The sequence below is a fragment of the Gossypium hirsutum genome, chromosome A11, assembly GCF_007990345.1.
Source record: "Gossypium hirsutum isolate 1008001.06 chromosome A11, Gossypium_hirsutum_v2.1, whole genome shotgun sequence".
In the NCBI taxonomy this organism is placed as follows: Eukaryota; Viridiplantae; Streptophyta; class Magnoliopsida; order Malvales; family Malvaceae; genus Gossypium; species Gossypium hirsutum.
In genome coordinates this window covers 102,020,455-102,089,907 of record NC_053434.1, presented here as the reverse complement: position 1 = coordinate 102,089,907, position 69,453 = coordinate 102,020,455, and the positions used below count along the sequence as shown (strand labels likewise).

The 69,453-nt window shown below is 35.7% G+C and overlaps 1 long non-coding RNA gene and 1 pseudogene across 1 annotated transcript; both read left to right on the top strand.

The window, feature by feature from the left end:
* The first annotated feature begins 21,683 nt into the window (after nt 1-21,683).
* LOC107957648 (protein argonaute 4-like) lies at nt 21,684-28,910 on the top strand (annotated as a pseudogene).
* A 19,220-nt stretch (nt 28,911-48,130) lies between these two features.
* Nucleotides 48,131-49,382, top strand: LOC107892224 (uncharacterized). Its single transcript, XR_001682529.2, has 2 exons — nt 48,131-48,692; nt 49,002-49,382. It is a non-coding gene; the product is annotated as an uncharacterized lncRNA (long non-coding RNA).
* The last annotated feature ends 20,071 nt before the right edge of the window (nt 49,383-69,453 follow it).

The following is a 69,453-nucleotide window of genomic DNA, read 5'->3' as shown; positions in this document are numbered from 1 at the left end:
ATTAATATGTCATCCTAAAACGTCATTTAAAATAATATTCCAAGGTTTTTTTTAAAAAAAAATAAAAGGCAATGCTTGATGTTTGGAAACTTCGAGAAAGGTAGTGCCCTAACTTACTGGGTTGCGACTTTTCTCGTTGAATTCGAATAGTCAAGCACCCTTCTAAGTGATTTTGAGTTTTCAAAACTTAAACAATTATTTCGAGATTTCAAAACATAGTGTCCTAACTTACTGGATATGGCGTTTTGTTTGTTTCAAGATAGAAATTTTTGAAAGATGAGCTTAGTTTCGAAGGTTTTAAAATGTTGCGTCCTAACTTACTGGATGTGATGTTTTGACTCATTTGAAATAAGTGAGCCTTAATTTTCAAAATTGAGACATTCTAATTAAAAGAGGTTTGCATCTTAAAACTTTCAAATTTCCGACATTAAAGACACTTGATAATCAATTAGGTACCAATTTTTGGGCGTTACGAGGGTGCTAACCCTTCCTCGTACGTAACCGACTCCCGAATCTATTTTCTTGACTTTCGTAGACCAAAATTAATGTTTTAAAACAAAACATTTTATAAGGTGATCCAATCACACCTAAAAAGATTGGTGGCGACTTCCGTTTTCATTTTTCTTAAAGTCGATTCTCATTTTCCAAAACTCGATTTAAAAATGGTCTCGACATATGGGAATAAAATTTCTTCAACCATAAGAAGTTGTGATTGTTTTGTTCTAAATAATGTGTGTTTTTATTAAGAATGTGCCTGATTTGATGGTTACAACATGGTTTCTAGCTTGTGTTGTGTTTTTTCCTTGTCATCCTAAGATTTGCTTTCAAATGTTGCTATTTCTAGAATGTTTGCTTCGATAGTGGTTATTTCTACAATGTTTGAATCGGTAGTGATTATTTAATTAAAAGATTTCCTAAAATATACTCAAAGTGTACTAAGGCCTTAATATATAGAGATGGAGAGGCAGCATAAAACTATCTCTTATCAATGTGGGATTTTAAGGAGCCAAAAATTAACAAATCTCCACTTTTGGCCCCTTTATCAATCCCACTGAATTTCCCCAATCTTCGACTCCTCAATTTTGTTGAAGTTATCTTCAATTGTGCCTCCAAATGCATTCTTAAACACCATACACTTCAAGGTGTTCAAACTTGCAAGGAAATAATCAAGTTCAAAACTATGATTGAACTCACTTATTTTTATCACCTTGGTTATCATATCTATAACATTTTCAGCTTATGTAATCTTTTGAAGTAAAATATTTAATTCTTCAAGGATTTCCTGTACAAAGTGATACTTCACGTCTATTTACTTAGTTCTTGAATGATAAACTTGTTTTTTGGCTAAATGAATAGCACTTTAATTGTCAGAGTAAAGGCTAATGTAATTTTGGACAAGTCTCAAATCTTCCAACAACCCATTAAGCCAAATAGTCTCTTTAAAAACTTTGGAAATTACCATACACTGTAACACCCCGAACCCGAAACCGACACCGGAGTCGAACACGAGGTGTTAACTGACTTTAACCCCTTATAAAATTTATTTTCCAGACACTGCCCAATCTGTGTACTAGTCGTTTTAAAAATCATATCTTGAGTTTCGTAACTCGAAAATCAGTTTCGTAATTTTTCCCAGAAACTAGACTCATGTGCCCATCTATGTATTTTTTTTCTAGAATTTTTGGTCGGGCCAATTAGTACAGTTTATTAGTCAAAGTCTCCCATGTTGCAGGGGTCGACTACACTGACCTTTGCCCATTACGACTTGGATATCTCCCTGCACGGGGCTTCAATACTGATGCCGTTTGTTTCTATGAAAACTAGACTCAGAGAGAAATCTGTACACATATGGTACGACCCCTAATTATCTCTGGTTAATTTATAATGAATTTCCAAAGTCGGAGCAGGGAATCCAGAAACCGTTCTGGCCCTGTCCCACAAAAATCTGATTATCTCATAATATACTGCCCATATGATCTTTTCGTTACTTCCTCATGAAAACAGACTCATCGAGCTTCGATTACATAATTTATTCATCAATTAATTCCACTCCTACTATTTTTAGTGATTTTTCAATCTCATGACACTGCTGCTGCCAGCATCTGTTACGAAAGTAACTAGGTCCATTTCATGCCTACCCTTGATCCAACTCAATCGAACATTCGTGCCATTTTCGCATGGCTTAAAGTTTACATGCCAAAGTTCAAACACAACATAATAGCTTATACATGCCAAAATGTTCTTCTAAGCTAACTAAGAAGAAAGTACCAAAACTTGCTATCCGGTGTGATGACTTCGATGACGGCCTGACCCCGCAAAAATAGATGAGTCCAAGCAACCTATAATGGGTGACAAGGAAACACCGAGTGAGTTTATAACTTAGTAAGTCATAAGCAATGCACTACCATCCATCAATAACATTATCACAAGAGGAAACAAAATGGAACGAGACAATTTACTCCATCCATACCGAACCATACCATAGTTCCTCCAACCTATCAATTCAGTTTCATATCAATTCATGCATTCACATTCCATATACTCATCAATAGGACATTGAAGCATTTTCATAAATCAATTTATTTTCGTTACAATCAAACGACTAAACGGCCTTTCACCCATCCTACGATAAATTTTATGTACGTGACTTCAAGTATATTTGTCACATAGGTTCAAACTTACCGAGCTCAACACCAAGTATAAGCATAGCACCTATTAGCCATGTACTCAAGACACTTACCCGATCCGCTGTCCGCGATCGACTCAATAGTGTCGCACACATAGTGTCCATAATGATTCACGAATGTATATTGAGTCCGCACACTCAGTGCTATATAATCAACTCACACACTTAGTGCTACGTAATCAAATCGCACACTTAGTGCTACATAGTCAAACTCGCACACTTAGTGCCGCATGGTCAATTCGCACACTTAGTGCATCATATTCATTTCGCACACTTAGTGCAACATAGTCAAATCGCACACTTAGTGATGTACAATTAATCCCGCGCACTTAGCGCCAATCTCATGGTCATAAATGGTTATACCCGCACGTTTAGTGCCGAGATCAACAACTCAGTACATCTTACCTCTTTTCTTTTCATTCAACAATTTCATCATCACATACGTACATGCATATATATATATGTACATTTATTCATTCCATTCAGCATCAATACATAAACATTATGACCAATTGAAATAATACCAACTACATGCTTAATGACTTACCTTGTGTTGGGTAAGACGGTTCCAACTCGGCTACTCAGTGATCTTTTCTTTGCCTTTGCTTGATTCTCCTCCTTTAGCTCCTTGAGCTTAATCAATAATTCACTAGTTTAACCATCTTGTTAAACATTCATAATTCAATTACACATGCTTATGTATGTTTGTATATTCGGCAACCATCCTCACTAATTACCCATTTAGTCGATTATACACATAATTAAAGGTAACATCCCGAATGGGCATACTTGTGTATATATACATATATATGTATATATATATATACTTCGGAATGGGCATCACAATTAGATTTAACACCACCTTCATACTCAATTAGATGGCCGAATGTATGTATACATGTACAATGTCAACTATAACATCATTTAAACACCTAATTTCATCTCATGAACACTTAATCGAATTTTCCTAATCTAGCATATTTTCACATCTATTTGTAACATCATGTAAATCCACATATAATTACATTTCTTAAGTTCCACATCTTAATGCCCATTATAGCCACTCCCATATTCTAAATCTAGCAATCGGCAACACCCACCTTTCCACTATGTTAGCCGAATACTCATTCTCTTCCTAGTCCTAAATTCGGCACCTCCAACAAAATAGCTTAACAATTTCAACTTTCATGCTAACATAACAAGCAACTTAACACATCCATATAACTAGCATGCTAATAGCATCAAGGTATCAACTAAAATTTTTTTAAGCTCCTTAGCCGAATCCTAACTCTCCAACAACCCCAAATCCAACCATGGGATAGATAGAATTTAGACTCATCCCCCAAAGGTTGTGTAAACTTCCAAAAATATCATTGAACATACCTTGATCTAAAGGACCACCTTGGCCGAATCTTGCTTCCTCTTCTTCCTCTAGTTACGACAATTGCAAAAGAAAGAAAACATGAACACTCCTTCTTCCCTCCTCATTAAGCATTCAAACTCCCTCATTTTCATGCCACAACATCAAACACTCCTCAGATACAAGCAATGGCCGAACTCTTTCCAAGTTTTTCTCCCCTTCTTTTTCTTGGTTTTTCGGCTAGGAGATGGCAAGTATGACTCTTTTTTTTTTGTTCACTTTCCTATTATTATCCCCATCATTTGTTAACCAAAAGAAAACATATTAAATTAGAATGAGTGGGGCATCATCACTCCTTGGCCGGCCACCATGTATTTTATGGGCAATTTGACATGCAAAGCCATGCTTCCTCACCCTATTATTAATTACTCCTTATAATTCATCTATCATCTTTTCTAACCTCGTCAACTAGGTCCTTTTTGAATTAATTCACAATCCTAAAGCTAATATTAAGCATTTAATTTCTCATATATTCACTGTCACACAAAAATTTATGCAATTAAAACAAAAAAAATAAATTTTTGGCTCGGTAATGTGGTCTCGAAACCACATTCCGACCAGGGTCTAATTTGGGTTGTCACAACTCTCCCCCACATAAGAAATTTTCGTCCCCGAAAATCTTACCGGTAAATAATTTTGGATATCGATCCTTCATAGAGTCCTCAAGTTCCCAAGTGGCTTCTTCAATTCCGTGTTTATGCCACAGTACTTTCACTAATGAGATTTTCCTGTTTCGTAGTTCTTTTACTTCATGTGCTAAAATACGAACTGGTTCTTCTTCGTAACTTAAATTAGATTGAATCTCGATCTCCGATGAAGGAATTACGTGCGATGGATCGGACCTATATCGTCGAAGCATCGAGACATGAAAAACGTTGTGAATCTTTTCGAGCTCAGGGGGCAAAATTAATCGGTATGCAACGGGTCCAACTCGTTCGGATACTTCGTACGGACCGATGAACCTCGGACTCAATTTGCCCTTACGACCAAATCTAAGCACCTTCTTCCAGGGTGAAACTTTGAGAAACACTTTGTCTCCAACCTGATATTCAATGTCTTTTCTTTTCAAATCCGCATACGACTTTTGACGATCCGAAGCGGTTTTCAAACTTTCGCGAATTACTCGAACTTTCTGTTCGGCATCCTTAATCAAATCAACCCCAAGGATCTTACTTTCACTAAGTTCAGTCCAAAATATTGGGGTACGGCATTTACGACCGTACAAAGCCTCGTAAGGTGCCATCTTAATACTTGATTGAAAACTATTGTTGTAAGCGAATTCAATCAAAGGTAAATACCGTTCCCATGAACCATTAAACTCGAGGATGCAACATCTCAACATATCCTCAAGTATCTGAATTATCCGCTCGGATTGACCATCGGTTTGTGGATGAAAAGTGGTGCTAAAATGCAGCTTGGTACCCAAAGCTTCTTGCAATTTCTTCCAAAATCGCGAGGTGAATCTCGGATCTCTATCCGACACGATAGAAATAGGTACTCCATGTAATCTCACAATCTGAGAAACATACAATTCGGCTAGTTTATCCAATGAAAAATCCGTACGCACGGGGATAAAGTGAGCTGACTTAGTCAGTCTATCAATAACAACCCAAATCGCATCCTTCTTACTTGCTGACAATGGCAGTCCGGACACAAAGTCCATTGTGACTCGATCCCATTTCCACTCGGGTATCATGATCGGCTGAAGTAATCCTGAAGGCACTTGATGTTCTGCTTTCACTTGTTGACATATTAAACATCTCGAAACAAAGTCGGAGATGTCTCGTTTCATACCATGCCACCAAAACCGACGTTTCAAGTCGTTGTACATTTTCGTGCTCCCCGGGTGAATTGACATTCGGCTACAATGGGCTTCGTTCAGAATCATCGGAATGAGTTCCGAATTCCTTGGAACACACAAATGACTTCTAAACCTCAAACAACCATCATCATCAATCTGAAACTCCGATTCCTTGTTCGGAACACACTCAGCTCGTTTTGCAACCAATTCATCATCGACTTTCTGAGCTTCACGAATTTAATGAGTCAATAATGGTTTGGCTTTTAATTCAGCTACTAACACATTGTCAGGTAGAACAGACAAGTGTACATTCATCGCTCGCAAAACAAACAGTGATTTCCGGCTTAAGGTGTCCGCAACCACATTAGCCTTTCCTGGGTGGTAATCAATGACAAGCTCATAATCTTTCAACAACTCAAGCCAACGTCTTTGTCGCAGATTCAAGTCTCGTTGAGTCATCAAATATTTGAGACTTTTGTGATCCGAAAACACATGGCACTTCTCGCCAAACAAATAATGTCGCCATATTTTCAATGCAAACACAATGGCGGCTAGTTCGAGATCATGGGTCGGATAATTTCTCTCGTTTGGCTTCAATTGTCTCGACGCATAGGCCACAACTCGACCTTCTTGCATCAATACGCAACCCAACCCAAGTAGGGATGCGTCACTATAAATGACAAACTCTTTACCCGATTCGGGTTGCACCAAAATTGGAGCTTCAGTCAAATGAGTTTTCAGTTGATCGAAGCTTTTCTGACATTTCTCCGTCCATTCGAACTTAACATCCTTTTGAAGTAGCTTCTTCATTGGTGTGGCTATCATCGAGAAACCTTTGACAAATCGTCGGTAATAACCGGCGAGCCCTAGAAAGCTCCGGACTTCGGTAACATTTCTCGGAGGCTTCCAGTTAAGTATGGCTGAAATTTTGCTCGGGTCAACTCGAATACCCGATGTGGATACCACATGACCCAAGAAGCTAACCTCTCTTAACCAGAACTCACACTTACTGAACTTAGCATATAACTGCTTATCCCGCAAAATTTGCAACACTAGCCTCAGATGCTCAGCATGTTCGGTCTCATCTCTTGAATAGACCAAGATGTCATCAATAAACACAACTACGAACCCATCCAAATACGGCCTGAAGATCCGATTCATCAAATCCATAAACACCGCAGGGGCATTAGTGAGCCCAAACGGCATCACTAAGAACTCGTAGTGACCGTACCTCGTTCTGAAAGCAGTTTTGGGTACGTCCGAATCTCGAATCCGCAACTAATAATAACCCGATCTCAAATCTATCTTTGAAAACACCGATGCTCCCTTTAATTGATCGAACAGATCATCAATACGCGGTAACGAATACTTATTCTTTATCGTCACTTTATTCAGTTGACGATAGTCAATGCACAACCTCATGGTTCCGTCCTTCTTTTTCACGAACAATACTGGTGCACCCCAAGGTGAGAAACTCGGTCGAGCGAAACCTCTATCCGTCAATTCTTGCAACTGAGCTTTCAACTCTTTTAACTCGGTTAGTGCCATACGATACGGAGCGATCGAAATTGGCGTAGTTCCAGGTACAAGCTCAATACCAAACTCTACCTCCCGAACAGGTGGCAAACCCGGTAACTCTTCAGGAAAAACATCCGGGTATTCACAAACCACCGGCACCGATTCGGGTTTCTTTTCTAACTCCTTGTCATCAAGTACATACGCGAGGTATGCTTCGCACCCTTTCCTTACATATTTCTGGGCCAACATTGCTGATATTACAGCAGGCAACCCCCTTAAGTCCGCAGACTCAACTCGGATTATTTCGTTATTTGCGCACCTCAAATCGATAGTCTTGCTTTTGCAATTCACAACCGCATCATGCGCGGTTAACCAATCCAAACCAAGAAGAACATCAAACTCGTCGAACGGCAAAAGCATCAAATCGGCCGGAAAACAGGATTCTCGGATTATTAGAGGGCATCTCTTACACACTTTATCAACAAGTACGCATTGACCCAAAGGGTTTGATACTCGAATTACGAGCTCAGTAGACTCAACAGGTAGAGTCTTACTGGTTGCTAAGGTTTTGCATACATATGAATGAGTAGAACCAGGGTCAATCAATGCAATCACATTAGTATCAAAGAGAGTGAAGGTACCAGTGATGACGTCGGGGGAGGATGCCTCCTCTCGTGCGCGAATGGCATATGCTCTAGCAGGAGTACGGTTCTCGGCTCGATCAGCCGTATCAGAGGCCCCCCTCTGACTACCACCCCTGCCTCCTAAAATTCTCGGTGGTCTACCTCTAGATGTCACTCCACTAGGTCTTGCACCTTGAATCTTATTCTTCTCATCCAGCTCCGTGCAATCTCTAATGAAGTGGTCCTTCGAACCGCATCCGTAACAGGCCCTGCTAGTAGACTTGCCCCAACATTCACCTAGGTGTCGTCTTCCACATTGGGGACATTCAGGTTTCTCGTGACGATTATTGCCCACACTAGCTACCGAAGTAGCTCGGGAGCCCATCGATGGTCTTGCCCTGATGGAAATTCCCGCAGTCGCCCTCGACTTATTAATGTCCTCCCTGAACTTCTTTACAGCTGAGAACGGAGCTTTACCCGTCGATCTTTTACGATAATCTCTAGCTTCAAACTCAGCCTTCCTCTTCTCCTTTCCAAGTTCTTCCGCCTTGCAGGCCCGTTCGACTAGTGTTACGAATTCTTTTATTTCCAAAATACCCATTAGTAGCTTTAAATCTTCATTCAATCCTTCCTCGAATCTTTTGCACATAGCAACCTCATCAGCTACACACTCCCGGGCATACCTACTGAGTCTTACGAATTCATGTTCGTATTCAGATACAGTCATACGGCCTTGCTTGAGTTCCAAGAACTCCTTACGCTTCTGATCAATGAACCGTTGGCTAATAAATTTCTTTCGGAATTCCGTTTGAAAGAAGTCCCAAGTTACTCGCTCGTTCGGGACTATGGAAATCAAGGTCCTCCACCAATAGTAGGCTGAGTCTCGCAACAAAGATATAGCACATTTTAGACATTCGTCGGGTGTGCATGACAATTCATCGAACACCCGAATGGTGTTATCAAGCCAGAACTCGGCCCTTTCGGCATCATCAGTTACTATGGCCTTGAACTCCTCGGCCCCACGCTTCCTAATCAAGTCTACAGGTGGCTTACTCAGCCTCACAGGATCAGCGACTGATGGCATTACAGGCTCTTGGGGTGGATTATTCAAATTTGGGAATTGTTGGACAGCCGGGTTGGTTCGGGCATATTGCGCGACCCACTCATTCATCATGGTAAAGAAGGCTTGTTTAGCCCCCTCACCTTGATTATTCACAGATGACTGAGGTTCAACAGGCGGCGTCCCTTGTGCAGGAGCAGCCGCTACACTCTCAACGTCATCCGCTAGGGTTCTTTCTTCACCGGGGTCCATTTACTAATCAAAACAAAAACATTTCAACCGTCAGAAGTCATCACACATTTAAACATTAACATTCGGCATGTATAGCTAGACTCATACGCGCTATGGTAGTCCTAGAACCGACTAAACCATAGCTCTGATACCAATCAAATGTAACACCCCGAACCCGAAACCGACACCGGAGTCGAACACGAGGTGTTAACTGACTTTAACCCCTTATAAAATTTATTTTCCAGACACTGCCCAATCTGTGTACTAGTCGTTTTAAAAATCATATCTTGAGTTTCGTAACTCGAAAATAAGTTTCGTAATTTTTCCCAGAAACTAGACTCATGTGCCCATCTATGTATTTTTTTCTAGAATTTTTGGTCGGGCCAATTAGTACAGTTTATTAGTCAAAGTCTCCCATGTTGCAGGGGTCGACTACACTGACCTTTGCCCATTACGACTTGGATATCTCCCTGCACGGGGCTTCAATACTGATGCCGTTTATTTCTATGAAAACTAGACTCAGAGAGAAATCTGTACACATATGGTACGACCCCTAATTATTTCTGGTTAATTTATAATGAATTTCCAAAGTCGGAGAAGGGAATCCAGAAACCGTTCTGGCCCTGTCCCACAAAAATCTTATTATCTCATAATATACTGCCCATATGATCTTTTCGTTACTTCCTCATGAAAACAGACTCATCGAGCTTCGATTACATAATTTATTCATCAATTAATTCCACTCCTACTATTTTTAGTGATTTTTCAATCTCATGACACTGCTGCTGCCAGCATCTGTTACGAAAGTAACTAGGTCCATTTCATGCCTACCCTTGATCCAACTCAATCGAACATTCGTGCCATTTTCGCATGGCTTAAAGTTTACATGCCAAAGTTCAAACACAACGTAATAGCTTATACATGCCAAAATGTTCTTCTAAGATAACTAAGAAGAAAGTACCAAAACTTGCTATCCGGTGTGATGACTTCGATGACGGCCTGACCCCGCAAAAATAGATGAGTCCAAGCAACCTATAATGGGTGACAAGGAAACACCGAGTGAGTTTATAACTCAGTAAGTCATAAGCAATGCACTACCATCCATCAATAATATTATCACAAGAGGAAACAAAATGGAACGAGACAATTTACTCCATCCATACCGAACCATACCATAGTTCCTCCAACCTATCGATTCAGTTTCATATTAATTCATGCATTCACATTCCATATACTCATCAATAGGACATTGAAGCATTTTCATAAATCAATTTATTTTCGTTACAATCAAACGACTAAACGGCCTTTCACCCATCCTACGATAAATTTTATGTACGTGACTTCAAGTATATTTGTCACATAGGTTCAAACTTACCGAGCTCAACACCAAGTATAAGCATAGCACCTATTAGCCATGTACTCAAGACACTTACCCGATCCGCTGTCCGCGATCGACTCAATAGTGTCGCACACATAGTGTCCATAATGATTCACGAATGTATATTGAGTCCGCACACTCAGTGCTATATAATCAACTCGCACACTTAGTGCTACGTAATCAAATCGCACACTTAGTGCTACATAGTCAAACTCGCACACTTAGTGCCGCATGGTCAATTCGCACACTTAGTGCATCATATTCATTTCGCACACTTAGTGCAACATAGTCAAATCGCACACTTAGTGCTCTACAATTTAATCCCGCGCACTTAGCGCCAATCTCATGGTCATAAATGGTTATACCCGCACGTTTAGTGCCGAGATCAACAACTCAGTACATCTTACCTCTTTTCTTTTCATTCAACAATTTCATCATCACATACGTACATGCATATATATATGTACATTTATTCATTCCATTCAGCATCAATACATAAACATTATGACCAATTGAAATAATACCAACTACATGCTTAATGACTTACCTTGTGTTGGGTAAGACGGTTCCAACTCGGCTACTCAGTGATCTTTTCTTTGCCTTTGCTTGATTCTCCTCCTTTAGCTCCTTGAGCTTAATCAATAATTCACTAGTTTAACCATCTTGTTAAACATTCATAATTCAATTACACATGCTTATGTATGTTTGTATATTCGGCAACCATCCTCACTAATTACCCATTTAGTCGATTATACACATAATTAAAGGTAACATCCCGAATGGGCATACTTGTGTATATATACATATATATGTATATATATACTTCGGAATGGGCATCACAATTAGATTTAACACCACCTTCATACTCGATTAGATGGCCGAATGTATGTATACATGTACAATGTCAACTATAACATCATTTAAACACCTAATTTCATCTCATGAACACTTAATCGAATTTTCCTAATCTAGCATATTTTCACATCTATTTGTAACATCATGTAAATCCACATATAATTACATTTCTTAAGTTCCACATCTTAATGCCCATTATAGCCACTCCCATATTCTAAATCTAGCAATCGGCAACACCCACCTTTCCACTATGTTAGCCGAATACTCATTCTCTTCCTAGTCCTAAATTCGGCACCTCCAACAAAATAGCTTAACAATTTCAACTTTCATGCTAACATAACAAGCAACTTAACACATCCATATAACTAGCATGCTAATAGCATCAAGGTATCAACTAAAATTTTTTTAAGCTCCTTAGCCGAATCCTAACTCTCCAACAACCCCAAATCCAACCATGGGATAGATGTTTAGACTCATCCCCCAAAGGTTGTGTAAACTTCCAAAAATATCATTGAACATACCTTGATCTAAAGGACCACCTTGGCCGAATCTTGCTTCCTCTTCTTCCTCTAGTTACGACAATTGCAAAAGAAAGAAAACATGAACACTCCTTCTTCCCTCCTCATTAAGCATTCAAACTCCCTCATTTTCATGCCACAACATCAAACACTCCTCAGATACAAGCAATGGCCGAACTCTTTCCAAGTTTTTCTCCCCTTCTTTTTCTTGGTTTTTCGGCTAAGAGATGGCAAGTATGACACTCTTTTTTTTTTGTTCACTTTCCTATTATTATCCCCATCATTTGTTAACCAAAAGAAAACATATTAAATTAGAATGAGTGGAGCATCATCACTCCTTGGCCGGCCACCATGTATTTTATGGGCAATTTGACATGCAAAGCCATGCTTCCTCACCCTATTATTAATTACTCCTTATAATTCATCTATCATCTTTTCTAACCTCGTCAACTAGGTCCTTTTTGAATTAATTCACAATCCTAAAGCTAATATTAAGCATTTAATTTCTCATATATTCACTGTCACACAAAAATTTATGCAATTAAAACACAAAAAATAAATTTTTGGCTCGGTAATGTGGTCTCGAAACCACATTCCGACCAGGGTCTAATTTGGGTTGTCACATATACTCTGGCTCTAACTGAAGCAAATAAATACCCAGTAGTAAATCAATGTTTATCCAAATCACCAGTATGATCGAAATCAACATATACCAATGATCAAGTGTTTTATCCCGCTCAAAGTTAAATGAACATCTATAGTTTTCATAAGATACCATAGAATCTATTTCAAAGCTTGTCAATGTCCTTTACCAAGATTGCTCCTATACCTGCTCACAATTCAAACTGTTTGTGAAATGTTTGGCCAAATACACACCATCACATACATCAAGCTCCCAACTGTATTAGCTTATGGAACCTTTGTGATATATTCTCATTCCTCATCACTCTTAGGAGATAATTGAAAACTAAGTTTCAGATGAGAAGCAAGTGGGATATTTACATGTTTTGTATTATTATTCAAGCGAAATTATTGTAAGACCTTTTCCCAGATATTACTTCTGAGCCAAACAAAGCTTACCTCTTTTTCTGTCTCTATGTATCTTTATACCGAGAATGTTCATAGCTTCACCTAAGTATTTCATCTCTAACTCTTAATTTGAATGAGTCTTAAATTCATCTGTTTCTCTTTGAATTTTTGAAGCGATCAACATATCATCAACAATAAAAGGAGATAAATGCAAGACTCATCTAGTAGCTTTCGTAAATATACACAATGGTCATATTTTCTTTTGGTGGATTTCTTCCTTCCCATAAAACCATCAAATCACTTATACCATTGCCATGGGGATTGCTTCAAACCATACAATTATCTTACAAACCCAATTTTTTCCACCAACAACCTTATATCCTTTTGGCTGAGTTATATAGAACTCCTCTTCTAAAAAAAAGTCATCTTCACATCTAGTTAAGCTAGCTCCAAATTCAACTATACTATGAAAGCCAACGTAATTCTAATAGAAGAATGCTTCACAACAGGAGAAATTACTTCATCATTATTGTTAATTCCTTCCTACTGAGTGTAGCTTTTAGCTACCAACCTTGCTTTGTAGAAAAAATATTTCTTGCTAGGAAATTCCTCTTTGTTTTGTATACACCCACTTGTATCAAATTGCCTTCTTACCCTTCAATAATTGTGCCAACTCCCAAGTATTGCTCTGCCAAAGATATTACATCTCACTTTTTAAGTAGTACGGTGCTTCTTGATAAGTGACAAGAACATCATCATCTATAACTAGGAATGTCCCGGTCACCATATCAGAAAAACGAATAAGTTTATGAATTTCTCTTCTTCACCTTGTAATTAGAAGTGGTTCTTATGTATTTAATGATTTTTATTTGGAACCAATTAATTTTCTAATTCCTCCACTATGGTTGGAAAATCAACCTCATTAACTAGGCTAATCACCATTTTCTAATCCATCCATTATGGTTGGAGAATCAACCTTTTCATTTTTAAACTCCTCTACTATGGTTATAAAGTGTTGATTCCAAGCTCTGAAAAATAGCTATGAAAACTAAGATGGATTGATGACAACTCAATGTGGGAGCTTGTAGACTTACTAGAAGGGATAAAACCCATAGGGTGTAAATAGATCTACAAGAGGAAAAGAAATATGGATGGAAAAGTGGAAACTTATAAGGCTAGACTTGTAGCAAAATTTTATACTTAGAAAGAAGGTATCAATTACGAATAAACCTTCTCTCCAATCATGCTCAAGTCAATCCTCATATTGCTATCCATTACGGTTGTTCTCAATTACTAGATTTGGAAAATGGATGTCAAGACAACATTTTTAAATGGCTATATTGAAGAGAGCCTTTATATGATGCAACCCACCGGACATATAGCTAAAGGAAACATGCATAAAATTTTCAAACTGCTTAGATCCATAAATGGACTTAAGTAAGCATCTTGCTCATTAGATCAAAGATTTGATCAAGTGATCAAGATTTTTGGATTTGAGCAAAACATAGATAAACCTTGTGTTTATAAACATTTAAGGGATGGAAAGGTGGTTTTTCTTAGTCAATGACATTCTACTAATTGGGAATGATGTAGTGACATTATCATTGGTTAAATTATGGTTAACCCAACAATTTAGCATGAAGAACTTGTGAGAAGCTAATTTTATTCTAGGCATTCGAATCCTAAGGGATCGAAAGAAAAAACTGAAAACATTATCACAAGCTTCATACATAGACAAGATATTGGAGTGTTATGTAATGGTCGATTTAAATAAGGGAAATCAACCTTTTGTATTGGGATTTTATCTCTTTTTGGAGGACTATCCTAGGACAAAGGATGAAAAAAAGAACATGAGAAAGGTTCCTTATGCTTTGGAAATAGGAAGTCTCATGTATGCTATGTTATGTACATGCCTAGATATATGTTTTGCAGTGGGGTTGGTGAGTTGATATCAGGCAAATCTAGGACCAAGAAACTAGCAAGTAGTTAAGCATATACTTAAGTATTTACAGAGAACAAAAGATTATATGCTTGTGTATTCCAAATGAGATCTTACTCTTATCAGATCTACTGATTCTGACTTCCAAACATGTCAAGATTCGAGGAAATCGACATCAAATTATGTTTTTATCCTAGGCGAAAAGTCCATTGTGTGGAAAAGTGTAAAGAAGAGCTGTATTACTGACTCCACTATGGAGGCCGAATATATGTCTACTTCTAAGGCTACCAAAGAAGAAATATGGTTTCAAAAGTTCCATATATATCTTGAAGTCGTTCCTGGCATGAGAAAAACTACTACACTATATTGTGACAACAGTGCAGCAATAGCTAATACCAAGGAGCCGAGAAACCACAAGAGGACAAACCATATTGATCGAAAGTATCATATCATGAGGAAGGAAGTTGCAGACAAAATCATGAATGTAGTCAAGGTCACACCCGAGGACAACTTTGCGGACCCATTTACCAAAACTCTACTAGCTTGGAATTTTGAGAAACACGTAGAGATCATTGGAATGCAAAATATAACTTATCTACTTCACTAGGGAAAGTGAGAGACTATTGTATTTGGTGCCCTAAGTGTAATATATTCATTTGTAGACTTGTAATTTTTTTCGAACAAATTGGTTAATAAAATAAATTCATTGATTACATTAATATATTTTGTACAATTGTCCTCACATGGTTTTTGCATGCAAAGCAAAATAGAAGCAGATGTTGCTCAATGGTTCTTTAATGTTTAAACTAATACGAAACGATATCACGTGGTTTGATCATAATACAAAAAGACAACTTATATTAGTAGATGAACCTAAAAATTTCTTTTTTCTAATCGAAAATGAGCAAACTAATTGAAAAACTAATATGATGTCTATCAGGTCCAATTGGGGAGATGCTTTATCTTAGGCATTGGAGCGAATGAATCCCAGGAGATAGAAACATAGATGTGACATATTGGACTAATAATACAATGGACATGAGCTAAGAAGAATAAATATTGAATTCATTTATAGATTTATTCACTTGTGACGTTCATAGTGTGACATTTTTCAATCCTAACTGGGTGACAGACTATGTATGCGTGATTTGTATACTTTGACGTAAGTAAAAGCCTGAGTTCAAATAGATAAGGAACCAAAAGCTGGTACATTGGCTATACGACTTCTGTAGTATGCAGAGTCATTCACAACAGTGGATTTCATAGCCTGACACATGGGTAAATGATATTCTCTCATTGGCATTACATGGTTGATGAAAAATAAACGTGGTCACGTGTTGTACGTCTTTGTGATGAATGACTTGATTATGATTTGATAGTAATTGACTTTTTATGATGAAAGATGTAATTGTTACCATGAGATAAAATAGGATAATATTAGGAGAATGAACATTATCCTAAGGAGATCAAAGATATCCTATGAGGGTAACACACTTATAACAAGGTTATTGGACAAGTACTGATCGAGTTGGTTTCGTAATGGTATGCCGTTAGGGAGAGCTCAGTCATGATATTATACTGAAATGACTACTTGACTAAATGAGTTTATAATTAATAGGTGAAAAACTAGAACTTAAATATAAATAATTTTATCCTTAATTGCATATGTCCAATCGATCCCTTCGCTAGCTCGTTGAAACCAGAAATGAATTGCATGTTGAATCAAATGAACATAAATGAATAGAAATGGTGAAAATGGTGAAATGTGAAACATTTGTAAATAATTATGATTTTCTCTAAAATGAATATAAAAATGGAGAAATAAAATCATTTGGAAATGATTATGGTTTTCTCCAAAAGTAAAATGAAGAATTTATGTTTTTCAAATTAAATGAAGTTTGAAAATTGAAATAAACCATTTGGTCATACTTATCGCCCCCTAAACCCAGTCTAGACATTATAGCCAAATCTCGAAGATCACATTGGCCATAATAATGGCACGAAAAATGTTTAGCTATTTGTTTTCAAAAAATGTTATCTTTTTTATTTAAAAAAATTAGTGTATTGATTTTCTTGAGAAAAACTAAAGTAACTCTTTGAATTTCTAGTAAAGATATTTTTAGAAATCAAATAAGCTTGAAAAGACCAAGTTTGAGTAATTAAAGTACATGTCTTACTTTAGAAATGCCGTAACGGAAGATTTAACAAAAATCATATTTGACTAAAAACTTTTACTTGATTCATTTAATAAAATATTGAAAATTTAAGCAATTATGTTTAATTTTTGTAAAAATATAAACTTGAATTTATAATAAAGTTTTTAAGTCAAAATCGCAATTGTGTTGAAAAATCTAGTTTTTCATATTGATTTGATAAGCCATTTTAATTAATGTTTTCAAACCAAATCATGCAAAATGTCTCAAAAATACAAAATCAACGTCTATACCACAATCTATAAATAATAATTAAACAGTCCCCAAAATATCGAGAATAAAGTTTAAAAATGTATACATAAAATATCTGAGTACTCATCTGTAAGCCCAGCCCATGTCCTAACCTCGAGGGTTATTTGAAAAATCAAAAAATTGAAGGGATGAGCTTTCAAAGCCTTGTGTGAATTTAAAATAAAAGAAACAATATTCAAGTCATACATTTCATATATATAGCAACACTTATATTTCAACATAGTATCACATATAGCAAGGTGCATAAGGATGTCAATTTAGCATCAATACATGTGTATTCTCAATATTTCACAATGTTTATGTAGTAGCCCAAATCTGCCCGGGCCCGTGAGATAAAGAAATAAAAATAAATAAATAAATGTTTATTTATTAAAGTCCAGTTACAATAAACAGCCCAAATACCTAAACCCGTTTACATTTAACCCCATACCTAAAACTAACATCAGGCCCAAAATACTTTTTTTTGACCCAATAAACAAACACAGACCAGCTAGCTCAATCGACCCAACCTACTTTCAGCTTCTGAGGAACCCTAGCTAGGGTTCGCGCCGCAAGGCTTCCTCGTAATCGCAACCGACATCAGCCTCGGATTACGACACAATCAACGCGTCTGTTCATTTCACGACGTTCCAGCTACCCTCCATCAGTCTACAAGTCAAGGCGCAGTCAATGCCCGGTCTTTCGCCACCATCGTCAAGCCTTCATTACCGCCGGATTCCTTGCGACTACCTGCAAAAAAAGGGAAAGAAAACAGCAGCGAACAAGGCAAGAGATCGAATAGAGATAAACTAAACTTGTAAAAGGAGGCTCTAAAAGCCGAATCATTTCATTATACAGAGGGGGGATTTTTTTTTACAGAAGAAAAGATATATACACATATTCATAAAAGCTCAGGCAGTTTCTTTTAAAAAGGTGATTTAAGTTTATATTTCGTTCTTTTTTTATTTTATTTCAACGAAGTATACGAATCAATATTCAATAAAAACTAATAATATAAAGAAACGAAGGAATTACCTGTGTTTTCGCCTTGAAAGGACGAGGGTTTTTAGCCCTCCGATCACCGTGCGCAGTGGCCCTCGTGGTGGCGCGTGGGCATGTAGCGCCTGAGAACAGAGGCCCGACGAGGCTCTGAGGCCGACCCCGAATCCTCCTACAGAGGATTTCTTTAAGTTTTTTTTTAAATCGGGTTTCTAAATGATTTTTAGGTTAAAATTTGGCCTATATAGCCTTAATAGAACGATGCCGTTTTGGCTTAATCCAATAAGCCTAAAACGACGTCATATAAAAGCTAAGGATCCGCGTGTTGACCCGATAACCTGGGGAGGATCCGCGTGTTTTTGAAGATTGGGTTAATTACTCAATTGGTCCTCTCGCAATTTTAATATTTATGATTCCCTTTTATTTATTTTTTGATTTAGCTCTAGTGTTTTAGTTTTGTTTCAACTTAGTCCTCTCAGTGACTTTAAAACGGTATTCGGGAAACGGTGGCATTTTGGGATTAGGGCAAATTGCCGAGTGAATCCCTTACAAGTTTGAATTCTTTCGAATCAGGCCTAATTCTTTTTGTTAGTTTAAAAATTAATCCTAGATTTTCTAATTAAATTCAATTTTAATCATTTTTATATTTTAATTTACTTTAAATACTTTATATATTATTATTATTTTTTTATAATAGTTATATATATTATTTTTATTATCCATTACATTTTTTTATTATTATATATCTTATCTATAAATTATATTTTATTATATATTTTATTGTATATATTTCTTTATATATTTTTATAAATAATATATTATTATTTATTAAATTTATAAATGGTAAATTTTTTTAAAATTATTAATAAATAATAATATATATTATCTTTATTTATATAATAGTATTCATATTTCTTTTATATATATTGCATCTTCTCTTTTATTATATATTTTTATTATGTATGTATATTATTTATTTTATTATATAAAAATTACTCATATCCTATTTACTATTTTATATTTTACCTATAATATAAGCTATACATTATACATGTTTAAAAATTTTATTATATGATATATATTTTTATTATATTATTTATTTTATTATATATAAAATATTTGTTACATTATTATCATTATACATACACCATATTATATTTCATTATAATTATTTATGTACTTGTATTACATACTATGTTTTATTATTTAACATTCCTTATAATATTTATCTTTCTTATATATTTTTTTATTTTATACTTTATTATATATATATATTTTGTTTTTTATATGTTATATATTATATATTAATTATTTTATCATATTTTTATATGCAAAATACTTATTATAGTATTATTATCATATTATATTGTATTTTCTTATATTTTATTCATATCATATTATTATACATAACTTATTTTAAACTTTTTTTAATTTATATTTTAGGTATATTTTTTATCAATAATTACTCACTTTATATTACATTTTAATATACATTAATTCTTTTTTATGTTGAACATATCATTTATATAATGAATATTGCTTTATGATTATTAAAGGTTGTATTTTAAAATTGACATGTATGTTAATATTATTTTGGGCATGTTTATGTTAAATTGTATGCCATGCATCATCTTTTGTCTATTAATTTATTAAAATGTATATAGAGTTATACCTTATATGTTTATATGCTTACTTATTCATTTTTAATGCATGTCGTATATTTTTGTATGTATGTTTTACATGTTTTAAGTTTGCCATGTATATTGTTTAAAATTTGTTCAAATTGATGCTTTTACTTACCTATTATGATAATATGCCATCTTTTATGTTATTCTATAATGTTAATACGGTTCTTCATGCATTAATTAAAAAACGAGATTCAAAAGTTTTCAAAAATAAAAAGGCAATGCTTGGTATTTGGAAACTTTGAGAAAGGTAGTGCCCTAACTTACTGGGTTGCGACTTTTCTCGTTGAGTTCGAATAGTCAAGCACCCTTCTAAGTTTTTAAGGTTTTCCAAATACGAATAATTATCTCGGAATTTCAAAGCGTTGTGTCCAAACTTATTGGATATGTCGTTTTGTCATTCTGAGATAAGGATTTTCAAAAAGAGGCTTGCTTAGCTTCGAATGTCTTAAAAATATTGCTTCCTAACTTATTGGATGTAATATTTTGATTCATTTGATACAAGTAAACCCTAATATTCAAAATTAAAACATTCTAATTAAAAGAGGTTTGCATCTTAAAACTTTCAAATTTTCGACATTAAAGACACGTGATAATCAATTAGGTATCAATTTTTGGGCGTTACGAGGGTGCTAACCCTTCCTCGTACGTAACCAACTCCCAAATCCATTTTCTCGACTTTCGTAGACCAAAATTAATGTTTTAAAACAAAACATTTTATAAGGTGATCCAATCACACCTAAAAAAGATTGGTGGCGACTCCCGTTTTCGTTTTTCTTAAAGTCGATTCCTATTTTCCAAACCTCGATTTAAAAATGGTTTCGACAGCTTGGCAACTCCGTTGGGGACTAATAAGAGAGTCAAGCCGTGTAATTGATTATCTCTTGTCTTAATGTCGGAAATTAAAAATTTTAAAATTTAATCCTATTTGCATTACATGTGTTTGTATTATTATATTCTGATACGCATTGCATTTGCATGACCGTTATGGTCACACCCTTAAGTGGGAGTGAGAAGCTACGCCTTCGTGAGGTTTTCGCCTCCATGCAGAATAGTGGATCACTTTCGGGATACATCCATACCTATGGTTTCGTGAGATTTTCATCTCCGTGTAGCCATAGGGAAATGTATTCCCCTGAACTGAACTCGATTCGAATGAGCCTATAATGGGTGAGGATCGAGGAATCTGCTGGTTCGGGTACCTCAACTTTAGAACTAAACCACATATAGAAGGACTGTAAGAGCTCGACCTAGATAGAAGTATACCGTAATTATTACCCTTGCAGGTTATCTTTGAGTTTATTGTTATCATGTGATACTAACTATTTCCTTTCTTTTGTTGCATATCATTTTGCATTTAAAGAGTATCGATTTTCGGTCAGTTTCTAAGTTAGAGAGTTTTATTATGGAGAACGGACTTCTTGATAGACTAACGACAACGCTAACGTCCATATATGGTCAGAGCAAACTCATTTAGTAAAGGAAAATAGTCTAGCCATGGGATATGTGTCAGAGCTGTCAAACTACGTTCATATCAGCATCATACAGGATAATCAGCATGAGTTAAAGGAAATATGGGATCAATGGGGTAGCGAAGCCAAGCAGTTGTTTTACAACAACCATGAGAACTTGTACAGGAGAATTTGTTTCAGACCATCACTCAGTATTGGAATCTTGCATACAGTTGTTTTACGTTTGGAAAAGCCGATATGGTACCCGCGCTGCAAGAACCAAAGGGCAGAAGGTAATATACTCACCAATCATTTCAAGGTGAACAAAAAGAGTACTGATGGACATTTCCACCATTACAACATTTCTCTTTCATATGAAGATGGTCGATGGTAAGAGTGTTGGAAGGAAAGTGATTGACAGAATGCATGGACCTACAAAGGTGAGTTGGATGGAAAGAATTGTGCCTATGATGGTAAAAGGCTTATTTATTATAGGACCAAACAACAAGCATGAGTTTACTATGTTGCACTTATCAGAGACAATGGAAATGCAAGCCCTGATGGTCTGTCAAAATGGACACAGAAGAATGAGATTAAAGAAGACCATATCATTTAAAGACCTTTAAAGTGGAGATTAACTATGTTGAGAAGATACCCATGTAAGTATTTCAAAATGCTTTGCGTGGATAGGAATCTGAAAGCTCTCAAGAAACACTAAAGATGCTGGATATCATTTTAAGTCAGCATGTTAAGCAGGAATGCCTACTTGTTTGTCAATCTTTCTTTCAAGATAATCAGAACAACTTCACAGACGTTGGAAGAGGTGTCCATAGATGTAGGGATTATCTAATGGGTGAAGCCATAGCTTAAATTAGGGATGGTAGTAGATCATTTACGAAATACAAGCTACAGTCAGATCATGGTCAAGAGTTAGCTTTGTTGAGTTAAAACTTTGAGCTATAGGACAAAGGCGTATTTGTAATCCATTCATATGTAAAGATATTCTTTTTCTAAATAAAGTTTTCTAAATGAACTTAAGTCGAGATCGATACCTTTTTTCATTCATGCATTATATCACATCGCATCATATGCATTTAAGTCCATAAAATGACCCTAATTAGGCAAAAATTATTTCAAAGAGAGTTAATCGGGGATATGGAACAAAGGTTGGAGAGATTGGAGCAAAGGAAAATACAGATGCAAGAGCAGTTGACCAAAATTCAACAAGATATACGTGATCAAATGTTGGAGCTCCAAAGAAATATAATTGGCCAGCTGGGACAGTTACTAGTCGAAGGGCTTGAAAAGAGGAAAGTCCCAGTGGTCAACACTGAAGATGATAATGAGGTCATCGTTTATTCCCCAAATTTTACTCCAATAGGGGTCCAGACTCAACTAGACGCACATTCGCAAGAGATACCAGTTACTATCAAACCCCAACAGCATCAAGCCGGTATGTTGGCACCAGTAAATAATTCAGTAGGCTCAGGTCCTAATTCGGGGAGCAATTCAGCCAGTCTTGTCGTCATTAGAGAAGCAAGGAAGGCCAGTGTGGAGTGTCCGAAACAGTACGAAGCTTTTAAAAAGCAAGAGTGGAGCTCCCGATACAATACCTCGAGGGCAATGGCGAGAAAAGAAAATCAGGTGAAGCTGTTGACTGTAAGACAACCAAGAATGTCAACTACTAGCCATCAGGTTCCTCAAAAGCAAGAATCCAATCCGAGACCAAATCTTGAAAAGCTTCTTTTTACGTCAATTCCAGTGTCATATAAGGAGCTATATCATAGATTATTTAACGCACATGTAGTGTCCCCGTTTTACATAGAACCATTGCAGCCCCTATACCCCAAATGGTATAATTTGAACGCTCAATGTGAATATCATGCGGGACGCACAGGACACTCAATTGAGAATTGTACTGACTTTAAAAAGATGATCGAAAAACTCATCAAAATAGGTGTTATAAGTTTTGATCATCCCTCTGGGGCAGAGAATTTATTACCTAATCATTTAGATGGGGAAGTGAATTCCATGATGGAAAGGGGCATGGGATCCAAGAATGCACCAAGTTTCAAGGCTTTTGAGTAAGACTTGATGTTGGGGAATCTGAATAACGTATTCGAAGAGGAAACCGAGGAATAAAACTGGTAAGCCCTTGCACATTTGGGAATGTTTTGAACAATGAAATTGTGGAAGTGATCCTTGTATTTTAAAGTTAGTTTAGAGTAATGTTCAGAACACACTTGTTGTTTTAAAGCCTAGAAACAATAAGATTTCATTTGTGAAATCGGCTTATGTTTGGACATTGTTGTTTCAATAAAACATATCTTTCATGATTAATTTGAGCAATTGTTCCCTCATTTTTTCTTCATAACGTAAATAGTTATTCTTGAATTCATTTATTCCTTGTATATTCTTTTGTGCCTATCGAAGATCCCTAGATATCAATTTCAGGGGCAACGATACTACAGATTCAGAGTTCCTTTTGAGCGCTACATGTGTTTAGAGGAATTTCAGTACTCTGAAGATGATAGAGATTGCGATTTGTTTCTAAATTTGTTGAAAACGATAAAGCAAGAAGAGAAATAAATTCTACCCCATGAAGAGGGGGTAAAAGATATAACCTTAGAAGAAATGAAAGGCTGTACGTTGGAAAAAAGCTAGTTTTCCTGTACCTCACATTGATGCCTTGGTGGACAATAGTGTTGGATACTCGGAGATTCACAATTCCTTCTTTGTTTGCTTCTCGATAAGAAAAACTCTGATTTTTATGGGCCATGGAAGCAGAATAATCTGTCTGAGTATGGCATCGTGACTCAGTGTATGGTGCTAGTTAGGGTGAAGGATCAGTGCTTTACAAACCTGCTTCTAAAAATCAATGCAAAGCTTCGAGTGTGACAGCCCAAAATTTACCCTAGTCGGGAAGTGGTTTCGGGACCGCTAAACCGAGTCATAAAAATAATTAGCTATCATATTTGATGCTTATTATATGTATACATGCATGTGTGAAAATTTCATATTTGAATTTTGTTTAAATTGTAGGTGAATTTTAGTAAATAGGACTTATGTGAGAAAATTTTGAAATGTGATAGGTCAAAGCATAAGGATCTATTAGTGCATGAAATAAAAAGGGGGGACTTGCATGTCAATTTCCCCCCTAAATAGTAGTGGCCGGCCATGACAAGGTGGATAGACAAATTGTAATGGGTATAACATATTATGAAAAGTTTATGACAACATGTTGTGTTAAGAACAATAAAATATGAGGGGAGTGGGAGGAGAAACCAAAGTTGTTTCATCCTTCCTCCCCCATTTTGCCGAAACTAGAAAAAAAAAAAGGCTTCATCCTCTTTGTTCTTCTTGACTGAAAAATCAAAGGAAGAAGAAAGAGTCCTCTTGCTTTATGTTCGGTTTGGATGAGGATTAAGAAGAGGTAAGTACCTCGAAATTCTTGGAAAATTTTGTATAAAGAAGGTGGTTAGTTCAAGTTCTAATCATTCCATGGCTTAAGTTTTGATTGTTAGGAGGTTTGATATTTGGCCAAGTAGTTGAAAGCTCTTAGCACATATATTTTTTTAGCTCTTAGCACATATATTTTTTTTCTTCTTTCTTGAAGGTTGAAATTTGGGTTGTTATTAAGGAGGTGCCGAATGTGGTCCTTGAAGGGCCTTGAGGAACAATATATGTGGCTTGGGTTATAACATTCGGCCATGGTAGTTTGAGGATTAAGGATTTTATTTCTTGTTAAAATTGGATGAATCTTAGTGTGTGAGTGTTTGAACTAACTAAGGATCAAATAGATGCATGGGTACAAAGTAGGAAGAATCGGCTATTATGGTTGATACTAATGCCGAATGTGAAAATGTTATATTAAATAATGTATGTGATTTGAGTTAATAATATGAAAAGAATATTTAGATGTATTATAATTGATTAAGTATTAAATCAAAAGTTGCTAAAATTGCCATTTCTTTAGCCGAATATGTGTTTGATCAATGAAGAATTTGTTGGAGAATATAGGTGAACTTGGTAAGAGTATTCGGCTTAGTGTATAAATGATATAAAGATTTTAGAAATTATTTTGGTTAGGTGTATGTATGATTAAGTATATTCGGCAATATACTTAAAGTGAGTACATGATATTATATTATAATTATTGAGCTTAAGTATATGGATATGTGTATATGTGGTCATATAATGACATTTTGGTTTGAAAATTTAATGATATGTGATTGCCGAATGTGATAAATAAATTCATATTATTGGTTTAAATATTGAATACTCCTATTTGTATTCTTTAAGCTCAAGAGCAAAGGGGAACTAAATCCGATAAAGGGAAGGAAAAAGAAATTGAATAGCCATTAAAGTTGTTCGACAACATCCGAGGTAAGTCTTCGAGTAATGACCCTACTTGAATTATATTGAAATGATTAGTCATACTATGATGGATAGCCGAATGTGCATAGAGACTATGTTATAAAGCCAATTGAAATCATGCTCTTTGTGTGTGGCTATTGAGCCGAAATTGGAAAGGTTTAATAAATGCTTTGTGTTTGAGCCTTGGTAACGAAAGTGAAATATGGATGTGTCATGATTGTTGATATATGTGTGCATGAGCATTTGAATGATATCCAGGCTAAGTCCCGAAGGCAATTGTGCTAGTGATTTTATCCGGGCCAAGACCCAAAGGCATTTGTGCGAGTTGCTATACCCAGGATAAGACCCGAAGGCAATTGTGCTAGTGATTTTATCCGGGCCAAGGCCCGAAGGCATTTGTGCGAGTTGCTATACCCGGGATAAGACCCGAAGGCAATTGTGCTAGTGATTTTATCCGGGCCAAGACCCGAAGGCATTTGTGCGAGTTGCTATACCCGGGATAAGACCCGAAGGCAATTGTGCTAGTGATTTTATCCGGGCTAAGACCCGAAGGCATTTGTGCGAGTTGATATATCTGGGCTAAGACCCGAAGGCATTTGTGCGAGTTGATATATCCGGGCTAAGACCCGAGGGAAATTGTGCTTGTGGTTATATCCGGCTAAATTCCGAAGAAACTTGGGTTCAAAGGTGAGCGTGTTGTGCTGTAATACATTCAATTAATACGCTCGAAAAACCCAAACGATAAGGTATGTTTGCGTGTGCATCGGAAAAGTCGATTCGTTTTTAATAGTATTCGTTCAATCGACTAACGAACTTTCGACTTTTAGATAGGTTAATACCTTGTGTGTATATGTTGATGAAGTGTGAAGTAAGTATGTGTATGAGAATGTGTATTAATAAAGTGATCCATTTAGCTATGTGAATGTAATACTTTAGTCAAAGCCGATTTCATTACTTGAAACTTACTAAGCTTTAAAATGCTTACCCCGTTGCTTTGGCTCTCTGTTTTATAGATTTTGTTCGTCGGATATCGGATTCGGGATCATCGAAGTCGAATTCATCCACACTATCAAAGCCCTTTTGGTACTCTTTTAGTTGAACTCTGGATATGGCATGTATAGGACTACCCGTTTGTTGTGGGTCATGGACCCTTTGGACTTGTATAATTTTGGTTAGCCATGCGAAAATGGCTTATATATGTTTGAGTATAATGTTATAATCATTTGGTATGGATATGGTTATTGAGAGGTGTGGATATGCTTAACAAGGATTGGCCATGGGAATGGTTAATCACTATCATAAATTGTGCTATTTATGCTAAAAGGGCTAGTTGAATCATGGAAACTATGAAATAGGTAAAGTCTACCTTAAAGGCAGATGCTGACAGCAGCAGTGATGTAGATTTGGAAAATCACTAAAAATAGTAGGAATGGAATTAAATAGTGAATAAATAATGTAAATGAACCTTGATGAATTTATTTTCATAGGAAAGTAACGAAACGATCATATAGACAGTATGTTAAGAGATATTCAGGTTCTCGTGAGACAGGGCCAGAACGGTTTCTGGATTCCCTGTTTCGACTTTGGAAATTCATTATAAATTGACCAGTGATAATTATGAGTCATGCCATATATTTATAGATTCATCTTTGAGTATAGTTTCTATAGAAACAAACGACATCAGTATTGAAGCCCTGTACAGGGAGATATCCAAGTCTTAATGCGCAAAGGTCAGTGCAGTTGATCCCTGTAACATGGGAGACTTTGACTAATAAACTGTACTAATCGGCCGAACTAAAAATTCTAGAAAAAAATATGAAGATGTACATATCGGTCTAGTTCTAGGGAAAATTTACGGAACTGGATTCTGAGTTTCTGAACTCAAGATATGATTTTTAAAGCGACTAGTACGCAGATTGGCAGTGTCTGGGAAATTTTTTTTATAAGTGGTTTAAAGTCTGCTAACACCTCGTGTTCGACTCCGGTGACGGTCTCGGGTTCGGGGTGTTACATGGAGGACTAAATTCCATGTTAGTAATTGAGCAAACACCTTCAATTCCAGTTGTTTCAAAGGTTCCAATTATCATCCTTGGAATGTGATGCATTATTTGGCTCTCCTGAGCAGTCTGATATACCATTAATAGCTGCGGTTGTTAGTTTCATGAAGTGGCCATTGATTTCCAGTTATAGGGCATCAGGCCGTACACAGTCTCTGAAGCTTGAAATGATCAATTCAGTCTTCAAACCAGTTTCTGACAAAGTGGATGAGGGTATTGTAAGACATCTATACAAGTTTAGGGAAAATGAAGCCTGATCAAATTATCATATTCAGGGATGGAGTTAGCAAGTCACAGTTCAATCAAGTATTAAACATTGAGCTGGATCAAGTAATTAAGGCTTGCAAATTTCTTGATAAGAGTTGGAACACCAAGTTTGTGGTCATTGTGGCACAGAAAAATCATCATGCTAAGTTTTTTTCAGTAGGGATCTCCTAACAATGTCTCGCCTGGAACCGTTATAGACAACAAAATCTATCATCTTAGGAACAATGACTTCTATCTTTGTGCCCATATTGGAATGATTGGAACCACGAGACCTACTCATTATCATGTTCTCTTAGGTCAGATTGGGTTTTCGAATAATGATCTGTAAGAGCTAGTCCATGCTATATCAAAGAAACGCCACAGACATATCTGTTGTGGCCCCTACTCACCGAGCTCATTTGGTAACTTCACAGTTAGAGCAGTTTATAGAGTTTAAAGATACTTGAGAAACATCATCAAGCCATGGTGGAATGACAACTCCGGGAGTGATTTCTGTACTTCAACTTCCCAGAATGAAAGATAATGTCAGCAGCTCCATTGAACTATTTTTATATAGAGTTTTTGGATTTTAGCTACTATTCACTTTCTTTTTTTGACAAACGTCAGCCCGGATTTTTGCTGGGGCAAAAGAATTTCATGAGGGGGAACTTGTGTTACAAGAGATTCTTCCCATGCAAAGGATTTCAAAGGAAAATGGATACCAAATGGGAAAGACCATAGATTCTAAAAAAGCCTCCTCTAGTGGTGGGAAAGATTTACCTAATACAGTGAATTCAGACTCAATTAAAGAGTATTTTGTCTAAAAATGAAGGGAAGCCAATGTGAAAACCTGCAAAGGGTGCTTTAAGACTTCTATTTCAAAAAAAAAGAAAAGAAAAGAAAAATGGAAAATAGAAAAAGAGAAAAAAATGGAGAGGCCAAGGTGAAAACCCGCAAAGGGCGCCTTGAGAACAAAGGGGTTTTGAGCTGAAAACCTGAAAGGGCGGCTCAAATTTTGGTGTGCAGCAATGACCTTGTTATACTGAAGTCAACAAGTAGTGAAGTATGTTACATTCTGGGGCAATCAACAAAGTACTTTGGGTCTTCTAAACACATGTCAAACTCAAAACAGTCTTCATGGAATTTGTATATAGAAGCCCAAGCTGCGATATCTAAGGCATCTGATTTTTGTCTTGTTTACTATCTTTGGATTCTCTTTCTTCTCAAAGATAGATTCTTAGATTAATCTCTTTGTTCTTCTTTTGATAAATCATTCAAACTCTAATTTTCCTCAAGATCAATTTATTATCCATTATTCATAAAGTATGTTGCATTGAAATAATAATGGAGGAACTAAAATATCTTCACAAACGAAGTTTTGCATATTACTCTGGAAATTTCTAGATAATACAAAGAAACTGAAACATAACAATTGTTTAAGGAATTCCCATTGTGTGAGGATTGGTGGTACTCAAGAAATTTTCTTCTTCGGTCCAAATGGTGATTGTCGAAACCATCCCTCGATTTAAAAAATTTTAATGAAAAATGGTGAAATCGACTTTTTAGAAAATGAAAATATGGAGTTGCCACTGATCCTTTTGTTTTGGTGTGATCGGATCACCTAAGAATTTGATTATTTTAATAAAACTATTTTGGTTTACTAAAACAACGATTCTGGTCTACGAAAATATGAGAAAACGGGCTCGGGAGTCGGTTACGTATGAGGAAGGATTAGCACCCTCATTACGCCCAAAATTGGTACCACATCGATTAAATACTGTCCTTTTGTCCAAAATTAAAATGTTTTCGAAATGTGGTTCTTGTTAATAACGTTTAAATAAGCCGAGTTGGTTGCCAAAATTTCTCGTTTCGATGTCCGAAAGTATATAATTTGAGAATTACAGAGGGATGCTTAACTATTTGGTCCAACAAAAAATCGAAACCCAGCACAGTAGGGTACGATTCCTCGAATTTCCAAATATTGACCATTGCCTTACTTTATAAAATACGTGTGAAAATTCCGAGGAGATGTTCGATTATTTCGGGCAAATGAAAAAGCGTAGCCCAACACGATAGGGCTTGATTCTCAAATCGCCAAACATCGAACATTGCCTTCATTTTGAAAGATTTTAGAAAATGTGAGGGAAACTCTGAAGGGATCTTCAATTGCTTTGGACCAATGAAAAAGCGCAACCCAGCACGATAGGGCACGATTCTCAAATCGCCAAACATTGAACATCGTCTTCGCTTTTAAGCATTTTTTTTATAAACATGAGTGAGAATGCAAAGGAATGTTCGATCATTTTGATCAAACCAGAAACCACAACCTAGCACGATAGGGCATGATTCTCGAATTGTCAAACGCCAAATATTGCCTTTGTTTTAAAAATTTTTAGAGGATATGAATGAAATCATGATGGGATACTCGATTATTTTGAGCAAATGCGAAATTGTAACCCAACACGTTAGGGCTCGATTCCGTGAATTACTAAATATTGAATGTCGTCTTCGTTCGAGAATTTTAACAGACATGAATGAAATTTCAAAGCGATATTCGATTATTTTGAGCAAACGCGAAATTGTAACCCAACACGTTAGGGCACGATTCCACGAATTGCCAAACATCAAATCTCGTCTTTCGTTTTGAAGAAATTTTAAAAGAATACTTATAAAACTATCTTTAAAACGTATTAATTTGATTTGAAATGAGATGAAATTAATCGAAGAAATCAGATTTTATCAAACCACATTTCGAAAAACCAAATGAAAATGATGAGATGGGATAATAGGCGCGTATGAGATACCATACTTGATGAATGAGAATATCGATCAATCAAGAAAATGAGCAATTAAATATAATTAGCTTGAAAATACGACTCAACCTCAATTATGCATGGAGAACAATTAATCATGGCAATAATGAATAAAATGCAACGACGGCATACATGACATAATAAAATTATTAGAGGCATAAAATAGAATGCAATTCAAAGAAGCAACATGGTATAAGATTATTGTAAAATAATGTCAAGCTTAATAGACACATGCAATCATTAAAATATATATATCATAGAATGAATATTTTAAAACACATAATGTATGAATTGACAGATTTGCATAAAAATAAGAATATATATATAATTATTGAAATAGATATTAGAAAATGAAAATTTGAATTAAATTAAATGTAAAATGATTTCAGCACAAATTTATTTAAAAAGTTGACAAAAGTATGCGATAATTTAAAATATATACAATACAAAAGAATAGTGGAGATATATGACAAGACATAATGCACAAAATAAATTTATAAAACATGTGTATACGTAAGTTTATTGTAAAAAAATGAGATTAATAATAAGATATATACATATACATACATATAAATCTAAAGGCAAATACATGCAAAAACATTTAAATATTATGTATAGGGCTAAATTAATTTTATTATAAACTACATAATAGTTTTACGAACGTGCTCATATATATATATATAAAAACTACGGGTATAAATACATAGATTTAGTAACATATATATATAAATAGATTAAGCATAGGTGTTAATAAAAAACACATATATATATACACCATAATAATTTAAAAACCATGTTATAAGAGATTATATAATAAAAGACGAGAATATATTTAAAAGAAACTATATGTATAGAATAATGTAAGATTAATAACATGCGTAAAATAAAAGTAACCTTATTATAAAATGTATATATATAGGAGTTTAAACAAACAAATTTAAAAGAAAATAGATAGATGTATATATTTATATATATATATAGTTACATGTACAGATGTATTTACATATAAATAACAGTACGAATAACAAACCATGCAAAACTTGATAAAATATTCCAAAATAATATATTAAATGGTGAATAATAAGTAAGTCTAAAAAATAGAAGGGTTTCAAAGAATAAAAATGCTGAAAATAACAAAGAAAAACTCAATTGAAACAAAAATGAAACTAAAAGGATCATTAATAAATAAAGTCAGTTGCTGAAAATAGGAAAAGGACTAATTTTTGACGCGCGCGCGAATGCAAGGGACTAAAACTGGCAATATACCAGAACCCAAAGTGATGCGTTTAGGCGCGGGTCAGATTGCAACAAAGCACAAATTAAAAGCCTAAATAATAAAAAAAAGCAAGGCGCATAAGGCACAATCGAAGGCTCGCGTGAATATGGAGGACCCAGCGCGCAAATTTCCCATTCTGAATGAAAAGGCGCAGATCCGGGTTGCTATCCGGGTTGATGCTCGGACCTTCAATATCCCAAACGGCGTCGTTTTGTCTAATTCCTAAAATTAAAGGCCATTCAATGGCAGCTTGCTGTCCCTTTTAGCCATAAGCAGAGAACCCAATTATTAGGGTTTCAACACAGCTGATTTCGATGCTTCCCTAACCCTCTGTTCGACCATTTGACTACCACATTCCACCATTGAAATCGATGGAAGATAGCTCGCCATGAAGTTGTTTCATTTTCCTACTTTAAACCCCGCCCCAAAAGGTAAGATTTTTAGCCCGAAAACCTCTCTTAAGCTTCGATCTCAACGAAGAAGAGATGGTCTCCAATGGCTCATATGCGCAGGTAGATCCTTTCCTCTTTACTTTATTTGCTTTCAAAGTAAAATAAAAAAAACAAGAGAATAATCGCAAAGAAAGAAAGCCCAGAGATTTAGATCGGAAAATCACCTTCCGATATTGGTTGCTTTTTGTATTGCTCGTATATCTTGCGTAAAAATGTGTAGGCGTTCGTAACCTTTACATAGACTAAGAACTATGGCTTTATAGCCGAAGGAAAAAAAGAAAAAAGGAAAATAAATTAAAAATGCCATTTTCATTTGCTATTCTGCTATTTTGTTCGTGTTTGCTGCTGTGTGGATTGTCCTTCTTGCAAGTAGAGTACGGGCATGCACTGGCCCTTAGCGTGAGGCGTACGGGGCTGTGTAGGCATGGTTGTTGGAGACTGGAGCGTACGGAGGTGCTGAGGCTTGGCTGGTTGCGGCGCATGGGAAAGAACCCTAGGGTTCTAAAATTTCTGGGCCATTTGGGCCAATGTAATTTTGGGTCTCGGGTTAATTTGGGGATTGGGTATTGGTTGTGGGGCATTAGTTATTGGGTCTAGGTATTAGTGTTTTAATTTGGGTCAAAGCCTGTTAATAGACTGTTATAAGGTTTAAGTTCTGGTCTTGTAATTGGGCTTTGATTGGTTATTGGCCCGTGGACTATTATAATTATTTGGACTTTGGACTGTTAATATTTATATTTAGGTTTCAAAGGGGGCCGGGCAAATTGGCTTATTTATAGCTGCCCCTCTTTGCTCATTGTCGTGCAACGAGAATAGAGCAAAGACTATAAAAAGGACCAAATTTGCCCGGTCTGGCTAAGTCTCAAAATTTTGACCCTCCTCTTCCCCAAAGGTATTCTGATGTCTTCAGGAGTGTTAAATTGGCTATCCTCAACTTGCTTCTTAAAAACTCGGGAACACCAATCTGTTATTTTCGATCTGCTCTCTGCCAATACAGAGATGCCAAATCTACTGACTTCGATCTGCCCTCTGACAATATAGAGGTGCCAAATCTGCTTTCTTCGATCTGCTCTTCGCCAACAAAGAGACGCCAAATCTGCTATCTTCGATCTGCTCTCCCCCAATACAGAGACGCCAAATCTGCTATCTTCGAAACTGCTTTCTGACAATACAGAGATGCCAAATCTGCTATCTTTGATCTGCTCTTCGCCAATACAGAGACGCCAAATCTGCTATCTTCGATCTGCTCTCCGCTAATACAGAGATGCCAAATCTGCTATCTTCGATCTGCTCTCCGCCAATACAGAGACTCCAAATCTACTATCTTCGAATCTGCTCTCTGACAATATAGAGATGCCAAATTTGCAGGATTTTCCAATGTCGCTACACTGTCTTCTAAAGACATGAGACAATACAGAGATACCAAATCTGCTTTCTTCGATCTGCTCTCCACCAACACAGAGACGCCAAATCTGCTATCTTCGAATCTGCTCTCTGACAATACAGAGACGCCAAATTTGCTGTCTTCGATCTATTCTCCGCCAATACAGAAATGCCAAATCTGCTATCTTCGATCTGCTCTCCGCCAATACAGAGATGCCAAATCTGCTATCTTTGATCTACTCTCTGCCAATATAGAGACGCCAAATTTGCTATCTTCGAATCTACTCTCTGACAATTCAGAGATGCAAAATCTGCAGGATTTGCCAATATCGCTACACTGTCTTCTAAAGACATGATGTGTAGAATGGGTTTCCTATATCTGTGTATGTCAAGTAACTAGGATGCTATGATCGAGATGAATCAAATGCCCCTAACTTGATGTGGCGTTTATGTCAAATAATCAGAAAGCTTTGATCGAAATGACTCAAGTGCTCCTAATTAAATGAATGATTATGGATGTAGAAATGTCATGAGAGTGATTCTTTTTTTTTAAACGCTTAAGGTGTCATTGTTCATAATTCATCCGGGTTCTATCATTGATGTGTTATCGCGTCTTCCTACTTAGCCCTTATCTCTGACAGAAAATTTGAATAAATAGTCCTAGTTTGGACTACTCTTTTTCTGATGTTTTGAACCTGGTTAGTCCTGACTAGTGGCCCTGTTTCGGATCCCTATACCATTTAGAGACTTTCCAGAGTAATATGCATAACATCTTTTGTGTGAATATTACATGTTCAAAAAATCGCGATTTCAACAAAAATGCTCGAAAGAGATTATCATAATGGACCAAAATTCGATGTGAATACATATGATAACGAATTTGATAAGGTGCAAAAAATGAGAAAAAGGTTCCCCAGATATCGCAGCACGAGTTTCACTATTCTAATTTCTCAAAGGCTCCTTCGAACCAAATGTGTATTCAGGAGATTCTGCGTATTTTGTTGATGCTCCAAGGTGTACTATTCTTCTGTCTTGTTGATTTTGGAAGGACAATATTATCATATGCCCCATATTCAAAATTTGAGCTGCCCGTTTTCGAGTTTTCAACTCAAAAGCCCCTTTGGTTCCAAAGTGCCCTTTGTGGGTTTTCACCTTGGCCTCTCCATGTTTTTTTTTTGGATTTCAGAGTGCCCTTTGCGGGTTTTCACTTTGGCCTCTCTTTCTTCAGGTAAAATACTTCTTGACCAAATCCGAGTTTACAAGATTGGGTAAGTTTCTACTGTCCATCTCGGCTAGAATCAATACTCTTCCAGAGAAAACTTTCTTCACTACGTAAGGCCCTTCCCAATTAGGCATCCATTTCCCTCGAAAGTCCCTCTGTATGGGAAGGATCTTTTTCAATACCAAGTCTCCCTCGTGGAATTCTCTAGGGTGAACCTTTTTGTCATAAGCCCGCATCATTCGTTTTTGGTACATCTAACCATGGCGAATAGCTCTTAACCTCTTTTCCTCAATTAGGTTCAATTGATCATATCGAGACTGGATCCACTCAGCCTCTTCTAACTTTAACTCCGACAACACTTGAAGAGACAAGATCTCGATTTCGATTGGCAACACTGCTTCCATTCCGTAGACCAAAGAGAAAGGGGTTGTCCCAGTTGAGGTTCTGACTGACGTTCAATAAGCGAAGAGGGCAAATGGTAACTTCTCATGCCAGTCTCTGTAGGTTTCGGTCATCTTCCCCACAATTTTCTTAATGTTTTTATTGGCCGCTTCCACTGCCTCATTCATCTTTGGGCGATACGGCGACGAGTTGTGATGTCTGATCTTGAATTGACTGCAAACTTCCGCTATCGTACTATTGTTCAAGTTTAATGCATTGTCAGATATAATCCTCTCCGGCATTCCATATCGACATATAATCTCTTTTTTCAGAAACTTGCTCACTGCCGACTTGGTCACACTAGCATACGAAGCGGCTTCTACCCACTTGGTGAAGTAGTCGATAACCATGAAGATGAACCGATGCCCATTAGAAGCTTTCGGCGATATTGGTCCAATCACATCCATGCCCCACATAGAGAATGGCCATGGAGAAACCATGACATGCAGCGGTGAAGGAGGCACATGAATTTTGTCTCCGTAGATTTGGCACTTATGACATCTCTTAGCATAATTGACACAGTCTCCTTCCATGGTGGACCAATAGTACCCGAATCTCATAATTTGGCTGGCCATTGTAAAACCGTTAGCATGTGTCCCACAGACGCCTTCATGGACTTCTTCCAAGATTTTCTTAGCCTCTACAACATCTACACATCTTAATAGCACTTGATCCTTTCTTCTTTTGTATAATATATCCCCATCTAAGACATAGTCGATGGCCAGTCTTCTTAGCATTCTTTTGTCATTCTCGCTTGCCTGGCCCGGGTATGCACGATTCTTCACGTATTGCAATATATCGTGATACCAAGGGTGATCATCTCTTTCTTCAACTTCTTCAATATTGTAACAGTGGGCCGAAATTTCATAAATGCTCATCCGGATGGGTTTGACATCTTCTTGTTTGTTTACCTTGATCATGGAGGCTAAGGTAGCCAAAGCATCAGCCATCTGATTTTCGTCTCGTGGAAGGTAATGGAAGGTAATGTCATCAAACTCTTTAACCAATTTAAGGACCAGTTTTCGATAGTCGATCAACTTGGGGTCTCTGGTCTCCCATTCTCCCTTGAGTTGATAAATCACTAGCGCGGAATCCCCATACACTTTTAGCACTCTAATCTTGCGTTCTATGGCTGTGCGGACTCCCATGATGTACGCCTCGTATTCCGCCATATTATTCGTACAATCAAAATCCAACTTACTAGTGAATGGATAATGATATCTGTTTAGGGATACTAAGATGGCCCCGATTCTATTGCCCACAGCATTTGACGCCCTATCAAAATTCAATTTCCATGGAAGTTCTTTGAGAGCACCCACTTCAGTGGCAGTAACACACATTAGGTCTTCATTCGGAAAGTCGAAGTTCAAAGGCTCGTAGTCTTCCAAAGCTCTACTGGCCAGGAAATTTACTATTGCACTTCCTTTTACCGCTTTCTGGTTCACATAGACTATGTCGAATTCAGAAAGTAGAATCTGCCATCGGGTCATCCTTCCATTCAAGGCTGTTGACTCAATCATGTACTTTAAGGGGTCCAATTTTAAGATAAGCCAAGTGGTGTGATATAACATATACTGCCTCAGTCTTCGGGTTGTCCAAATTAGGGCACAACACAACTTCTCTATCGGTGGGTACCTTGTCTCACATTTTGTGAACTTTTTACTAAGATAGTAAATGGCCTTCTCTTTCCTTCCTGACTCATCATGCTAACCCAATACGTATCCCATGGGTTTTTTGAATACTGCCAAATACAGTATCAACGACTTATCGGGGTTAGGTGGCATCAACACCGGGGCATTAGATAAGTACTGTTTGACCTTGTCGAAAGCCCTTTGGCATTCTTTATCCCACTCTCCTGGATTATGTTTCTTGAGGAGGCGAAAGACAGAGTCACATTTCTCGGTCAGTTGTGAGATGAACCGAGCAATGTAATTTAATCTTCCTAGAAAACCTCGAACCTCCTTCTGGGTACCCGGCAGGGATAGCTCTTGTATGGCTTTAACTTTGTCTGGATTGATCTTGATTTCTTTCTCGCTAACCATAAATCCGAGCAATTTTCCAAACTTGGCTCGAATGTACATTTGGCGGGGTTGAGTTTTAGCTGGAATTTCCTCAACCTCGAGAACAATTTCCTCAAGACTTGAATGTGATCCTTCTCTGTTCGAGACTTTGCGATCATGTCATCGACATAAACCTCGATCTCTTTATGCATCATGTCGTGAAAAAAGGTTACCATGGGTCTTTGATAAGTTTCCCCCGCATTCTTCAGTCCAAATGGTATCACCTTGTAGCAGAACGTGCCCTATATGGTTACAAATGTGGTTTTCTCCATATCTTCAGGATGCATCTTGATCTGGTTATATCTTGAAAAACCGTCCATGAATGAAAACAGTGAATGTCTCGCTGTGTTGTCCACCAGGGTGTCAATATGAGGCAGTAGGAAATTGTCTTTTAGGCTGGCTTTATTCAAATCTCTGTAGTCCACACACATTTGCACTTTTCCATCTTTCTTAGAGACAGGGATGATGTTGGCTACCCAATCTGAGTATTTTACCACCTTCAGAAATCCAGCGTCAAACTACTTTCGAACCTCTTCCTTTATTTTTAGCAAGACATCGGGCCTCATTCTTCGGAGTTTTTGCTGAACTGGCTTACACTCTTTTTTATGGGAAGTCGATGCACCACGATATCAGTGTCCAACCCAGGCATATCTTGGTATGACCAGGCAAAGATATCATTGAATTCTTGAAGTAGTTCAATGAGGTCTCACTTTATTTCCGCAGTGATACATGTTCCGATCTTCACCTCTTGTTCTTCTCCTAAGCTCACAATTTCAATTGATTCTTTGTAAGGTAGGATTTGTTTCTCGTCTTGTTCTACCATCCTCAACAAATCAGGAGATAGGTTACAGCCTTCGTCATCTTCAAGATCCTGAGAATCATCTATACTCATATCTTGCTCGAAAGGAAATTCTGAGTCTAGCAGTGTCACTCGTATCATTAATATCTGGGGAACTGCTATGAGGATGAAGGCAGATACAAAGAATCAAAAGAATTCAAAACATTTATTTACATGGTATGATTATGAATGACGAATGAAAGAATATTTAGAAGAATGTTTCAAGGATAAAAGAATTCGAAAGTAATCACTTGTATGGTTATGAATGAAATTGAGAGGACAAGAGAACATTTGCTCAAAAATGATAATAACCGTGCATTTTATTGAAATAACGTTTTTAAACCTCGGCCTATTTCACAAAAGATTCTTATTACTCATAGGCCTAGAGCAATAAGTGTGTTTTGGACATTACTCTGAATCTGTTCTAAAAACTACAGGGATCTCTTCCGCAGTCCAGTTGTCCAGAACACTTCCAGGCATGTAGAAGCAAATGCCCGACAAATTTTCTCTTCCAGTCTCCTCTTCGTACATGACGTTGATGTCCAAACTTTCCAGGCTTTTTTCTATAGCTCCCGTCATTAGCGTGTCTCTCTCGGGGTGAATAATTCCCCCAAACGCAAATGTTTTCGATATATGGGGGAATATCATTGGTTCCCACTTGATTTTCTCCCTCGCTAATCGAGCTCTCCTTCTTTCTTGCTTCTTTTCCAGCTTCCTTCTCTATTGTTTGACATCCGGCTTAAATCCTAGGCCGAAGCGGTCTCTCTTGTCTTTCAGCATAGGTGTTTCAACCCTTCCTTGTAGATGTTTCCCAAGTCCCCTTCCGGGTAGGGCCCCTTTTCCAAATGTCAACTGGAGGCTCATCCTCGTGGTTTTGGACAACTTCGGTACCAGAATTTTGCTTCCCTCGGCAATGAATGTTGCATTAACAAATTCCAAAGATTGAAATTAACATTCGATTGCTTCGTCATCCGTCTCCAAATAGGGTTCATTATTGCTCACAGTTGCAATAATATCCTCCTCAGCTTTGATCGTTATCAACCTCCCTTCCGATATTAGCTTCAATTTTTGATGCAACGAGGAAGGCACTGCCCTAGCTGAATGTATCCAGGGCCTCCCCAACAAGCAATTGTATGAGGGCTTGATATCCATCACGAGAAAATCCACCTCATATATATTTAGGCCAATCTGAAGAGGTACCTCGATTCTGCCCATCACCTTTCTCTCCGTACCATCGAATGCCTTCACGATGTTCTGGCACTCCTTCATGTGAGAGTTGTCTATAGGTAATCTGTTCAGTGTGGTCAATGGCAAGACGTTCAAGGCTGATCCATTATCGATCAGTATGCCTGGCAGCGTATACCCTTTACAGCGTGTGGTGATATGCAGAGCTTTAGTTGACCCCATGCCCCCGGGTGGTATCTCGTCATCATTAAAGAAGATATAATTGTCGGCACTTATGTTGCTCACCAACCAGTCCAGCTTGTTAACGGAGATATCATTGGCAACATATGTCTCGTTTAAGACCTTCATTAGTGCGCTACGATGAACTTCCGAGCTTAGAAGCAAGGCTAGCACTGAAATGCAGGCTGGTTGTTTACGTAGCTGTTCCACCACACTGTATTCGCTATGCTTTAGGAATTTTAAAAACTCCTTAGCCTCCTCTTCGTTAACTGGCTCATTAACAAGCTTGGTTGCTTTTCCTTTCATTTCCTCGACCACCTGGACTTTTCCTTTTGTGGGCTATTCCTCTTCATTCACCATATCGTAACGCCTCCCGCTACGTGTATAGGAACCTCTGTCTTGATCCCCTCTTGAAGCGCCAACCAGGCTCTCATTTCCCAGCATCGTCACACTGCAATCATAATTCTATGGGACCTTTTTGTTGTCCTTGTAAGGAAAGACTGCAGGTCTTTGGATTATGACCGTTGGTGGCATTTGTACTTCAGCTTTATTATTTTGGGTCTCGATATGATAACCACAAGGTAGCTGTTCGTTTGATTCTGCGCTGCCAATCCTCCCTCTAATGCACATATATTTCCCTCTACGGGGTCTTTGGTCTCTTCATAGAATTTCATTTCCTTATTGTTCATCATGTTTTGTATTAGGGCCCTGAACTCCACGGAATCTTGGATTTCATGCCCGCTTCGTCGTGAAACTCAAAGTAGTTTCTCTCTTCTTCAGGTTCTTCCCTCAAATCCAACGCGATCAATCTTCTCTTGACCATCTCCATCCATACTCGCCTCAACGGAGTCCTGACTTCCGCAACCTCATACTTGGTCTTCTTGTTCAAGCCTTCACATATCCCATTCACTCCTTGGTTGGTATGATTGTGGAGCGCATTTCCCGCTACATTGGATGTGGCTAGGTCGTCAAATCTCACTATCCCCATCTTAATGAGTTTTTCAACTAATTTTTTAAACGTAGCATAGTTTTCGATAGAGTGCCTGGTGATTCCCGCGTGGTACTCACATTGGGTGTTCGCGTCATACCATTTGGGATACGGGGGCTGCAGTGGCTTCAGGTAGAAAGGGGAGACCACATAAGCGTTGAATAGGTTTTGGTACAACTCCCTATACGTTATGGGTATAGGGGTGAATTGTAGTCTTTCTGTGTTCTCCCTCGCGTTGGTTCTTGTCTTACAGAACTTTGCTGACTGGTGGTCACCGTCTTGGGTTGATTTACGGTGAATGACTTGGACTGACCTTTGTTAGATGTGCTCGTGTTGTTCACTTCATTGTCTCTTTTCCTCGGGATCAACTTTCTAGTACTTTCTCCAGCTTCTATCTTACCGCTTCTCACAGTATTTTCAATCATTTCCCCTGTCATCACTATGTCAGAGAAGCTCTTGGTGGTGCTTCCCAACATATGAGTGATAAAAGGGGCCTTCAAGGTATTTATAAAGAGCATCGTTGTTTCCTTTTCTAGAAGTGGTGGCTAAACTTGTATGGCCACCTCCCTCCATCTTTGTGCGTACTACCTGAAGCTTTCATTTGACTTTTTCTCCATATTCTGAAGAGTGATTCTGTCGGGGGTCATGTCCGTCACATGACTGTATTGCTTCATAAAGGCCTGAGCTAGGTCCTTCCATGAATTAATTTTAGCTCGGCTTAATTGGTTATACCACTTAGATGCCGCCCCGACCAGACTATCTTGAAAGCAGTGGATTAATAGCTGGTCATTGTTAACATATCCCATCATTCGCCTGCAGAACATAGTGATATGGGCTTCAGGGCAGCTCGTTCCATTGTATTTTTTGAATTCGGGCATTTTGAATTTGGGGGAAGGACTAAATCTGGGACCAAACTCAGGTCCTTGGCATCGATCCCTTGACGATGGTCCGCGCTCTCCATGGCTTTGAATTTCTCCTCAAGCCATCTACACCATTCTTCCAATTGTTTTTGTGAATCCATCCTCGCCTTTTTTTCTTCAGCAATTTCATCCAAGTCAGGAACGGGTGGATAGTTTGGGTTGTTGACAAAGTTAGAGCCTGAGCCGGTTTGGAGGTTCATCAGTATTGAAGCTCTGGCTTGAACCGGCTGGGGCATGATCGTGACAGATGGTTTCGGTAGGTTAATCTCAGGCTTCATCGATACGTGTATCGGAGCAAAGCTAGAAGGGTATTGAGGATCTTCGTTAGTTTCTTCAATTTTGTCCATGGGGCCCTTTCCCTTATCTATTCCTCCCAATAGCAATTGGGATAACTGACTCATCATTTCCCTCTGGGACTCCATCATTTTCTCTTTCATCTCTCGTTGAATCTTGGCTAGTTGCTCTTGCATCTGAGACTGCATTTGTTCTTGCATGTCTTTTTGCATCTGCTCCAATTTCTCGAGTCTCTTATCCATTGGTTTTTTCCTTGTATCATAGGGGTGTGTGGTTGGTTGGTTTTCGTTGGTTTCCAGGTTACTGAAATAATTTTTAGTTAATTAATTAGAAAACTCTTATAGCCTTTAATGCATAATGATATGATGCAAATGCAAATGCATGAATGCAAAGGAGGCATCAACTTTTGATTCAATTGCCCTTAGAAAATTTTACTTGAAAATAAAATCTTTTACATAAAGTCGAGTTACAAATAAAATTTCGCTCTAACACTCAAAGTCCTAATTTTTCTAAGTAGCGAAGCCAGCTCTTGTCCATGATCCGAGTCCAACTCGTACTTCACACTCAATGTGTCCACCTGAACAGCTAAAGTTTGCAAGTAGTCCGCTACTTCCCGAATCTGGGTTATAGCCTCCCCCATAAGGTAATCTCTGTTTCTGACTTGGTCTTGCGCATGGTGAAGCTGCTCCTTCCAACGATCCTCATTTGCCTCAAAAAACTGGATCCGCATCTCGCAATTTTGCAGAGACGCCTCTAACTCTTCTATTCTTCCTTTCATTTCTTGTATTTTGGTCAAGCTTGCCCTCAATTCTGTCACAGTGTTGCGGTTTCGGTACTGATGTAGGGACTTCTCAAGTTCTGCCACTCTAGCCCTTAATTCCCCTCGCTCATTTCTGCTTTCTGACAGACTTTTCTCCAAATCTTCGTTTCGTGCTTGAACTTCTCATAATTTCCTTTCCCACCGGTCGGTATTGGCCTTTTCTTCCCAAATTTCATGGCGCCATTGTTTAGAAGTCTTACCTAAACCCGCAGTCCTCATAGATAGGCATAACTTCTTGTAGTACGTTTTCAAGCTGTCTAGATCTTCTTCAGCGTTAGTTTTTCCTTTCCTCCACTTCTCAACCTCTGACCTCTAGACATCAGCTTCTAATCTTAGATGCATATTCTCTTCTTCCAATTGCTCGATCTTCTTCCCGAGCTCCACACTCCTTTTCTCGAAATCTTGCTTTATAATTTCTAATTCTGACTGGGCGGCTTGAAATTGTTCCCCGACAGGTCGAGCACTCTCCAAGCTTGGCCTAGGAATATTGTCATTAATCCTCCTCTTAAACCACTCGCTGTACTCGGGTTTACCATAGAACCGACGGCTAACCTCTTCATCCAACAAGTTTACTTCCAAGCATCTCATAATTCCCGAACTCTCTTCTTATAGTGAGCACCTTTAAATGAGAATTCACTCTGAGCAAGTCCGTAGGTCGTGGGTACAAACTGCCTCGACTTGTATTGCCTCAAGGCTATCAACGGAGTATACCCAGTAGCTTCCCAGATTCCTAACAACGGCACCCAATCAAAGTTACCACATCGGTACATGATCTCATTAGGAACCATCCAATAAGCTCTCCACTCGATATCCTCCTCCTTGAGGTTCTAAAAAATATCCATCCACTTCTCCTCCGAGATATCCTCTCTCCTCTGTATGGCTGCCTCTTCTTTCAAAAGGGAATAACCTTCGGAAAAGACTCGATAGGAAACCTTATCCACCTTCCAAAAGTGCCCATGAAACCATACCATCAATAGTTGAGCACATCCAATAAATCGCCCCTCGCCTGTCTTCCGACATGAGCTCAAAGATCTGAACGTTTCTGCCAATATTGTCAGTACTGGTGTGATTCCCTTTTCAAGATGATCAAACAAGCCAATGACCACCTCGTCCACGTGCCTTAAAACCTTAGGAAAGATCACTAATCTGTAGATGCTTAAGGCAAATATATCGACCTTCTTTCTTTCGTCTGGATGAGTCAAGATCAAACCTCGCAAATTCTTCCAAGGGATACATTTGCTATCTCCTTTTTGCTAAATCCGAGCGGTGACCCAAGGCTCGCTCATCCCAGAAATGCTCATCAGTTTCTTTACGAAAGCCTGATTACTAAATACCCGGGCATAAGTCTTCCGGACCTGAATCTTTGGACACCTAAGCAGCATAGTGTATTCCTCCATGGTAGGTACCAAATCCACTTCTCCAAAGGTGAAACACTTGTATGCGGAATTCCAAAACTGTACCAAGGCTCGGAACAAATGCTTATCCACTCTAATATCTAGTAGGTAGGATATGTCACCATAGCTTTGGTAAAACAACTACTTGATTCCTCCATTCCAACTAACCCAAATGTCTCTCAACTCTTGCAGCTCATTCTATACTACATTGACGTGAGTGAAATCCTGCAGCTCCGACACATACCCTTCTTCCAAGCTATCCTCTCTCTCAGATTGTAGCCTCTCTGACCAAGCACGAACGGCCGCATTATCCTCGACTTTACTAAGAAATTCATTCTCCATGTCAAATTTTCTAACTTAGTAATTGAATGTAGATTAACGCCTCCTTTAGTGTGCAATGTCATGCAAAAAAGACAATCAAAACAAAACATCGGTTAGTATCAAATAATAGCGATAGAATGCAAGCACATAAACGGTGATTATAACGCATATACGGGTAAGTACTAAGGCTCGACATGGCTCCACCTAAGGATAGCACCTAAGGTTCACTATATGTGGTTTAGTTCTAGGAAAAGGGGTACCCGAACTAGTAGATTCCTCAATATTCACCTATTATAGGCTCATATAGATCGAGTTCAGTTCGGGGGATGCATTTCCCTATGACGATGCGGAGATGAAGATCTCACGAAATCATAGGTACAGATGTACCCCAGAAGTGATCCACTAGCCCATGTGAAGGTGAAAACCTCACGAAAGCGTAGCTTCTTACTCCCACTTAGAAGGTGTGACCATAGTGGTCATGTAATGAAATGCAGTCCTAATCTACAAAACCCGCACCAAAACAAGCATATAATCAAATTTAATCGAAAGATACATGATTTTTAAAATAAATTTTCAATTTTTTAACAAAAGGACAGTAAATAATCGATTTTTATGGCTCGACTCTCAATTCCCCAGTGGAGTGGCCAAGTTGTCGAAACCATCCCTTGATTTAAAAAATTTTAATGAAAAATGGTGAAATTGACTTTTTGGAAAATGAAAACATGGAGTCACCATCGATCCTTTTGTTTTGGTGTGATCAGATCACCTAAGAATTTGATTATTTTAATAAAACTATTTTGGTTTACTAAAACAATGATTCTTGTCTACAAAAATATGAGAAAACGGGCTCGGGAGTCGGTTACATATGAGGAAGGATTAGCACCCTCATTACGCCCAAAATTGGTACCAAATCGATTAAATACTGTCCTTATGTCCAAAATTAAAATGTTTTTGAAATGTGGTTCTTGTTAATAACGTTTAAATAAGCCGAGTTGGTTGCCAAAATTTATCGTTTCGATGTCCGAAAGTATATAATTAGAGAATTACAGAGGATGCTTAACTATTTGGTCCAATGAAAAATCGAAACCCATCACAGAAGGGTACGATTCCTCGAATTTCCAAATATTGACCATTGCCTTACTTTATAAAATATGTGTGAAAATTTCGAGGAGATGTTCGATTATTTTGGGCAAATGAAAAAGCGCAGCCTAGCACGATAGGACTTGATTCTCAAATCGCCAAACATTGAACATCGCTTTCATTTTGAAAGATTTTAGAAAATGTGAGGGAAACTCCGAAGGGATCTTCAATTGCTTCGGACCAATGAAAAAGCGCAACCCAGCACGATAGGGCACGATTCTCAAATCGCCAAACATTAAACATCGTCTTCGCTTTTAAGCATTTTTTTTATAAACATAAGTGAGAATGCAAAGGAATGTTCGATCATTTTGATCAAACCAGAAACCACAACCCAGCACGATAGGGCATGATTCTCGAATTGTCAAACGCCGAATATTGCCTTTGTTTTAAAAATTTTTAGAGGATATGAATGAAATCATGAAGGGATACTCGATTATTTTGAGCAAACGCAAAATTGTAACCCAACACGTTAGGGCTCGATTCCGTGAATTACTAAATATCGAATGTCGTCTTCGTTTGGGAGAATTTTAACAAACATGAATGAAATTTCAAAGCGATATTCGATTATTTTGAGCAAAAGCGAAATTGTAACCCAACACGTTAGGGCACGATTCCGCGAATTACCAAACATCGAATCTCGTTTTTCGTTTTGAAGAACTTTTAAAAGAATACTTCTAAAACTAGCTTTAAAACGTATTAATTCGATTTGAAATGAGATGAAATTAATCAAAGAAATCAGATTTTATAAAACCACATTTCAAAAAACCAAATGAAAACGATGAGATGGGATAATAGGCGCGTATGAGATACCATACTTGATGAATGAGAATATCGATCAATCAAGAAAATGAGCAATTAAATATAATTAGCTTGAAAATATGACTCAACCTCAATTATGCATGGAGAACAATTAATCATGGCAATAATGAATAAAATGCAACGACGGCATACATGACATAATAAAATTATTAGAGGCATAAAATAGAATGCAATTCAAAGAAGCAACATGGTATAAGATTATTGTAAAATAATGTCAAGCTTAATAGACACATGCAATCATTAAAATATATATATCGTAGAATGAATATTTTAAAACACATAATGTATGAATTGACAGATTTGCATAAAAATAAGAATATATATATAATTATTGAAATAGATATTAGAAAATCAAAATTTGAATTAAATTAAATGTAAAATGATTTCAGCACAAATTTATTTAAAAAGTTGACAAAAGTATGCGATAATTTAAAATATATACAATACAAAAGAATAGTGGAGATATATGACAAGACATAATGCACAAAATAAATTTATAAAACATGTGTATACGTAAGTTTATTGTAAAAAAATGAGATTAATAATAAGATATATACATATACATACATATAAATCTAAAGGCAAATACATGCAAAAACATTTAAATATTATGTATAGGGCTAAATTAATTTTATTATAAACTACATAATAGTTTTACAAACGTGCTCATATATATATATAAAGAAAACTACGAGTATAAATACATAGATTTAGTAACATATATATATAAATAGATTAAGCATAGGTGTTAATAAAAAAAACACATATATATATATACACCATAATAATTTAAAAACCATGTTATAAGAGATTATATAATAAAAGACGAGAATATATTTAAAAGAAACTATATGTATAGAATAATGTAAGATTAATAACATGCGTAAAATAAAAGTAACCTTATTATAAAATGTATATATATATAGGAGTTTAAACAAACAAATTTAAAAGAAAATAGATAGATGTATATATGTATATATATAGTTACATGTACAGATGTATTTACATATAAATAACAGTACGAATAACAAACCATGCAAAACTTGATAAAATATTCCAAAATAATATATTAAATGGTGAATAATAAGTAAGTCTCAAATATAGAAGGGTTTCAAAGAATAAAAATGCTGAAAATAACAAAGAAAAACTCATTTGAAACAAAAATGAAACTAAAAGGATCATTAATAAATAAAGTCAGTTGCTGAAATTAGGAAAAGGACTAATTTTTGACGCGCGCGCGAATGCAAGGGACTAAAACTGGCAATATACCAGAACCCAAAATGATGCGTTTAGGCGCGGGTCAGATTGCAACAAAGCACAAATTATAAGCCTAAATAATAAAAAAAGCAAGTCGCATAAGGCGCAATCGAAGGCTCGCGCGAATATAGAGGACCCAGCCCGCAAATTTCCCATTCCAAATGAAAAGGCGCGGATCCGGGTTGCTATCCGAGTTGACGCGCTGACCTTTAATATCCCAAACGGCGCTATTTCGTCTCATTCCTAAAATTAAAGGCCATTGAATGGCAGCTTGCTGTCCCTTTTAGCCATAAGCAGAGAACCCAATTATTAGGGTTTCAACACAGCTGATTTCGATGCTTCCCTAACCCTCTGTTCGACCATTTGACTACCACATTCCACCATTGAAACCGATGGAAGATAGCTCGCCCTGAAGTCGTTTCATTTTCCTACTTTAAATCCCGCCCCAAAAGGTTAGATTTTTAGCCCGAAAACCTCTCTTATGCTTCGATCTCAACGAAGAAGAGATGGTCTCCAATGGCTCATATGCGCAGGTAGATCCTTTCCTCTTTACTTTATTTGCTTTCAAAGTAAAATAAAAAAAACAAGAGAATAATCGCAAAGAAAGAAAGCCCGGAGATTTAGATCGAAAAATCACCTTCTGATATTGGTTGCTTTTTGTATTGCTCGTATATCTTGCGTAAAAATATGTAGGCATTCATAACCTTTACATAAACTAAGAACTATGGCTTTATAGCCGAAGGAAAAAAAGAAAAAAGGAAAATAAATTAAAAATGCCATTTTCATTTGTTGTTCTGCTGTTTTGTTCGTGTTTGCTGCTGTGTGGATTGTCCTTCTTGCAGGTAGAGTACGGACGGGCGTTGGCCCTTGGCGCGAGGTGTACGGGGCTGTGTAGGTGTGGTTGATGGAGACTGGAGCGTACGGAGGCGCTGAGGCTTGGCTGGTTGCGGCGCATGGGAAAGAACCCTAGGGTTCTAAAATTTCTGGGCCATTTGGGCCAATGTGATTTTGGGTCTCGGGTTAATTTGGGGATTGGGTATTGGTTGTGGGGCATTAGTTATTGGGTCTAGGTATTAGTGTTTTAATTTGGGTCAAAGCCTGTTAATAAACTGTTATAAGGTTTAAGTTCTGGTCTTGTAATTGGGCTTTGATTGGTTATTGGCCCGTAGACTATTGTAATTATTTGGACTTTGGACTATTAATATTTATATTTGGGTTTCAAAGGGGGCCGAGAAAATTGGCCTATTTACAGTGATTAGACGTTGTTGATCCTAAGAAAGGATCATTTCATAAATATCTCCAGTGGGTCGTAACATGTGGGAATGGTACAATGGACCAAATCGATGGAAAGGGTTCTAAGCATACGAGCAAAATAGGGTTGGTATTTTGAGTGAAACAAAACGAAACTTGAATGAATCAAGATGTCCGAAATAAAAGTCATTTTCATTTTACATCATAATATGTCTAATTAGGAGCATTTGACTCATTTCAAACATAGCATCCTAATCATTAGGCATAGGCACATACACATTCTACAGTTTATGTCCTCTAGGGGACAAAGAAGATTGAATATTTCAACATGGCATCCCTGTGCTTATAGGGAACAAGTTGAAGATAGAAGATCTTATCTCTCTGAAATAGACGGAGAGCAGATCCAAGATGATAGATCTTATCTCTCTGTATTCGATAGGGAACAGATTGAAGATATAATAGATCTGACCTTCATCGGGGGGCAGATCTAAGATGACAGATCTTATCTCTCTGTAATGGACGGGGAGTAGATCCAAGATGACAGATCTTATCTCTCTGTAATGGACGGGGAGTAGATCCAAGATGACAGCTCTTATCTCTCTGTATTCGACGGGGAGCAGATCGAAGACGTAGCAAATTTGACCTTCATCGGGGCAGATCCAAGATGGCGGATCTTATCTCTCTGTAATGGACGGGGGCAGATCCAAGATGACAGATCTTATCTCTCTGTAATGGATGGGGAGTAGATACAAGATGACAGATCGTATCTCTCCTTAATGGACGGGGAGTAGATCCAAGATGAGAGATCTTATCTCTCTATAATGGATGGGGAGTAGATCCAAGATGACAGATCTTATCTCTCTGTGTTCGATGGGGAGCAGATCGAAGACGTAGCAGATTTGACCTTCATTGAGGCAGATCCAAGACGATTTGGCATCTCTGTGTTCGACGGAGAGCGGATCGAAGACATAGCTGATTTGACTTTCACGTGTTTACATTGAAGCAAATCTAAGATGATTTGGCATCTCTGTGTTCGACGGAGAGCAGATCGAAGACATAGCTGATTTGGCTTTCACGTGTTTACGTTGAAGCAAATCTAAGATGATTTGGTATCTCTGTGTTCGATGGAGAGCCGATCGAAGATATCGACATGACAGTCTTGAGTTTGTAATGAGAAGACTGAGGACCATAATCCGATAAGGCCGGGCAAATTTAGTCTTTTTATAAGTCTTTGCTTGATTCCTGTTGCACAGCAATAAGCAAAGAGGGGCAGCTGTAGTAGCCCAAATCTGCCCGGGCCCGTGAGATAAACAAATAAAAATAAATAAATAAATGTTTATTTATTAAAGTCCAGTTACAATAAACAGCCCAAATACCTAAACCCGTTTACATTTAACCCCATACCTAAAACTAACATCAGGCCCAAAATACTTTTTTTTGACCCAATAAACAAACACAGACCAGCTAGCCCAATCGGTCCAACCTACTTTCAGCTTCTGAGGAACCCTAGCTAGGGTTCGCGCCGCAAGGCTTCCTAGTAATCGCAACTGACATCAGCCTCGGATTACGATGCAATCAACGCGTCTGTTCATTTCATGACATTCCAGCTACCCTCCATCAGTCTGCAAGTCAAGGCGCAGTCAATGCCCGGTCTTTCGTCTCCATCGTCAAGCCTTCATTACCACCGGATTCCTTGCGAATACCTGCAAAAAAGGGAAAGAAAACAGCAGCGAACAAGGTAAGAGATCGAATAGAGATAAACTAAACTTGTAAAAGGAGGCTATAAAAGCCGAATCATTTCATTGTACAGAGGGGGGATTTTTTTTCCAGAAGAAAAGATATATACACATATTCATAAAAGCCCAGGCAGCTTCTTTTAAAAAGGTGATTTAAGTTTATATTTCGTTCTTTTTTTTTATTTTTTTTCAACAAAATATACGAATCAATATTCAATAAAAACTGATAATATAAAGAAACGAAGGAGTTACTTGTGTTTTCGCCTTGAAAGGACGAGGGTTTTTAGCCCTCCGATCACCGTGCGCGGTGGCCCTCGCGATGGCGTGTGGGCACGTAGCGCCTGAGAACAGAGGCCCGACGAGGCTCTGAGGCCGACCCCGAATCCTCCTATAGAGGATTTCTTTAAGTTTTTTTTTAAATCGGGTTTCTAAATGATTTTTAGGTTAAAATTTGGCCTATATAGCCTTAATAGAACGACGCCATTTTGGCTTAATCCAATAAGCCTAAAACGACGTCATATTAAAGCTAAGGATCCGCGTGTTGACCCGATAACCCGGGGAGGATCCGCGTGTTTTTGAAGATTGGGTTAATTACTCAATTGGTCCTCTCGCAATTTTAATATTTATGATTCTATTTTATTTATTTTTTGATTTAGCTCTAGTGTTTTAGTTTTGTTTCAATTTAGTCCTCTCAGTGACTTTAAAACGGTATTCGGGAAACGGTGTCCTTTTGGGATTAGGGCAAATTGCCCAGTGAGTCCCTTATAGGTTTGAATTCTTTCGAATCAGGCCTAATTCTTTTTGTTAGTTTAAAAATTAACCCTAGATTTTCTAATTAAATTCAATTTTAATCCTTTTTATATTTTAATTTACTTTAAATACTTTATATATTATTATTATTTTTTTATAATAGTTATATATATTATTTTTATTATCCATTACATTTTTTTATTATATATCTTATCTATAAATTATATTTTATTATATATTTTATTTTATATATTTCTTTATATTTTTTATAAATTATATATTATTATATATTAAATTTATAAATGGTAAATTTTTTTAAAATTATTAATAAATAATAATATATATTATCTTTATTTATATAATAGTATTCATATTTCATTTATATATATTACATCTTCTCTTTTATTATATATTTTTATTATGTATGTATATTATTTATTTTATTATATAAAAATTACTCATATCATGTTTACTATTTTATATTTTACCTATAATATAGGCTATACATTATACATGTTTAAAAATTTTATTATATGATATATATTTTTATTATATTATTTATTTTATTATATATTAAATATTTGTTACATTATTATCATTATACATACACCATATTATATTTCATTATAATTATTTATGTACTTCTATTACATACTATGTTTTATTATTTAATATTCATTATAATATTTATCTTTCTTATATATATTTTTATTTTATACTTTATTATATATATATATATGTATATATATATCTATTTTTGTTTTTTATATGTTATATATTATATATTAATTATTTTATCATATTTTTATGTGCAAAATACTTATTATAGTATTATTATCATCTTATATTATATTTTCTTATATTTTATTCATATCATATTATTATACATAACTTATTTTAAACTTTTTTTAATTTATATTTTAGGTATATTTTTTATCAGTAATTACTCACTTTATATTACATTTTAATATACATTAATTCTTTTTTATGTTGAACATATCATTTATATAATGAATATTGTTTTATGATTATTAAAGGTTGTATTTTAAAATTGACATGTAAGTTAATATTATTTTGGGCATGTTTATGTTAAATTGTATGCCATGCATCATCTTTTGTCTATTAATTTATTAAAATGTATATAGAGTTATACCTTATATGTTTATATGCTTACTTATTCATTTTTAATGTATGTCGTACATTTTTGTATGTATGTTTTACATGTTTTAAGTTTGCCATGTATATTGTTTAAAATTTGTTCAAATTGATGCTTTTACTTACCTATTATGATAATATGCCATCTTTTATGTTATTCTATAATGTTAATACGGTTCTTCATGCATTAATTAAAAAACGAGATTCAAAAGTTTTCAAAAATAAAAAGGTAATGCTTGGTATTTGGAAACTTCGAGAAAGGTAGTGCCCTAACTTACTGGGTTGCGACTTTTCTCGTTGAGTTCGAATAGTCAAGCACCCTTCTAAGTTTTTAAGGTTTTCAAAATATGAATAATTATCTCAGAATTTTAAAGCGTTGTGTCCTAACTTATTGGATATGTCGTTTTGTCATTCTGAGATAAGGATTTTCAAAAAAAGACTAGCTTAGCTTCGAATGTCTTAAAAATATTGCTTCCTAACTTATTGGATGTAATATTTTGATTCATTTGATACAAGTAAACCCTAATATTCAAAATTAAAACATTCTAATTAAAAGAGGTTTGCATCTTAAAACTTTCAAATTTCCGACATTAAAAGCACGTGATAATCAATTAGGTACCAATTTTTGGGCGTTACGAGGGTGCTAACCCTTCCTCGTACGTAACCGACTCCCGAATCCGTTTTCTCGACTTTCGTAGACCAAAATTAATGTTTTAAAACAAAACATTTTATAAGGTGATCCAATCACACCTAAAAAAGATTGGTGGCGACTCCCTTTTTCGTTTTTCTTAAAGTCGATTCCCATTTTCCAAACCTCGATTTAAAAATGGTTTCGACAGTTTAGATCTTTATCAAATTTTAAATCTAAATAAATATTTATATCTTATTTGAAGATAAGTCCATAAATAGATTTTTCTAATAAGTTAAACTCACACCTTGATTGGTAGATCCGATAACTGGATTCAAATTCCAACTCCAAGGGAAGAAATCTGATCTTGAATCTTATCTAACTTCCAAGTGAAAATACTTTTTTCCTAAGGTGAGAATATAGATCCAAGCAGTGCGAAGAAGAATAGAAAAATTCCAAGGAAAAGATGAGTCCTTGATCCCACAATGCTTCGTTTACAACAAAAGATGATCTAGGGAAATCATCATTCAAAAATAAAAAGAATAAAAATTAGAATCATTAACGATCTAAGAAAAATAATAGAGGATAATTAGTAGTTCGATTTTTACAAAAAAAATAAAAATAAAAATAAAGAGGAGATGAAAATTGGTGAATAATGGTGAATAATGGCGGTGGTGGTGCAGGGGATTGAACCTAGCTTCTCTAAGAATTAATTAAGCTGCTTACCACTAGAATAAAAACTTGGTTGCTCATGAATTGACAAAATAATTAATAAAAAATATGGGGTGTGACAATACTGAACCGTTGAATATAAAAATATTAAATATATTTTCTAATAGATTCTTTTATGGTAAAGTCATCATGATTTTAATAGAACTAGAATTGGGTTGAAAAGACTATTTAATTAGAAATATATTGTGATTTTTCGTTTGGGAAATAGAAAAATAAATATTGGGTTGGATCAAATTAAAAATATTGGGTTAAAAGCCCCGGAAGTAATTATAATTGGACTTGATATGGGAGAGGCCCAAAAGCCCCTCATGTTAAAGGGGTGGATGACATAAACCCTAGTATTATTGATTAGGGTTGTCGGACCCTATACTCCTAGTTAGACTAGGGGTTCGCTTTTCGAGTTGATATAAACTTTTATATTGATTCAACAAAGGTTTTACTTTTTCTCCCTGCACATAGATGGCAGCGGTAGAGTTATTAACAGAACTTGAAGATATTATTACTTTACCGAAAAATAGTGAGAATTAATTATCAACTATTAAATCTAGTTTTTAAGAATAATAATTCTACCGGTTTACATTTGAGAAATGATTTTTTGTTTTCACCCCAAAAGAAAAAATAACTATTTCTAGTTCTCTATTTTGATCTGAATCATTTGAGCCTACATTCAATGCATTTCGTGGTATGAGAATAGTAGAGAAAATTGTTCAGTTGAAAGTCGGGAACATAAGGATCCGTCTATCCAAAAACATAGGTGCGAATTTGGTTTAGGGTTTATTGTAATAAATATCACAAATCAGATCGATTTTCAAAATTTTTCTTTTTCGCTGTATAAGAAAATCATTTTCAAACTAGATTTTTTCCAACAATTGTTATCAAAACGCCAGATTGTTCTATGTTTATAGTATAAACCGAGACCAAAATGCTCTTTTCTTTTTCATGTACAATTATATTTGATAAAATGTGGCATTCTTATAATTGTATGCATGTTTAGGGGAATGTATACGAACAAATGTATGATATTATTTTATTATGAATGGTAAAATAATTTTTCCAAAATTGTGATTCCTAGAAAATAAAATGTTATTTATTATTTTCTCGTGCATGTATATTTTAGATCATGGACTATCATCTCTTCGTAGGGTTTTAATTTTATTATTTGAGAATAAAATGAGCCAAAAATAGACATAAGAATTTTGTGATATTATTTTTCGACGAAACTCAAAGAACTGAGACGTATCCAAACAGATCGAGATGACGCAAACCCAGTCCTACCAAACTGACAAGTGACCGAGAGTGGTCAGGCAGTAAGAGGCTGGCGGTGGTCCGACTGTGGCTAGTAGCGACAACACATATATTAAAATAATTTTGCCAAAATTATGATTTTTAGAAAATTAAACGTAATTTATTATTTTTTCAGGCATGTAAATTTTAGATCGTGGACTATCATCTCCTCGTAGGGTTTTAATTTTATTATTTGAGAATAAAATGAGTTAGAAACAGACATAAGAATTTTGTAATATTATTTTTTAACGAAACCCAAATAACCGAAATGCATCCAAACATATCGAGACCATGCAAACGCAACCCTGCCAAGCTAACAAGTGACCAACAATGGTCTGACAGTAGGTGGTTGGCGGTGGTCTGACGGTAGGAGACTGGCGATAGAAAGATGACGACGACGGAAACGTGAACCAAAGTATGCATGGAAACGTGAACCAAAGTATGCGTTAGGGTGAATTTTGTAATTTTTTATTTTTCCTAGGATGAAATTATGGAAACTTTGGCTATTCAAAGTCTTTAAATTTTTATACTTTTATTTATGAGATAAGAATGATGATATTTATATTACTGCGAATTTATGTCCATGCATATGTATGATAAGCATGCCATATAGTTTAGGGAAGAATGTCACATGTACTTGCCATGCATATATTGATCATTCATGTTGAAACCGGACATTAAAACGCATACATGATTTTAAAATATTGAATGGGAGAAGGTCGCTAAACAAGACCTACGGTCTCCATCCACCACAGGAAATTAAGCTTTTAACGGCGTTTTTAGTGGCGTTTGGACCAAAAACGCCGCAAAAGTTATATATTAGTGGCGCTAATTAGAAAACACCGCAAAATGTTAGAGCTATAGTGGCGTTTATGAGAAAAATGCTACAAAAGGTCAAGCAGTAGCGGCATTTATGAGAAAAACGCTGCAAAAGGTCTAGCATTAGATGCATTTTTCTCGTAAACACCGCAAAGGGTCTAGTAGTAGTGGTACCGGCGTTTTTGAAACGCCGAAAAAATCATTAAATTTTAAACAAAACGGCGCCATTTTGCCCCCTGTATTCTCACTCATGCATGCATCTTTCATCCTTTTCTATTTATTATTTAACTAGTTTCTTTATATTAATTAAAATACAATATATTTTTAATTTAATAATTAAAATCTTCAGAAAAAATTAATGATACGTAGAAAAAATTTGAAAGTAAAAACATAGAAAAATATATGTTAAAAATGAAAAAAATTAAAATACTATTATTAAAGTTTTTTTGGTATATAACTAATTGTTTTTTAATTTATATGTTAAATAATTTCTTATATAATTGTAAAAGATAATACTAATTTTAATATATTAAAATTATCATTACAGTTTAAATTATTTAAGAGATAATAGATAAAGTTTATATATATTAAAATTAAAAAAATTGCTAACCCATGCATCTCCAGAGAAACAAAATTAATTAGTAAATTGAAAAAGTTATTTAAGTTTCCTAAAACATTGAAAGAATATATAATTACAGAAGAGAAAAATTTTTTAAAGCTTTTTTTTTTCATATTTTGTTTTGGTTTTTTTTTTGTTTTCTTACATAAAAAATTGTATAAAAATTTCAAATTTTATCTAATTCTTTTAAATTATTTCTAAAATTTTAAAAACTATTTATTTAAAATTGATATGAAAGATATAATAATTCAATATAAAAATTGCTCGTATGTCATTAAAAAAGTCAAGCATTAGCGGCGTTTATGAGAAAAACGTTACAAAAGGTAAGCTATAACGGCGTTTTTTTTTAAAAGCGCCACAAAAAGATTCATTTTATCTTAGGTTTTAGGATATATGGTTTAGGGTTTATGGTTAGGGATTTGGGGTTTAAAGTGTATGATTTATATTTTTAGGGTTTTAGGGTTTAAGGTTTGGGGTTTGGAGTCTGGGGTCTAGTGTTTTGATTTTATGGTTTATGGTTTATGGTTTATGTTTAGGGGTTTTGATAAAAACACCATAAAAAAATATTTTATTTTAAACAACACGTTGCCGTTTTGCTCCTTGTACTCACCCATCATCCAAGTGGCCATCATGTATTTTTTTTAGACAACTCATGCACTCTTTCATCATTTTTGTTTTTGTTTTCTCACATCAAAAATTATATAAAAATTATAATTTTATCTAATTCTTTTAAATATTACTTAAATTTTAAAAAAAATATTTATTTAAAATTTATATGAAAGATACAATAATTCAATATAAAAATTGTAAAAAAGTCAAGCGTCTTAAACGCTGCAAAAGGTAAGCAATAGCGGCATTTTTGTTCCGAACGCTGCAAAATGTTGAGCAATAGTGACATTTTTGGTCCAAACACCATTATTGTGAATATTTTTTTGCAAAATGACGTTGTTTTGTTACCTCAAAATGACTTAGTATTTTTTCCCAAAATCGGTGCATTTTAATGTAATTAATTTAGTGGCAATTTTTTCCCCAGTTTCTTAGTAATTTAGCCTGGTTGAGCATAAAGGATTTGTGATATAGCTACAGTTGGTGGAATTGGATGAATCGTGATGGACTTGATAGCTAATAGTTACCGTAAATTATTATTACAAGGATGAAAGTGGTATGAGAAAATGAAAACAATTTTTAGATCTAAATTAGTTTTAGTTGCAGTATTTGATGATTGATGACTTCAAGGTCTAGTTGAAGGAGAGTGAAATAGGCGAAAGGCTCGACCTGGAGGGGACTTCGTAGTGGTGAATGGAACGGAGAAATTCCAGACTACACGGTTAAAGAACTGGTTTTGTTACTCCTCGTTAGGCGGAAACCAAATGTTTCTAGACTACATAGCCTAGTCCCAATGTTTATTTACTTGTTCAGGTGTTACTTATAAAGAAAGATGTAGTTCCAATCTAGCTGGTTTTTTATCTGAAAATCATCTGTCTAGTTGGAGTGTGGGATTTACTAAAATTCAGGATTGTTTGCTTGAATCCTTGTGGTTGATTTTGGCTTTTTCAAATAGCAATTAACATTTATCATCTTGTCAAATAGTGAATATATCCAATAGAAGCTTTCTTGTGGTTGGTAGTGACTACTGAAAAGTGTCGTGAGCTGGACTGTCTTGTGAACATAATGATCAGATCATTAGATAAAGGATTTATTTGTGTTGTTGAAAAGCTTTGAAGCAAAATAGATTTGTTTGAAGCAAAAATTGAGACAAAATGGGTTTTATTCCAACATAAAAGTAATATGATTTTCAATTAGTTATTTTAATTTCATAATATAGAAATAAATATATTACTGTATTTTTAAATTACTGAAAATTAATATAAGATTTTAAAAATGGAACCAAAACCATGCTAAAAGTGGAATATTATTTAGAGATGTCACTTGGTTCGTCTCTACTATACTTTACTCAATACTTTGACTTGGTTTTCTTTTCAATGATCGTGAAGCAATTAGGTGTTTAAGTAAAAATCAATGTGTTGCATTTCTTACAAAATCTTGTGAAAGATTGAGGAGGACTCAAAATTGTGGAATAGTTGTTAATTCTTCAATTACAAATTATGCTAGTGCTAGGGACAATAATCCTGTTGAGGGAAATGTGGAGTATTACGGGCTTTTTACTAACATTATTGAGTTGGGTTACTATGGCAAACGGAAAGTTGTCTTATTTTGATGTGATTGGGCTGATGTTAATACTGCTCGCGAAATTAAAAAAGATCAATTTAGTTTTACAATGGTGAATTTATCTCGATTAATTCACACTGGACAACAATTGATAGATGAGCCGTATGTATTTTCTTCTCAAGTGAAACAAGTTTTTTACTCGTAAGATCCAACTGATGAGGGTTAGTACGTTGTACTCCATAACACCCCTAGAGACTTGTTTTACATGGGCAATGGAGGTAGAGATGACATCAACGAAAGATCAGAAGAAAACTTAAATGAAAATATCCCTAGTACTAGTACACAATTTCAATGGATTTGCCAGGATGTGGATGAAGATATTTACAAATTATGATATAGTAAGATTTTACGATTTTTTAATTATATGTAATATTATAATTTAAATCTTGATCTTGTTAAATATTTCAACTATTTTATATTTACTATTATTGTTGTAATTAGTTACTAAAATTTCAACTATTTTATGTGTATTGCAGATAAAATGGCCAGAAGAAGATTGCGAAATCTAAGTATTGTTCAAAATCCTCCAAATTTGGAAGAAACAAATAGTGAACAACAAACTGGTATTAGATCTTCGAATGTTTCGAATACAGCTGACGAACTTGCGGAAGTTCAAAATAATGTTAAACTTTAATTTACATGCGTGTTGACTTTTATTATTAATTTCTGTTTCAAATTCTTATATTATAGTATACCATTTTTCAGCTGAAAGCAGTGGGACGCACAGAACTCGAGGATGTATGCTACTAAAAGATTTATACGAGTTAAATTTTGTCGAGCGTGTCAAAGTAGCTAGAAACAGTCTTGGTCAGCCTATTGGATCAGAAGCTCGACTTTTAGCAGGATACTTGGGCATTATAGCACGAAATGTCAATCTGTTTCCTATCAACTATGAGTCATGGCATCATATGCTTGATAGTAACAAAAATCAAGCTCTCGATAATATTAAGGTAATAACGTGAATGTAATTTATAATAGTTTGATTTAAGTTTCATTTATATGTACTTTCTAAACTTGTGTTTTTTGCAAGAGAGATTTGCTGTTGAGGTCTCGAATAATTATGTCAAGAATGCATTAGGAAAAAAATGGAGAGACCATAAAAGTGTTTTAAAGAAGGAATATTTTAAGAAAAATATAAGTCTCGAAGATAAATTGCGAAATGTCCCGCCGGGAATGCTGAGTTAGCAATGGGAAGATGCAGTTAGATTTTGGAATTCAAAGAAATGAGAGGTATTACGTACTTCCAAACTCGTATAATTATTTTGATTTATAGTGTTTACTATATATTTAATAATAATTTCATAATGTAGGATCGTGAGCGCGTTGGAACTACAAGTAGGCAAAAACAAAAATTCACGCACACAGTTGAGTCGAAAAGTTTTGCTTGTGTAGATGAGGACGAGGTATTTTGAATTTATCAATTGTGTTAAATATTAATTAATTTCTATTAAATAATATTTTTACTACTATATTGTAAGAACAATTGTCTGGTCAAAAAGTTGGGCGCCTTCAGCTTTTTGATATTACACATAGAAAGAAAGATGGATCTCCTATGACTACTGTAGCTACATAAATTATGATATATTTACTTAATAAATTTTGAATTATTTTAAATATTTATCATGTTTAATTATAATGATTTAATTCGTTATTTGTAATGCAAATAATGTTAAGTTATGTTGCATTTGTTTTGATTATATATTTTGTTTCTAACTCTTTGATTGATTTATTAGGAGAAACTAAAGGATAAAAGGTTGGAGTATGAAGCGATCGCTTAGAGTGATAGTTCTGTTAATCTTAATGACATTGGTAACCGAATTATTACTGAAGTTTTGGGTCTAGAAAGGTATGGTCGAGTTCGATTTCAAGGATCTTTTGTAAACCCAACCCAATATTTTAGATCCAGCTCGCAGCAATACATGCTTTCAGGGAGTCAGACTCAAGTTGAAGTTTAGAGGTTAAGAGACCACTTGGCACAAATGCAAGGGAGCACAGTTGAGCAAATTGCTCAACTTAAAGTGGAGGTAGCAGCGAGGGAAGCAGAGCAAAGTAGAAAATATGACGAACTCCAACAATAACTTCTGAATATGATGAAGATGTTTCAGCAGTCGCAGAATCCGCCATATTAGATGTTTGTTTTCTTGTTGTAAGAATATTTTAACATTATACTTTTAACATTATTGTAAGAATATTTTTTTATTTAATTTATTAATTTAGATATTATATCTTTTTTTGGATTTCAAGTATTATTTAGATTTGTTGTTTTTGGTTGGATTTATATTTGTTGTTTTTGGTTGGATTTGTATTTGCTGTTTTTGGTTGGATTTGTATTTGTTGTTTTTGGTTGTTACAAGAAGGGTTGTATATGAATGAAAATGGGATGTTAAAAATCTGCTAAAGTTAGTGGTGTTTTTTTACAAATGCCGCTAAAGAACAAGACTTTTAGCGGTGCTTTCACCAAAAACGCCACTAAAGAACATGACATTTAGCGGCATTTTCAGTAAAAGTGCTACTAAAGCTCACATTCTATAGCGCATTTGTGGGAAAGCGCCACTAAAAGTCACGTCTATAGTGGCGTTCGTGGGAAAAGCGCCACTAAAGGTCATGTTCTATAGCAGCTTTTGTGGGAAAAGCGCCGCTAAAGGTCATGTTCTATAGCGGCGTTTGTGTGGAAAGTGCTGCTGAAAGTCATGTTCTATAGCGGCGTTTTTTCAAATAAATGCCGTAAAATTTAGCCGTGTTGTCTATAGTGGCTTTTTTGCGGTGCTACTAAAAACACTGCAAATAGTTTTAGCACTATAGGCCCAAAAAAACGCTGCTAAAAACATGTTTTGCTGTAGTGATCAATGGTCTATAGTAATGGCATGACAATTTAACTACCCCATGATAGGATTGTCATACAGACCTCATTAAGGAGATCCAGAAAGAAAGGAGAACTTTGTTGTGATCATATGATAGTTGGACTGGCCTTCATGGTAGGTACTATCATGTAATATTTAAAGAAGTTCCATCTTTCAAGAGAACAACTAGTCATAGCACAATACTCGGTGAGATTATGTAACGCCCCAAAATTTTTGTTTTTGAATTGTTAAAATTTGTGAAGTTGATTGATCTGGTTCAATGGTTAAGTGTTGTGTTTGTGTTGAGAGGTTCTAGGTTCAAATCTTTTCCATTGAATTTTTGTTATTTTTATCCCAACCCCTATCTTTGAACATCTGGCTTATTTATAATTTTCACTCAATTGTTGTCAAGAATGAGCCTATTGGTTCAATGTTAAGGCTTCAGCTTACCCAGAGGTCCTGTGTTCTAATCTCGTACGTGTAGAACGAAAATTGGTTTTGTTTCTCCCTAAGTATGTTGCCCATATACATTAGTAGTTAAGTTAAATTTGAACTCTAGATAATCTGATTGGTTATTAGAAAATTGATTTGGTTACATAATATTTTTTAAAACATGAAAAAGCTTTTCGCCAAAATTCTCCCACTTTCCTCTCATGTCTCTCACTTTCCCCACTCATTTTTCTGTTCTGTTTTCACTTCACACTTTTCTTTTATTTTCTTCTTCCTATAATTATCTTCTTTTTTCTTGCTTCTCCTATCTTTTGTGTTATCTATTTGTTATCATTCTTTTGGTGATTATGTTGCTAAAATTTTGTATGGTCTTGTGTGTTTGGAAGTTTCTCCGATGCCGTATCAAAATTCTGGTGTAAGTAAAAATCTATTCGTATGGTTAGGAAGGCTAAGTGTGAACTTTCGTTAGCGATTTTTGAATGATTTTTATTAGGTTAATTTTTCTCGTACTTCTATTAGGTAAAAATCGAGAGGTGCAAAACTCTTCTCCAATGTTTGGTGAGCCTTAAGAACTATTGTTTCGATTGGGGTAAGCGTCTAATTGCCTTTTAATAGTTGATTCTTAGTGATTAAGGCTGAATTTTTAGATGTTGTGGTTAAATTATTGATTGATTTTCATATGTCGTCGTTAATTGGTTCATCTTGAATTGTGTTGTTGCATTGCTAATCAAAAACGACCATGTGTGTAACAATAACCTTAAAAAATAGTGAATGAGGCGAAGAAGAAAAACTTACAGTCGATCCCACACAGCTATGTGCCAGGTTGTATAGGTCACACGGGCGTGTGTTAGGTTGTGTAGGCCATATGGGAACGTGGACCCATTTTTTGTAAATTTTGGTTAGGTTGTCACATCCCAAAACCCAACCTAGTAGTTTTGGGTTATTAGAATCGGGTCATTATTGAGGAGTGAAGTTAAATATCAAAAAATAAGGTCGTAAGTGAGTATTTAGGGATGTGAGTGTCTTAATCAAAATTTTATTTTATTTTTTAGCTCAAACAAGATTCAATTTTTAGGTTTAATTTGAAAAAGATGGATTTTAAGTAATTTTGGGACTAATTGGAAAAAGGAAAAATTATGAGTGACCAAAAGGGCAAATTCTCCAATTTTTGAAAGTTGGTATTCTACATCAAGCCATTCACGTCTCATTCCCTCATATTTACTAACTCTTTAAACACCAAAACAAACCCCAATTTCAAACTAAAAATATTTTTTCTTCCCCCAAAATCTTCATTGTTCTTCTTGAGTTCAAATCCCAAATTAGATTTGTAGATAATCGTTTTCATCAAATCAAGGTAACATTTTAAATTTCTATGGTTAAATAAATAGTATTGTTAATTCAAATTGAGTTTTAAACAATTATTTTGGTTTTATGTTTTTAAAGTATGTTTGGGTTCAAAAATGGAAAATCTTGTAATCTTAAATAAACCCGTGTTTTCAAAGTTGTTTTTAATTCATTTTAATGTAATTATAAGGTATTTCAATTCAGTTGATAGTTCATAATCGAATTTCCAAGAATCAAACGTTTTTCCATTTTTCATGTTCTTGAAAACTTGAACTATTCGAAAATTTTAGGAACACAAATTTAGATGAAATTAGTGGTTTAGATATGAAATTAAATGTTATTTAGGATGTTCGGAATTGAAATTGAGGACTAGAAATGAGATTAGGATGTCGAAACTTTAATTTCAGCAAAACTAGCTAGTTTTTATTAGTTGAAAATGAGAGGCTTGAATTATGTTTTCTTTGTTGTTTGACTGTGTTCAAGGCTATTTTTAATGAGGTTGAAATGTTTTTGTTATGTGTGTAAAGCGTCGGATCAATCGGGAGAGCAAGTCTAAGGGCAAGGAAAAGCTAGTTTGAGCTTTTGGCTAGTAAGCGGAAGTGTAATTAGTGAGTGTGCTAAATCTTTGCTAGTATGGACGATTCATAGCATTAATCGGGATCTTAGGAATAACCTAAACCTCTATCCTATGTTTTGATTGTAAGCCTTTCTTATACTCTTTGCCTTGTTGTGAAAATATACTTCATGTATGACGAGTTGCGGAATGTAATGCTATTGTGACAGGTAATGTATGTGTGAATACTTATATGTGATATGTGGTAACCTGATTTTAATGTACACATATGTGATCGAATATGTGATGGCTCAATGAGCATAGTTTTGTCACTTAAAGTGTAATTTTATGTGAATTTGATAAACATGTATTATGTACAAGTTGTGATGTGAATTGATATTTATGAACAAGAACTTTGTGCATTAAAATAGTAATTATATGTGTGAATTTTGTGAATATTTTAGCCTTATAATCTCTTGAAACCATTGGATATAGTTGGCATGCCATAGGATTGTGAGTACTCACCCTTGTGTTTTATGATTTAGGCATTAAGGCCCTGGGATAGATTGGAGGGATAAGGGAATGTCGAGCTAAGCTCCATTCACCAGGATATGTTGGTGTATTGGAGAGTGTTTAGTTTTATGCTAAACTTATGGGATATGTTAGACTCCTTGAGCCATTGGTGTAATGGAGATCCATGTATCCGATATGTGGTGATAGACCCATTTTTATGTTTCATGTTTTCAAGTTGCCAAATCATCATTAATTGATTAATACATGAAACTGTTATGTGTGTAGATGCATGTGAATATATAATCTAGACTTCTGGGTCATTAAAGCATGAATATGTTATTTTGTCTTGATGAATTATCGATAATTTATATATATATGAATTGTATGTAATTTCATGTTAGAGTATATGTTGGATTTATGAATTAATGAAACATGAATTTATTATTTGGACTCATAGTAAATATGGTTGTGCATGTATCTAGTTGCTCTTGCTTATAATGTGACATTGTATATGCTTGTGGTAATTTCGAACATTCATTGAGCTTGTTTAAGTTCACTCTCCTTACTAAATCTTTGCAGATAAGTAGTGTTTTCAGTGTGAATGGTACGACCAAGGAAGTGGTCCAAGAAAGGCAATAAACTTTTGAGTAGGTGGTTTTATAATTATTTTTGGACTCTTTGAATAAAGGTAATGTGAGTTAGAATTTCATTTGGTTATCATTATTATTATTATTTATTTGATGTTATGATTTTTTTTGGAGTTTTGGTATTGCTTGGAATTATATTTATGAATGAGTTAATGATTGGTTTTGGACTTGTTTATGAATATTTGAATGCATGAGATTATGATTTAGAATGCATGTAAGGAAGATAATATGTTTAAGCATGAATACTTCTCTATTTTACTATGTCTTTGCAAGTCTAAGTAGAGGTATCGATATTCAGGGCATACATATCGATACCTAGGTGTTGAATCGTTTTTGTAAGAAGTTAGTAGCTCAATTTTGGTATTGATAACCTTATACGAGTATCAATACTCGTGAAAAAATACTAATACCTTTGCCCATGTATTGATAAAAATGGTTTTTAACAAAAATTTGCAGAATTCTAGTTTGGTATTGATTCTCTAACTTGTATCGATACCTATCTCGTAAAAATATCGATATCTGCGAGTAAGTATCAATACCTACGTGATTTCTTTGGAAATTTTTGTTAGATGGTCCCCATGCATGATTATCTTATTATTTATGTCAATAAACATTTGATAAGTCTTTTTAAAGGTAGCCTAAGGTGTTCAAGACTCAATACTCCTCTAAATATTTGAAATTGATGACGGTTGCATGTATTTTTGAGACCGTGTGAATATGTATGAGTTTGATGTTTGATGTGGCGTCCTATTACTCGAGCTCAACGATCAGGCCGGGTATATAGTGTTATAAAGGCTGTAATTGAAGTGCAATTCAGGGTTAGCCACTTCGTAGGGCCCATAATGTGATATGTATGACTTTTAAATATTAAGTTTTATATTCTGCTTCTGTATGTGCTAGTTCTGAAAGCATGTTAGCATGATCTGATGTATAAAGCATGTACGATTTATGTGCAACTAAGATCTGATTAGTGTGCATGTGCATTGGAGTGGGACAATTATACCACGGAGGAAGTGTTGGCAGTTTAATGATCTGCCTTATCTAGTGGTTTATACCACATATCTATTTTAGTGGCTTGACCACACTTGTATGATTCTAGCGGATTATCGCATTATTTCTGGTAGCTTGACTGCACCATTCTAAAAACTGACATACGGTCACTTTTAGGTGTGTGGGGTTGGATGGGTATTGATTGACCTAATTGGTGTATAGGGATGGACGGAGATGATGTGTAGCGGATGGGGGTAAGATATGTTTTTGTACCTATTTCTATATTTGCATCTGTGTCTGAATCCGCATCTATATCTGCATCTGTATCTGAATCTATATCAGTTACTGTATCTACATTTGTTCTATTTGTATGGCTGAGTTACACACTAAGCTTGTTAGCTCACCATTTATTTTTTTATCCTCTCAGGTAATCAGCAAACTTAGGATCGGACGGTGTGAGGGAGCTTGGGTTGGATTCTCAAAAATAAAAAACAGTTCAAAAAGGACTTTATGTTTAATTTGGATTTTTTCTAACTTTTTGGACTGTAAATTATTTTGGACTTTATTTTTCAATTTTGAATTTTTTTGGTGGGATTTGGTAATTATTATTTTTAAACTACAAAATTATATATTTTTACAAACTAAGTCACAATTTGCAAAAATTAATAAGTTAGAACTTTCCGCTGCAAAATGAAGTAATTTGTAATAAAATAAATAGTTTTAAAAAGTATTTTCCTAATAACTAGAAAGTGTTTAACCAAAATGAATATAGTCAAAAAATATGTTTCCAAATTGAAAATCAGAGTTTAAAACGAGTTTATGTACTTCCTTAATATTTGATTGTAATGTCTAGGTCGGGTGTTGGGTGTTACATTTAGTAGTATTAGATCCTAGGTTCAAAATTCAAGCTGTTGTTTTTGGGTTTAAAATCTCATGAAAAATTATTTTTAAAGCGTACATTCAGATTTTGACTATATTTGATCTTTTAGCCTATAAAAGGAGAAATTTGAGACTCTGACACTGATCTGGTAATTACTTTTACTTTAGCTATACTAGACAAAGTAGTAAAATGTAGTGATAAGATTACTCTACTCTAGATTAAGACTGTGATAATTTTGTAAAAATTCTTATAAAACTCTAGACTTAGGATTTTTAATAACCTAAGCTAATCCATAAAATTTATAAACTATAGATAATTTAAAAAATGAGCACACAAGGTACGAGAGGTTGCGATACTCAAGGGTGTGACAGACGTTATCGAGGGGCTAGACTTGATCTCCATCTCTAGGCAGCATGCACAACTTAGAGACTAGGGAGATAGTTGGGACACCTACTGCTAAAATTGAATCCCAAACTCAGATTGTTGGGGATGATGCATTGTCTCAAGCTATGTTGAGGGTTCTACAGAAGGTCATTGGGACCCAATTAGAAACTAGGGGTTGAGGATAGGTAACTAAAAAACTTCAGTCCAATAGGGCTAAGCTATTTAAGGGTGTCACTAGGATTACCCCGACTATGGCTGAGTATTGGTTGGAGGCAATCGAGAGAATCATGAACAACTTGGACTACACCCTAGAGCAAAAATTGAAAGGTGCACAATATTTTCTTCGCGATGAAGCATATAAGTGGTGGCAGTTAGTAGAGCGAGGCACTGAGCGTGTGAAATGGGCATTTTCCTAGAGAACCTTCTAGGAAAACTATGTAGGGGCAAGGCATATTGAGGCTTGAAGGTTAGAGCTTACTGGGCTTACCCATGGTGAGAGATTTATAGCCAAATATGAGACCGAATTTCTAAATCTAAGCAGGTACGCTTAAATTTTAGTGGCCACTAATTATGATAAGAGTGTCCATTTTGAGGACGAACTTCGATACGATTTGAAAGTGTTGGTAACTTTGCAGTAGGAGTGAGTCTTCGAAACGTTGGTGGAGAAGACTAAAATTAAGCGCAAGAGGAAGGAGCGAGAAAAAGGATAGAATAAGAACAAGAGGGATTTGTGTTCTTCTAGTTTAACTCCACAGCCTAAGGAACGGTCCGGGTTTGATAGGCCTCAATAGGTTAAGGCGATGGTTGGTATTGGTAGGATTCAGATCTGTGGTGGCTGTGGTAGATGCCATTTGGGCGAGTGTTGGAGGGGCACAGGAGTGTTTCTACCGTGTCAGTCTTTCAAAAACCGAATTAAAGATTATTCGTATCTGGTTGATCAGGTGCAAATTTCGATTCAGAGTTTGGTTCATCCATGGGAGGGAAATACAACAGCCTCCTAGGGGTCGTTTTCAGGTTAGGGTATTAATGGTTTGGGCCGAGGACAGAGGGTCTAAAATTATGTATATTCATTCATAACATAATTAATTTTAATTTATATCCAATTTAATTTGGGTTAATAAATTATTATTAATAAATTATGAAAAGTGGTCCAGTTGAGCTGAACCGAGTTAACCGAACCGACCAAGTAATGGACAACCCAAAACCGCCCTATGTGCTAACCCAAATTAGCTTATTGGCTGATTATTTAGCTTGCAAAGAGGCCCTTGAAGACTTGTTCAAATAGCATTCAAACCCCTCCACAAATGGTGGCTTTCTAGATTTGCCCCAGGCTTAATTTAGCAAGTTTGAAATCATCAAACTTCCACATGTGTGGCCAGCCAAGGGAGGGCTCTTTGGCTGCTAATTTTAGCTATTTTTAGCAGCCCTCTTCAGCTATAAAAACCCTCTTAAGCTGATCATTTGAAACACACCTCAATTCATTCGCATCT